The following is a 60,948-nucleotide window of genomic DNA, read 5'->3' as shown; positions in this document are numbered from 1 at the left end:
AAAAGCGTGGATGAGGAACCAATTCAAATACCTGTTCACCCACTTTCGCCACTGTTGTCGGCGATGTGTGGGATGGTGCACTTTCCCCAGCCTTTATCATTTGGCTTGATTGTCGTTCTTACTCTGGTGCGTAATGATGGATCCAGGTTTCGTCAACAGTCACAAGTCTTACGGATTGCGATTAAACATCGCCAGACATTGTGCTGAAATGTCCATATCAGATGCACTGTTGGTCTACTGTAAGCAGTCACGGCATCCACCTCACACACAGCTTCTTCATAGCCACTTCTCTGTGCAGGTTGTTATGCATTCGTTCTGTTGAGATACCCACAGTCTCAGCAATCTCACGAATTTTTATTTAGCAGTATTGCATTACCATATCATTGATATTGTCAATGGTTTCCTTGTGATGTCCTGAACTGGACGGCCAGAGAGCACTTCATCATCAATGCTTGTCTGACCACATATACATTCATTAATCCAAAAGTGAACGGTCTTCAGTGATGGTACAGAGTCCATGTGAACTTCATTCAGTTCTGTTTTGATTTCTACATCATCAGTCAAATGCTTCGAATGAAAATATTTAATAACAGCACAAAACTTGGTTTTCTCCGTTTTCGGTCACAGTTGACACACTTAGCAATTCAGACAGCTATCAAATATGAACTCTACACTGTTAAAATTCTTTATATGGTCCTTGGAATAATCAAGCTTAACAACCATGACTGCACAACAAAAATTTTCCATTCTTTCATGGAAGTTTAGCAGATTTATCAAACCACCCTTGTACATACAAGAAATAATAATTAGAAAAACAATGTGAAGAAACCAGTTTCTGTTTATTAAAAAACAAAAACCAATATGGAAGACTTTAAAGCACCTGATAAGAAAACTAGATAATGGATTAACAAAATTGCAGTGCTCCATGTGCCCTGGCAGCGAACCAAGGTCGTGTTACTGGATCTTTCTGTATGAGTTTCATCCCCATTCAGTCTAGTAATGTATGCATTGAGTTATAATACCTCCATGAATGTATGTCTGTTTACTAATGGAAACCTTTTGTCATGGTCAACAGAGATATTACACGTTACAGTGACATGAAGATTGTGTATCAAAGGTTTTAAGAACTATATATTTTAAGTGTAAAATTTCCTCTTCTCTTAAACTCTGAAAAAAAGTACTACAGTTCAGAGTCACTGGAATGTTAAGGACAACTATCAGTCATGATGTACAAAAAGTGTGGTTATGCTATTCTTTAATTACAGGTGTAAATGTTCAAAATATTTTTTCAAGGTGAACTGGAACATGCTGTGAGCTTACAAAAGGAGATTGGGCCAGATGGCTGTTAAAAATATGAGACAAGCCTTCAGAAAGCTGTTAATGAAGTCAAGGCATGATGTGAAGTTTCTCTCAGGAATGCATGGAAACAAGGCAGAACACTTGCTAGTATATTCTGAAGGAAATGAAATACAAAAAAATCCTTTGAAAATAGGTGGGCAGACCGTCTTTACAATAGAAGTGAAGACTTTAATCAGTGGTTTATTTAAAAACGCATAATCAAGTCAGCCAATTGCAGAAAATTAGGTTAGGAATAATGTGAAGAGCAACTTCAACTAAAATGGAAGAGTAAAACAGGGGTTTCAAGACAATAGGCCTGGATATGAATGGATTAAAATCCTGCTTCCACCTAACAAGGCTCACACAGTATGTTTCGGTGGAAACATAAAAAGAGCTAGAGCTCAAGCGGCTAGGGACGTTCTAGCAAACTATTTTAAAAATCTGGAGAAGACTTTGAGAGGTTTCTGGCCGAATCATATAATTTAATTATCTTCAACATTTCGCGGCCCTGTCAGCAACTGTATATGGTTCAAATGGCTCTGAGCACTATGGGACATAACATCTGAGGTCATCAGTCCCCCAGAACTTAGAACTACTTAAACCTAACTAACCTAAGGACATTACACACATCCATGCCCAAGGCAGGATTCGAACCTGCGACCGTAGGCAACTGTATAAATATTAATTTTAATAATGAACAGCCTCAGTTTCACTGTTTTCTTAGAATTTACCTAGGTTTCAGTCGGGATACCCAACCTTCTTCAGAATAACAGTATCTACCGTTTGTCCATAGTAGACATCGTCGTGCTAAAACTACAAATCCATAAATTATCGTCAAACTGTGAAACTTATCTCGCACTGCCTTGGCCCCACTTCGCGACCACGAAGCGGCAGCCATGAATGCTGCACTGGAACTGTACAGCACTCGTGGCGGCCACATCGCGGCCTTGAAGTGAGTCCGTGGCAGTGCCAGATAAGTTTTACAGTTTGACAGGGTCAGGCATTTTCAATAACTTATTGCCAAAGCAAATCACTACTAGTAAAGTACAGTTTATTGGTAACTTGAAGGATTTGTTGGTCACTAACTCCTAATCCACCGACATTTCTTAGCAGAAACAACTGATGTATATATTAACTGTTGTTATTGTGGTTTTCAGTCCGAAGACTAGTTTGATGTAGCTCTCCATGCTACTCTATCCTGTCCAAACTTCATCTCTGAGTAACTACTATGACCTACAGCCCTCTGAATCTGCTTCCTGTATTCATCTCTTGGTCTCCCACTACGATTTTTACCCTCCACGCTGCCCTCCAATACTAGATTGATGATCCCTTGATGCCTCAGAATATGCCCTACCAACTGATAACTTCTCTAGTCAAGTTGTGCCACAAATTTCTCTTCTCTCTAATTCTATTCAATACCTCCTCCTTAGTTACGTGATCTACCCATCTAATCTTCAGCATTCTTCTGTAGCATCACACTTCAAATGCTTTTATTCTCTTCTCGTCCAAACTATTTATTGTCCATGTTTCACTCCCATACATGGCTACACTCCATACAAATACTTTCAGAAACGACTTCCTTACACTTAACCCTATACTCGATATTAACAAATTTCTCTTCTTCAGAAATGTTTTCCTTGCCATTGCCAGTCTGAATTTTATATCCTCCCTACTTCGACCACCATCAGTAATTTTTCTTCCAAAATAGCAAAACTCATTTACTATTTTAAGTGTCTCATTTCCTAATCTAATTCCCTAGGCATCACCTAATTTAATTCGACTACATTCCATTATCCTTGTTTTGCTTTTGTTGATGTTCATTGTTTATCCTCCTTTAAAGATACAGTCCATTCCATTCAACTGCTCTTCCAAGTCCTTTGCTGTCTCTGCAACGTCATCAGCAAACCTCAAAGTTCCGCTACCTGGACTTTAATTTCTACTCAAAATTTTTCTTTTGTTTCCTTTACTGCTTGCTCAGTATACAGATTGAATAACATTGGGGATAGGCTACAACTCTGTCTCACTCCCTTGTCAACCACTGCTTCCCTTTTGTGCCCCTCAACTCTTATTACTACGATTTGGTTTCTATACAAATTGTAAACAGCCTATTGCTCCCTGTATTTTACTACTGCCACCTTTAGAGTTTAAAGAGAATATTCCAGTTAACATTATCAAAAGTTTTCTCTAAGTCTACAAATACTGTAAATGAAGATTTGCCTTTCCTTAACCCAGCTTCTAAGGAAAGTCATAGGGTCAGTATTGCCTCGCATGTTCCTACATTTCTCCAGAATCCAAACTGATTTTCCCTGAGGTCGGCTTCTACGAGTTTTTTCATTCTTCTGTAAATGATTCGTGTTAGTATTTTGCAGCCATGACTTACTAAAGTTCAGTAATTTTCACATCTGGCAGCACCTGCTTTCTTTGTAACTGATATTATTATATTCTTCTTGAAGACCGAGGCTATTTTGCCTGTCTCATACGTCTTGCTCACCAGATGGAAGAGTTTTGGCATGGCTGTCTCTCCCTAGCCTCTCAGTAGCTCTAACGGTATTTTGTCTAATCCAGGGGCCTTGTTTCGTCTTAGGTCTTTTAGAGCTTTGTCAAGTTCTTCACGCAGTAGCATATCTCCCTTCTCATCTCCCTCTACATCCTCTTCCATTTCCATAATATTGCCCTCAAGTGCACCTCCCTTGTATGTCTATATACTCCTTCCACCTTTCTGCTTCCCTTCTTTGCTTAGGACTGGTTTTCCATCTGAGCTCTTGATATTCATATAGGTGGTTCTGTTTCCTCCAAAGATCTCTCTAATTTTCCTGTAGGTAATATCTACCTTACCCCTTGTATTATATGCTTCTAAATCCTTACGTTTGTCCTCTAGCCATTCATGCTTAGCCATTTTGCACTTCCTGTTGATCTCATTTTTTAGACATTTGTGTTCACTTTCACCTTCTTCATTTAGTGCATTTTTATATTTTCTCCTTTCACCGATTAAATAAGTACATTTGATAAATAAAAGTAAATGTAAGCTCTGTGCAACAAATTTCTAGACCATTTCAATGTCATAAACTATTTCTTTTTGATTACATTTGACTTTCATAGCCTAGGAATCACCTAATGCACATTAGCATGTATACTTTAAGTGTGTGGTAAGTTTTGTATCAATCTGTATATGAAAAACTGTTTAACATTTTTTCCCATTGTTCTATGTCCTTCAGAACCAACTCACTACAGAGCATTTCTCCTAAAACAGTGTCTGTTATAGTAGTTTTTTAGTATTCTCTAATATTATACTACACTTAATTTTTTAGAAAATTTTTCAGAATAAGTCTCATAAGGCATCAGGACCCTAACCTGCACAAGTCTGTGTGATGCACAATATGATGGAATGTCCAGCTGTTTATATACTGTTGCTACTGTTAAGTCCTGTTTCCTTGTGGTTTTCCAGTTGGAAGAACTTATCAGTGATATTCAAATTCCTCAACTCCAATGAAAATGGCTCGTTTAAAGTATTTTCTGTGTCTTGCTTCAGAATATTTGTGAACAATGATTTTCTATTCAAGGTTACAAAAAGAAAAGGGGTGGGTGACAGACTAAAGGCCGAAATACTAAATGTCTTTTTCCAAAGCTGTTTCACAGGGGAAGACTGCACTGTAGCTCCTTCTCTAGATTGTCGCACAGATGACAAAATGGTAGATATTGAAATAGACTACATAGGGATAGTGAAACAATTAAAATCGCTCATAAGAGGAAAGGCCGCTGGACCTGATGGGATACCAGTTCAATTTTACACAGAGTACGCGAAGGAACTTGCCCCCCTTCTTGCAGCGGTGTATCGTAGGTCTCTACAAGAGTGTAGCGTTCCAAAGGATTGGAAAAGGGCACAGGTCATCCCCGTTTTCAAGAAGGGACGTCGAACAGATGTGCAGAACTATAGACCTATATCTCTAACATCGATCAGTTGAATTTTGGAACACGTATTATGTTCGAGTGTAATGACTTTTCTGGAGACTAGAAATCTACTCTGTAGGAATCAGCATGGGTTTCGAAAAAGACGGTCGTGTGAAACCCAGCTCGCGCTATTCGTCCACGAGACTCAGACGGCCAGGTAGATGCCGTGTTTCTTGACTTCCGCAAGGCGTTCGATACAGTTCCCCACAGTCGTTTAATGAACAAAGTATGAGCATATGGACTATCAGACCAATTGTGTGATTGGATTGAAGAGATCCTCGATAACAGAACGCAGCATGTCATTCTCAATGGAGAGAAGTCTTCCGAAGTAAGAGTGATTTCAGGCGTGCCGCAGGGGAGTGTCGTAGGACCGTTGCTATTCACAATATACATAAATGACCTTGTGGGTGACATAGGAAGTTCACTGAGGCTTTTTGCAGATGATGCTGTGGTGTATCGAGAGAATGTAACAATGGAAAATTGTACTGAAATGCAGGAGGATCTGCAGCGAATTGACGCATTGTGCAGGGAATGGCAATTGAATCTTAATGTAGACAAGTGTAATGTGCTGCGAATACATAGAAAGATAGATCCCTTATCATTTAGCTACAAAATAGGTCAGCAACTGGAAGCAGTTAATTCCATAAATTATCTGGGAGTACGCATTAGTAGTGATTTAAAATGGAATGATCGTATAAAGTTGATCGTCGGTAAAGCAGATGCCAGACTGAGATTCATTGGAAGAATCCTAAGGAAATGCAATCCGAAAACAAAGGAAGTAGGTTACAGTACGCTTGTTCGCCCACTGCTTGAATACTGCTCAGCAGTGTGGGATCCGTACCAGATAGGGTTGATAGAAGAGGTAGAGAAGATCCAACGGAGAGCAGCACGCTTCGTTACAGGATCATTTAGTAATTGCGAAAGCGTTATGGAGATGATAGATAAACTCCAGTGGAAGACTCTGCAAGAGAGACGCTCAGTAGCTCGGTACGGGCTTTTGTTACAAGTTTCGGGAACATACCTTCACCGAAGAGTCAAGCAGTATATTGCTCCCTCCTATGTATATCTCGCGGAGAGACCATGAGGATAAAATCAGAGAGATTAGAGCCCACACAGAAGCATACCGACAATCCTTCTTTCCACGAACAATACGAGACTGGAATAAAAGGGAGAACCGATAGAGGTACTCAAGGTACCCTCCGCCACACATCGGCAGGTGGCTTGCGGAGTATGGATGTAGATGTAGAGTAGATATATCATACTCATCACAGTCAATGGAGCAGGAGTACTAAGGTCAACAAGGACCCGAAAGAAAATTCACCATGGTTTATTTGCAGGTTTCTCACTATTTGTATGTAATGATTCAAGAGTACCATGGCAAAACTTACTGTGACTCATCAAAAGGGCAGTGGAACATAGCACATCAGAAACGTGAGCCATTTCTTAGCCACTTTATTACCTTGCTAAACCCGATGTTTGTAATTATCGTCACATCCATGATGAACTGTTGCTTGAATAATATTGACCCAATACATATTCTTATAATAAAATATACTGAATAAGATGGCAATCACTAAATGTCACTTAATCAATCCACTAACGGGGTTTATGAATCCAAGTGTCACCCAACTACACTGCTATGTTTCCTGTTCCTACAGTAATACATAGCTGGGGAGAGGGAGGGGGAATGGCAACACTAAGGAGGAGATGTGCGACATGGTAAGCATGTTTCTAAATCTGAAAGATGTCAAATTTCACACCAGTCGCACAAGTGTGGCGCTAGTAGTGCCAATATGGAGATGCAAATCAGGTTTGCTTTAAGTACACACTGCAGGAGTTGTGAGCATTAGTTACCTTTGAGAATGAACGTGGTGATTTGATGTTAATCAAGAATGCCTTTAACGTGATAAAGACGACATTATCAGAACCCTACTCAGTTTGAACAAGGTCATGTAATAGGGCTACAAGAAGATGGATGTTGCTTCCGCAATTCTGCAGGAAGATTTGGCAGGAACGTAGCCACTGTACGTGATTGCCAGCAGCGGTGGTCACGACAATGTATGGTCGCTAGTAGACGAGGCTTTCGATGGTCACGTGGCACTACTGAGGTGGGAGATCGTCATGTTCAGCATTATAGCAGTGGCACATTGTATTGCATCAGGGTGTAGGTTGATTGGTTGGTTTGGGGGGAAGGGACCAAACGATGAGGTCATTAGTCTCATTGGCTTAGGGAAGGAAGTTGGCCATGTCCTTTCTAAGGAACCATCCCGGAATTTGCCTGAAGTGATTTAGGGAAATCACGGAAAACCTAAAACAGGATGGCCGGACGTGGGTTTAAACTGTTGTCCTCCCGAATGCGAGTCTAGTGTGCTAACCACTGTGCCATCTCGCTCGGTCATCAGGGTGTATACACGGCCAGGAAAAAAAAAAATTCCCGGATTTTTCGCTTACAAACACACTTTCTCCCAGGTGAAAATACACTTTTTCTATGTTTAGTGACAGTATACCATTCCTTCGAACTATAAACCTTTTCAATCCATTGAATGGTTCTGGTTTTATACACCAGCGTAGAAGTTCCCAGCACTTCAGTGAACGAAACTCAGGGAAAAAAAAAACACGTTTGGAGAGGATCTTTGATGTGCAGCAACATGTGCACTGCATAATTTCGTATTACGAAAGTATAAATTCGAATTCCCCCAAACACCGCATATTAGTTTCTGAAGCATTGAAATCGAGATACATCACACAAATGTATCAGTTAAATTTTTAACAACGACATAGATGTTTGATCTTCTGGGCTCGAAATTCTTCTGAAAGGTCGTCCTCAAAGATGTGATTTTTAAATGACAGTTTGTGATTTAAGAAATTTATCGAACATTCTCGCACATAGTTCATCTTCCGTAAAAGGAGATTTACTTTGAAAGTAAAGCTTTTCTGTCATTCGCAATACTTTCCCGCGAGCTGTTAGAAATACGTTCGTTTCAGCAGTTGCCGAAGAGCGCCAGATAACAGGCGTCACCGCGCTTGCTACGATGACGCAGAAAGTCTGTATGTTCGTACGTGTAAAACATTAAAAGATCTTGTATTATGTCATAAAAGATACAAGGCAGTAAAAATACTCCAAAAGAATCGGAATTTCGCGAATCATACTAAAATGCATAACTCAGCTTAAAGTGCACTTCCGTACGTCCATATTCGTATGTATATTTTCCAATACTGTATTATCCCACGTTTGGCTCTTTATTATGGCATAGTGCCACACACGCTAGAAGATGAAAACGTGCACCTGAAATGCAGCGAACCTGAAACTAGCCAATAGTGTGGAATTAATACATTTCGTTTCAAACAAATTTACTGCTTCAGCGGAAAAGATTAATAAAAAGCAAATTTCTTTAGCAAACCGACAAAAATAACTTCATTGTTCTGCAAGGCGATTAATGCTTGACTGTCAGAAAGGTGAAATAAAATAAAATCAGAAACTAATAACATATTTTAGCCTTCCGCAATTATGTGAATGTATTTTAATTCACCTGATAGCTCCCGGCCACATAAATCCGTTTTGTTTCCATTTGTCGTGAGAGCAACAAACGAAGAGGAAACAGCAAACTCACTAAACGTAAACACGGATCACGTCGAGACTACCCACCTCCCCACTACAACTCAGACTGCTCTGTGCATCAGCCCCGGATTTACGGTATTTCCGAACCGGGGAAATACTAGAAACTGAACAACTGGCCCTTATTAGTGTAGCAATCCAGATAAAAATATTCTGTCAAAATTTCATTTTCTTGAATAGACCGTTAGTTGTTTATTTCCAGTCTGATGGTCTGAATCTATGGATTTCGCTAATAATTATAACAACGTGATCATTCGAAACCCGGTCAACCACAAACAGCGACTGGCATTCACCCGTTCGGCGTTATTCCGCTCAGCTCGTATAGCCCCGCCCATTTTGTCTACAGGAAAGTTTTATTTCTTGATGCGATGGGGATTCCCCTGGTAGTGACATCACTATGAATGCATTCAAAAAATCGACTTATGATTCACCCAGAAATCAATTTAGAATAAGTTCAAAAACCAACAGTGATGTGTTTCAGAATCGTATGAATAATCGCTACGACCAACGTGCGCTGGATGTTAGGTGCTTTTTGAACCAAGAGTTTTTTCCTGAAGAATATGAATTTGGTGCTTCCCTCCCCCCTCCCCCTTGAAATTGCCGCCCGGGACACACACTCCGGTTTGACCCCGCCCCCTAGATCCGGGCCTGTTGCGCTTGCGTGAATCTGGCGGTTTGCTGATACTGCTTATACAGCTAACAGCCACGCATCTGCAGCCAGAAGCGCGAGAAGGGACTACTCACACGAGACTTAACTGCGCATGCGCAGGAGCTCGCTCGCAGCTGCTTCAACGAATCTAATGTAAACAGTTGTGACGTCACGCTCATCGGCGGCAGTTTGTTGTTATAAAACATTGCATAGTCTTCCTAAAGCCTTTGACACATTTTGCTGTTGGCTGACGCTTGTATGAGTACTGTGTTTTGGTGTTGTAAAGGCGCATTTCCTTTCCAATTTAATTTTCGTACTTTTTTTTCTCGCTCATGTTTTATTGCAGCAGTAGCGAGATACAGTAAAATCCTTTGTTTGAGTATTGGTTCATATCAGCGAAAATTACAAAATTAACTGAAAACTAAAACAATGAAAAAATCCCGGAATTCCAAAAATTCCCCGGACCGTATACACCTTATGCCTCTGCAGCAGCAATTTGAGCAGAAGTTACTTAAAGGACAGCCCTGACCCAGACGCCCTGTAGTGTGCATTCCACTGATCCCAAACCATCACCATTTGCTGCATCAGTGGTGTCAAGCGAAAGCTCATACGTCAGTGTAGAGATCTGTTGTTTTCATACGAAAGCTGATTCTGCCTTAGTGCTAGTGATGGCCATGCGCTGGTTAGGTGGCGGCCAGTTGAGGGCCTGCAACTAGCTTGTCTGCGTGCTAGACACACTGGACCTACACCTGGAGTTACAGTCTGGGGTGCAATTTTGTATGGTAGCAGCACTCTTGTGGTTATCCCACACAGCCTGACTGGAGCAATATGTACGTAAGTCTTGTAATTCAACCCATTGTGCTGCCATTCCTGAAGAGAACTCCACAGGGTGTTTTTCAACAGGATAATGCTCGCCCACACACAGTTGTTGTAACTCAACATGCTCTACAGAGTGTTGACATGTTACTTTCATCTGCTTGATCACCAGATCTGTCTCCAATCGAGCACATATAGGACATCGAGTGACAAATCCAGTGTCATCCACAAACGGCATTAACCGCACTTGTATTGACTGACCATGTGCAACAGGAATGAAACTTCATCCCAGACAGACAGACATCTGGCACCTGTTCAACACAATGTACCACATTTGCATGCTTGCATTCAACATTGTAGCAGGTACACCTATCAGTAATGCGCCAGCATTTCATATTTGCAATAGCATATAATATCTCACATTAAACTTTGTTCTTGCAATAATAATCACTTTAAAATGTTACCTAGACAAATGTTTTCGCAAAATTTCATTACTCTAATTATTTTTTGATGTTGTGATTCTTTTTCCCGTCAATGCATATTTAGTAAGATGTGTGTTACCGGATGACAGAATTTTCATCACCAATACACTCTCTGAGAACATCACTTAAGAATTCATATGGTTTCCCTAAAATTGTGTTGTGTGTACTTTCCACTGTCTTAGAGAAGCAGTGAGACAGTTACCAGCGACTTATTGTGTCAGGAAGGTATCATCTTTCCTTCTATTTCCTACTGTTGATCTAAAAATTGCACTATCATCCTGTGTATTGAAACATGTTCATTGTGCCTTCTCTCTTCTTATCTGCAAGGTTGTTTAGGCAGAGTGTATATACTGAAGGAATTAGTATACTGCACCAGATCTTTTATTCACTTTGGTTAAGGGCTACAGTATTTAAGTCTATATGGTGTCTTCAATGTCAAGCATTTTTCATAAATAATAAATAGCCATTACTGACATCAAAGCATGTGTTATTCCCACATATACTTCAGCCACTGCTGACAATATTTTAAAACCAAGTGTGCCTGTCATCCAATTTTCTCAATGTTATCACAATTTCTATTTAAATAATACCAGCACACACTGATCAACACTCAGGAGGTGCCATGTGAGTAACACCTAGAAACAGAATCAGTCTGTCTTGTTTGCTTATCAATCATGAAAGCTTTGTTATAAAAATCTGTTGTATATGATACAGCAATATTTGAAAGTTGAACTTTAATGTATCTACCACTTTCAAATGAGAAGTCTTTGATTACAAACTGCAAGACTTTTCACTGATGGCTCAGTGGCAGAGCTGAAACTAAACATTCTTATTGTTGATAGCACCTAGGTTTACCACTTTCAAGGCTTCCGAATTGCAGTGACAGTGAAAGGTCACAGTTGATTCTCAATGCACAATGGAGCAATGGAAGGAGGGGGTCAAGTGTGTTTTGTAGCATATTTGGACTGTTTCTTAACTGTGATATTGCTCTTATGCAATTTTGAAACCAAACCACTCTTAATATGACAGATTTGTGGTCTTGCTGCTATGAGTTTCTCCTACAGCAGAACTTTCTTCAGGATTATTTCATTTGCATGTTTATGTAATGATGGGCACACATGTCACGCAGGATTTGTTGTGGACTGCCAGTCTTGTAACCATGCACCTCGTGTTGTGCACCATGCACACTGTTCTTGCTTTGTTTTTGTGTTGTCTAATATCTGGGTTGAGCTACATACATCATAAATTTTTATGTCTATTAGAATATGAGCATGCTGAAAAATGATGCCTCCATTTTTTTTTCTTTTGGAAACTCTTAAACCTTTTATATAAAAGGTCTGTAAAAAAAATTCCAGAACTGTCCACAAAATTTCTCTACGTTTAGATTTAACTTACTGCGCATGGTCTTCTTTGGAATACTTTCCCCCCACAATTGATACATCACTCCCAATGCCGTTTCCACTTCTGGAAACAATCTTGGTACAGCTCTTGCTGGACCACATGAAGTGCCGTCTATGAATTTTATTTAATCTCATCTGTTGTTGCAAATCTTCGTTCTTTCAATGGGGTTTTCAAATTTGGAAGTAAAAAAAGTCCACAGCGAGCAGGTCTAGTGAGTATGGAGGCTGAGGCAGCAAAGTGATTACTTTTTTTGGGCAATAGTTGTGAACTAAGAGGAATGAATGAGCACGTGTGTTATTGTGATGCAAGAGCCATTATTTGTCTCACCACATTTCAGGCTGTTTCCTTCTCACATTTTCTCACACACATCACAATACGTCCCAATAGTTCCATCGATTAATAATTTGTCCCTGTGGCACAAATTCGTGATGAACTAATCCTTTAAAGTCAAAGAAAACTATCGGCATGGCTTTGACATTTTACCTGACCTGGCAAGTTTTTTTTTTTTTGTCATGGAGAATCTTTCCCAACCTATTGTGAAGACTGAACCTTGATCTCAACATCATAACCACAGACCCACATCTCATCACCAGTTATGATTCTCTCAAGGATCATCTTGTTCTCATTTGCACGGTCCGAAAGCCCTTCATGGACCGCAAGGCAAAGGTCTTCCTGGTCTTGAATCTTGAGCCGTGGGACGAACTTGGCAGCAACATGATGCATTCCAAGATGTTGTGTCAGCATTTCCTGATATGAGCCAACTAAAATATTACATTCTTTAGCAGTCTCTCTGACAGTCAGTCTTCCATTTGCAGACACAATTTTGTTGACATTCCTGACATGGGATCATCTTTTTAAACCATGTGAACCATTTGTAGAGTATGGCTTAAGCACTCATCACCATAGGCTTCCTGCATCATTTGGTGTGTGCCTAATAAGGGTTTCTGGAGTTTCACACAAAATTTAACGAAGACTCCTCTAACTCCGCCATCTTGAAATTCGCAAACTAAATGAGACAATGTTCTACTCAATGCAGCACTGAACAATAACTAACAGACATACAACAATGAAACTGCTGGCAGTTACACATTAAAGAAGCGCATGTGGAGGGACGTCACCCACACTTCGCTCTAACACGCCACTGGCAAGAAATCACGAATGTTGAGGAATTTACTGAACAGACCTTGTACAACAAATCTTATGAACATGCTCCATCATTACACTTCATGCCTACATGTTTGCAACCCTCTGCCACAACACGGTTTCAAATTTTAGTGTGTAACATGTCAGTATGTAACTTAACTATGTAGTTGAGTGAAGAACAGCATGCTGTGATCAAGTTTCGAATTCTAAGAGTTTGTCCACACATGGAGCATCTTCTTCAGCATGACAACACCAGACAACACACGAGCACTGCGACAACTGCAACAATCTGACACCTTGGGTTCGCCACCAATGATCATTCACATACAGTCCCAACTTGGCTCCATTCAATTTTTACCTGTTTCCAAAACTTAAAAAGCACCTTCGAGGACTTCAAATTGATAGCTATAAAGTGGTGAAGGCAGAGGTGAGGTTGTGGCTCTGTCAACAAAGTGAAACATTCTACAGTGATTGTATCAACAAAATAGTGTCTCATTGGGAGAAATGTGTGTCGCCAGGGTGACTACATTGAGAAATAAATATGTAGATATGAAAAATAAAGGTGCAGAATGTTGAAAACATTTAAAAGATTAAAGAGTTATCACTTAAAAATTTGGAGGCGTTACTTTTCAGCATTCCCTCATAACTGGTTTATACAAATGCAGCATCACTTTAATAATAATATGAGAAATCAGATTCAATATGTGTAAGATGTTAACTCTGACTAGATACCATTTACCCACAAGGTATGTAACTCAACTTCTGCATCACCACAGTTACCTTAAACACTGTTATTTTGTAAAAGTCCGTTCATCCATTATAATGTCAGGTATTTACATCACAAATCCATCTGACGATGCTGTTAAAGCTAAGAATTTAGTGACCAAGATAAGAGTACATTGTACCAAACATGGTTGCAGACTCAATGAAAGTCTATGCCCAAAGTAATAAAATTTAATAACATTCTCAGTAAAGCACTTCCAGACAAAGATTCTAAATCTATAAACTTTAATAACCTCACTTCCTTTGTATAACACAAATTAATTACAAAAAAACTTCGCTTCTTTTCATCCAATGATCACAACATGGACCGCATGCTGCACTAACAAGGGAACCTTCCCATCGCATCCCCCTCAGATTTAGTTATAAGTTGGCACAGTGGATAGACCTTGAAAAACTGAACACAGATCAATCGAGTGAACAGGAAGACGTTGTGTGGAACTATGAAAAAAATAAGCAAAATATACAATCTGAGTAGCCGATGCACAAGATAGGCAATGTCAAGGAGAATATGAGTTCAGGAGCGCCGTGGTCCCATGGTTAGCGTGAGCAGCTGCGGAACGAGAAGGCCCTCGTTCAAGTCTTCCCTCGAGTGAAAAGTTTAATTTTTTATTTCCAGACAATTCTCAAAGTTCAGGCACTGACACATAATCAACTTCGCTCTCCAAAATTCCTGGATATGTTCAGATTTGCTTGGACATATGCAGGATTTGACGGTCTACACACGGAAAAATTTGGAAACGTTGAAAACATATGTTTTGACAGAGCACAGGGAAAACTGTGCGACTGTGAAACTGTTGCATTCATTTGTTGTAGTTTATGTGACAAACTCTTATGTTTTGATCACTTTTTTGAGAGTGATTATTACATCCACAAGAAAACCTAAATCAGGCAAGGCAGAAGAATCTTTTTACCCATTCGCCAAGTGTAGAAGTTAGGTGGGTCGACAACATATTCCTGTCATGTGACGCACATGCCGTCACCAGTGTGGTATAGAATATATCAGACGTGTTTTCCTGTGGAGGAATCGATTGCCCTATGACCTTGCGATCAAATGTTTTCTGTTCCCATTGGAGAGGCACGTCCTTTCGTCTACTAATCGCACGGTTTTTGGATGCGGTCGCAAAACACAGACACTAAACTTGTTACACTGAACCGAGACGTCAATGAACGAACGAACAGATCATAACTTTGCGAAAATGAAAAAAGGAAACTTTTCACTCGTGGGGAGACTTTAACCAGGGACCTCTCGTTCCGCAGGTGCTCACGCTAATCACGGGACCACGGCGCTCTGAACTCATACTCTCCTTGATGTTGCCCATCTTGTGCATAGGCTACTCAGATTGTATATCTTGCTTATTTTTTTCATAATTCCACACAACTTCTTCCTTTTTTCTCGATTGATCTGTGTTCAGCTTTTCAATGCCTATCCACTGTGCCAACTTATAACTAAATCTGAGGGGGGTGCGATGGGGAGGTTCCCTTGTAAGAAACATGTCAGTCAAAGCTCCCGTTCACTTGCTCATTGATAGGATCCACTAACTAGGTACACTTCGAGTAAATGAGTGCCCGTCCACTAGCTCCAGCCATGATCATATTGTTCAAGAGCTTGGATGTTATTACAAGATATAATCTGGGGAGTGTACTCCCCAGAAACCTGACTCACCAGGGAACCAGACATGCTGATCAGCTCTACGCAGAGCATTTTTTAATATCTTCAGACATGCACTGAGCATATGAATGTGCAGGAATAGCTCAATCTCATTGAAACACACACACACACCAGAGAGAGAGAGAGAGAGAGAGAGAGAGAGGTGCACACATTGAGCACACAATTCAACACGTTTTCATTGCTGATCAGCTATTTTCAAACTATGGAATACCATAAGAAATAATGTCATATTCATGGTATGTATTCTCTAAGGATACTCCTGCAGGACACTTTAACCGAATATATACTGCTTTGTTGTTTCTAGTATCAATATTCCAGTTTGGTCAACAATATGCTTAACGTGCTAGTGCATAAAACGCTTCCAGACAATATAAATAATAGAAGTTTAACACACTTTCCTTTGCTGCTGTTGAAGGTCTACAAAGACTTGTTAAAAATTGTCTTGCTTTTCTTAACAATGTTGCAAAGTGACTGTCACACTGTAACGGGACATCCACCTCTAGCACTACTTTTCCTCAACAGTAGTAGTTGATACCAGTATTATTTTTCACAGTTTGGACACGTTAATATTATCTCAGTTGCTTTCATATAATTTCATACACAATATGCTATATTTCAAGCTGAAATTTATGAAAAGGAATTCCTTTATTAATCGATAAGAACTAGTTCTCAATGTACAGTTAAAATTATTTTTTTTAGAAACATTTGAAATTACGAATTATTTGCACACTAAAAATTTCTATTATTGATTTCACAAACCTGTACTGTTTACTAAGTTTATTTCTGGATTCATTTCTGAAATACTAATCAAAATTAATAATGTAACGAAAACTTGTAGGAATTCATATTTTTGTAATGTGAAAAATCAAAATACTGTATGATATACTAAAATGTGAGAAAATTCTGTGGAAATTTACATAAATTTTGCAACAACAATCTTCCAATTTATTCAGTTCAAACCAACCATGAGGAACTGATGTTAGATTTTCAGCTTTGAGAATCAGACCCCTAGACAAGAACAACTGGAGCCATCTCAACATGAAAGTTTATTGTAATCTTTGCTCCTCTCAAATCTTCATATAAAAGACTTTGCTTATTAATTACTCAGACCGGGCACTGTTTAATGTGGACGGTACATGGAAGAAGGAAGGAGAGAGAATATTACAACACATATACCAAAGCAGTCTCATGCAGATATGTCAGCATTTCCAATTTGCATAACTGTACTAGGAAACTAATACAACAAAACCATAAAGCAAACAGCAGTTAACTTGAAGCTATGTACTGCAGAAGGGGAAGGTCTGGGACTGTAAGATGATAAGAGCCATTTAACATAAAGTTGTTTCCTTTTTAATTATGACTAATTGTATAACAGAGAATCTGTGTTTGTTGTACATTTGCTGATATCTCCAAAATGAGTTATTCCATAATTGCCCATTTCCATCTGCACCTCCACAGATACTGAAATCACGAACACTAACATTTGTCAATCATCGGAGTTTGCTCAGGAAACAAACACTACTTACCATCATTTTATGACTGCTGATTCTCCAGTCAGTTTAAATCTGCGTGAAGATTGGTGCACTGAGGCAGAATTTGGATAGAGATGTTTATGTAAGAATAAATGTAATTCAAGCTTTCTACATCTATTTCTTACAACATTTAAAACCACTGATATTTAGTAAATATTACAAATCACAATATATTCGTGTTACTGTCACTATTATTTTTCTCCTCATCTTCTTATTCACCTTACTTTACAGACACAAAATGAACTGTTGGAGACTACATGATGAAAACACATACACAATAAAACCAGAAGTGCTACATGTTAGGCCCACAAATACATTTGGCAAGCAGATTAAGGAAATATTTCAATCAAATGAATTTCTAGCCCTTACAATCTGTTAAGAAACCCAGTACAGAATAAAATATTAAATAAGGTTCAATAGAGAATGGTCTGATTCTTATGAAGAGAAATGGATTGGTAACCATTTATGTTTGTGCCGAGTGCTGCTGGCACATTAATAAAACCATTGCTACCTGGAACTAGCTTTCTTCCTGGTGGTGGTGCAACTACAACTTCTATTTCTTGAAAGTCTTTCAATCTCCGTATGTCTTTATCCTTACGGAGAACTGTGTCTGGAAGCTTACGTAACCTCAACACTTGGGTAGCATTCACACCCAATTCATCACAGCACACACGTAAAAGTTTGTTGTATGTTAGCTCACTGTGTGGCAGCTCAATTTCTATGAAATCCAGTTCACCACTATTTGCAACACGGGCTTTGAGCACCAATTCTGGAAAAATAAATATGTAAATGCTTGTAATCATTAATTAAACAAGATTTTCATGTTTGAGGCACCACTTTATGTAAGCATACTGCATCCAATCACCTTCAAAATGCACCTGTAACTGTTATTTTCACAACTTTCATCAATTTTCACACTTTTTAATCTGTATATCTAGCAAAATCAGATCTTCTGTAAAAAAAATAAAAATTTCTAAAATTACCTACAGATTTTACATTTATTGAAAGTTATAGAGAATGTACCTCCGGCACTGTTTTACAGGGGAGTTTAAATAAGATTGTCAATATGTTTACAGCTGCAACTGAATGAAAAAATAGTAAAATGCAAATCATGGTCACAGCTTTCTTACAACTTTTGCATTTTAACTTATGGCCTCAATATTTAGAATACAAAACATCTTTTCTGGAAGTGTTTTTTTCTCTCTCTCTCTCTCTCTCTCTCTCTCTCTCTCTCTCTCTCTCTCTCTTGGTGGCTTACCACTACCTTTCAACACTGAATGGACCCATAGTACAAGGACTGCTTCTAAATTTTGTGTCCTTGTGGGAGCAGGAGTAGGAGCACATCGATTAGCCAATTTCAACATGTGGTCATTTTTTAGGACTTCTTTATGTAACACACTTGCATGTGTATGGGAAATTCAACATATCTTCTTTATTTCTTAATATTTCTACACCAAATTTTGATCACCTTCAAAGTATTCTCCATTGACCACAACACACTCCTTCAAATGATCCTTCTCTTTTTCAAAACAGTTTTTAAATTTACTTATCGGGATGTTCTTTATGCCTTCCAGAGATTTTTGTTTTACCTCCTCCACAGTGGCAAAACACTTTCCTTTCATGTCCCTTTTGAGTCAGGGTAACACAAAGAAATCACATGGGGCTAGATCTGATAAGTAGGAGGTGGGAGGGAGGGCTGTGGTGGGGGTGGACGATCGGTGTCATACTGTTTTTGCTCAAAAACTGCTTCACGCAGAGGGCAGTTTGGGCCAGCGCGCTGTCATGATGGAAGAACCAATCGCCTATGCGCCAAAGATCTGCCCTTTTCTTCTGGATACTATCCCTCAATCTTTTCAAAGCCTCCACGTAGAACTCCTGGTTGACAGTTTGACCTGGGGAAACAAACTCCATGTGCACAACACCTCTGCAAACAAAGAAACAAATGAGCATTGACTTGATGTTGACTTCACTTGGTGAGCTTTTTTGGTACGAGGAGAGCCACTTGTCTTCCACTGGCTTGATTGCTGCTTTGTTTTGGGGTCGTACCCATAGCACCATGATTCATCACCAGTAATCACCTTGGAAAAAAAATTCATGGTCCTCTTTGAGCCGATTTTGAAGCTCAAAACATGCCTGAAGTTGACACTCCCTTTACTCATCTGTGAGAAGGTGAGGGACAAATCTGGCTGCAACCCTTCTCATGTGAACATCTTCAAATAAAATCTTCTGAATTGAACTCCATGATATTTCAGACATCTCACAGAGTTCATCAATGGTTAGGCATCGGTCTTCTCGAATGAGGGCATTGATTTTGGCAACGTTTTCATCACTTCTTGATGTTGAGTGGAGTCCTGAATGGGGTTGGTCTTCAACTGACATTTCTGCCTTTTTAAAATGTGAAAACCACTCAAAGACTCTGGTCTTACTTAGGGCAGCATCTCCATAAGCAGTCTTAAGCATTATTACGACAGTTTCCGCAGCAGATTTCCCCAACAGGAAACCAAGTTTCACAGCCACACGTTGCTCTTGACAATCTGCCATCATGTTTTTGCCGAAATGGAAAAAGTTGTTTTACTAAAAAAACTCTTATGGGTGAACCAACACACTCACAGCCACCCACCTTCGCACACTGACTCGGGTGGTGTAACCATAATGGATACATGGTTGAACAATAGGTTCCCCCACCCCCTCCCCCTCCCCACGCAGCCCAGTTCCCGTTACTTTTGCATCCCCCTTGTACATATTTTCTCCAATCTTCTATGTAACATCCTTACATGTTTACACATTTTCTCTACTTTTTCACAATGACGTACACTCTGTCATATGCCAAGATAGTAAAAACTTTTCCATTCTAGCAACCAACATGCTATCACTGGAGAAATAATATCCTTGCGTGGTTCTCTTCACTTCCAAAAAGAAGAAGAAAGTCCTGGGTGCTAGATTTGGTGAATAAGAAGGCATATGTGGTACAATTTCTTAGCCTAAGTGTGAAAGTACCTTGAGTGGAGTGAATGGATGCTTTGTAAGGCAGACCAAATGCAATCATTACTGATTTCTTCTGCTTCATTTCAGGATCCATGAAACTTCCTGACAGATTAAAACTGTGTGCCGGACCGAGACTCGAACTCGGGACCTTTGCCTTTCACGGGCAAGTGCTCTACCATTCTCATTCGGGTTCAATGATCGGTCAGAATATTTGGCTGACACCAGAGTCCAAGTCAATGAGTTATGAAACTTGCACTGTTTTTCTGCAAGGTCACTACTGTACCACTGCCAAGCAGCTGGTGTGTATGAAGACACTGAAAAACAATTGTGTATTGAAGAAACTGAGGGGAAAAAAAGACAAAAGTTGGGAACGAGAACCAATTCCCAGTTGATATCATGCTATCCTGCTGTTAATGCCAGTCACTTTTTGAGTCCTAGTATTGCTGCAGCTGTCAAAAGGCTGCCCTTTTTTCCCCGTATGTGTTTAGTTTCATAGTGTTTCATGACTATTTATAATAGACTGTGATAACTGTCCCTTTCTTACATATTTAATAAGGATGACACCTTGAATCCCAAATGACAGACAGCATAACCTTCCCATAAAAGATGGGTGGGGGGGTGTTTGTATTTTCATAGTTTGTTCCAACATTTTCCCCACTGTGATAAGATGTCTGGAAAACTCTTCTTCCTTGTTCTTACACATTTTCAACATTTTTTTGCTGATGTCATGTTGCTCCCTTTGAATAGACATGGTAAATTAGGGACCCACTGGAGCAACATGTTTCTCATCTTTAGTTCAACATGCAGGACCCTACACTAATATGAACTACTCCGTCAACTATCTGGATGGTAATATACCTGTCAGAAAACAGCAAAGTTTCCATGTTTTGTGATGGTTCTTCGTTCCTCAATCATAGATGATCTGCTACTTTTCAGTGTGTTTTCCAAACATGTGAAAAGTTTTCCTCTTCATCACAGTCTCATAAGCTGGAACATTATCCACACACATTATCACTATTTCATTATGAATTTACGCCACCAGTTTCCCTTCAACCTTCCAAATGCAAATGATGAGTCTTTTCACATGCCTTGCTTCTTTGTTCCAGCAATGTCGCAAAGAAGTGCAACTCAGATAGAGTTGCGCAAACAAAAGAAAAACACACTGTGCTTCCCATGCATATTCAGATACTCACACCTATTCCCCAACATAGGTATGAATTTTGTTAACACCTCTTGTATATATGGCTTTGAAATCAAAGATTTAAATATAGATTTGACACTAAGTGTGGTTTCCAATATTATGAATTATTCACATTTTACTGTGATCTCAACTAATTCAATCACAGTATTACTAAGCCAATGTTTACAGTGTATGTGAAAATTTGTTATCTGCAGAAATTTGTTCCATCTCGCATATTTAAACATTCAAGGGTGATTTAAAAAGTTCTCTGAATCACCATGAGACGTCAGCACTAGCGCAACGACTTGTTCACGTGATATTTGTTGGACTGTTGCCTGTAAACACGTGCCACATCAGTGCTCTTTGAAGAGAGCTGTGGCGGTGACGTGGCTCTGTTGTTCCTGCTTGGTGATTTGCAAAGACACGAAAAAAAAAAAAATTAGTATTAGGGCAGTGATTAAGTACTTCATAAAGAAAGGTACGAAAGCAAAGGACATTCATGCCGATTTCCAGAATACACTGGGGGACTCTGCTCCTTCATATTCAACTGTTCCCAAGTGGACAAATTAATTTAAATTTCGTTGGGAGAGCTTAGATGATGATCCGCACAGCGGTCAGCTGAGATCTGTCACTACTCCAGAAATCATTGCAAAAGTGCACAAAATGGTCATGGAGTATCACTGATTGAAAATGCATGAAACTGCTCACGCTTATCAGATGTCATCTGAAAGGTATTTCACATTTTAACTGAAGAATTAGAAATGCAAAAATTATTTGCAAGATGGGTGCCGCGGCTGGATCAAAAACGCATGAGAATGGACATATGGGAACAATGTTTGGCTTGCTTTTGGAGAAATGAACACAATTTTTTGTGCTGGTTTGTGACCACAGATGAAACTTGGGTTCACTACTATACCCTATAGACAAAACAACAGTCAAAGCAATGGAAACATGCTGATAGAATCTAAGTTGTTAAAAAAAGGGCATTCGGTCAGGAAACGGCAAACTGTAAAAGGTTGATGATAATGAGAACAAAGTGGTGGGGCAACACCACTTAACAAATGGCCGGCAGTGCCCAATACGCAACCTAGCTAAAATGATTTTCTTGTGGCGAGAAGGCCGAGAGGAGGTCGGCCAAGCTGCTGGGAGAGGTTTAATTCCCTGAAGCTTGTTTCCATGAAAGGCTTGTTTCCAGTGGTAATGCCAAAGTGACACCACCTGCTGACGGATGGCAACATAGGGGTCATTGTAAGGAATGGAAAGACTAGCATCCTTGGAAGTAGCCTTGTTTCCTGTCACACTGACATAACCAGTGACCACATAAACATCCCAGCAGCTCCATCAAGAGTGACTGAGTGAAAGCTTTCCTGGACCTGTTGCACTAGGGATGGATGGTGCACAGTGCACACAGGCTCTGAGAGGCACTGACAGAGTCAGAGCAAATGACATAACTGAAAATCCTGTGCCACCAGAGTTACTGTGTGGCCTGATACAGAGCGAAGAGTTCCGCTGCAAATATTGAGCAGTGTTCCGGAAGCCGATACTGAAATCATCAGGGCCAATAACAAAGGCACACCCGACACCACAGTCTGTCAGAGCCATCAATGTACACAAAAGTATTATCACAAAGTTACGTGTGAAGGTTGAAAACTTGCGGCAATAGAGCAATTGATTGATTGATTAATTGAGAGGGTTTATGGGGCAAATGGCGAGGTTCTCAGTCCTGCAATTCCGAAGTTCCTCACAGAAGAAAGAGGGTCCGCTAATAACGGACGGATCCAGTCAGGGGAGTCAAACTATAAAATAATGAAGTTAAAACACACACATTAAATGTATAAAAGGTGAGGCCAAATCTAAAAACTGGAAAAACAGAGTGGCCTTTACATGGGAGAATGGTCATGGGGCCCCAGACTGAGAAGACATTAAGAGAGGTCCCAACCACAACCACCCTGTACCTGCTCCAGGAGGAAAGCAAAACTTTATATCTGGAAATAAAAACCACTTTCATGGAGGAAACTGAGGACTAGTTCAACCATCCGTGAATTGTCTGCTAATATTAAAATGAAGGAATCTGGAAGACTATTCTTGGCACAACGGGTCAAAAGAAGCGGACATTCCACCAATATGTGGGATACCGTCAGTCTGGCTCCACAACCACATTATGTGGGTGGTGCATTAGGTATGACAATGGGCCTGGTATGACCAATACGTAAACGGCATAAAACAGTGGACTCATTCTGAGAGGAGTGGAGGGAAGAGTGTTAAACTGCAGCAGACTCCTTGATTGTGTGGAATTTATTACTGTGAGCAGCAGCACACCAGATGTCATTCCACTTTTGGGCAAAGAGAAATTTGACAGTTATCCGCATACCCACAACTGGAATCATGAAAGTGAATGGGAGGTAAGTATCTGCTTCTCTAGCCAAACAGTCAGCCAGGATGTCATCATGACTTGGGACCCAGAGAAAGACAACTGAGCATGTGGCATGGCCAAGGGCGGAGAGAAGGTCATGGGTAGAAGAGACCAAAGGATGACGAGAGTAGCATTGGTCAATAGCCTGCAGGGTGCTAATTTGAGTTGGTACAAATTTAAACACTGTGGAGGTAGGCCTGAGAAACAAAACGGAGGGTTCTGTGAATGGCAAGATCTGCTGTGCACACACTACATGATCCCAGCAATAAATTGTGTTCTAAGCCAATAGGAGAGGTAAGAGTGTATCCCACCTTATCTATTGTCTTAGAACCATCAGTGTAGAAGATGGTGGCACCCTGGAACTCTGCAAGGATGGCATGCAAAAGAGACCGGGAAATCATGGGCACGAAAGAGACCTTAGGACCCTGGAATAGGTCGGTCCTAATCCGTGGTCAAGGCACCATAAAAGGGGGGAGTGTGGGAGGAAATACATGGGACGCATTCCAGTGAGTGGAGATTCCGACAGACAGGACTGAAGTGCATTCCAATCGGAAATCCCACCTGTGGGTGGTTGTCACGAGGGAGACATCCCTCGTTTGTGAAGAGGACAGGGTACACGGGATGATCAGGAAATTGGCAAATAGCAATTGTGTAAGAAACAAAAGATGGCTTCATTGTATTTGTAGAGGGGGAATCCCCATTTGTGCGAGGAGACTCAACAGGCCTAGAGCGAAAGGCACCAATAGCCACACACACCCGACAATGGTGAACAGGATCAAGTATTTGCAGAATTGAAGCTCAGCTCTTGAGCCCGTAAACCTACCATAATCTGTCTGGACGAGGCCAGAGCACAGTCAAGATGGAGAAGAGTTGTATGGCCTGCATCCCAATATGTGTGGACCAAAAGGTGGAGAGCGTTAAGATTCCACATGCATGTAGTCTTTAGGTGGTGAATATGGGGCAGGCGCATCAGCTTTTCATCAAAGATAAGGCCCAAGACAAGGGACTGTGCTACAATATTGAGGAGTTGATCGCCTAAATGAAGTTCTGGATCAGGGTGTACTGTGGGTCTACGACAAAACTGCATAAACCGCGTTTTAGAGGGAGAAAACTGGAAGCCATGGGAGTGGCCCACACAGAGGCCCATCGGATGGCACCTTGGAGCTGGTGCTCAGCACATGCTACCGACTGGGAGCTGCAACAGATGCAAAAATCATTGACACACAACGCTGGGGTAACCACAGGCCCAACAGAGGTAAAAAAAGCCATTGATTCTATGACGAAGAGTGTGACACTTAACACAGAACCCTGTGGGATATCTTTTTCCTGAAGAGAAGAGCCAGTAAGATAAAAATTCATGGATAAAAATCTGAAGGGGGCTACAGAAGCCTCAGTTATGGAGCGGAACTGAAATGTGATGGCACCAAGCCATTTCGTATGCCTTGTGTAGGTCAAAGAATATCGTAACAAGGTGCCAGCGGTTAGTAGAAGCCTGTCGGATTGCTGTTTCCACTCTGAGTAAATGGTCAGTTGGAGATCGTCCTTCCCAGAAGGGATGGAAGGTCCAAGGCGTCTGAAGCTAACCATCGTCTTGAGCAGTTTACAAAGTACATCCTTCAGGCTAATCGGGTGGTAGCTGTAGAGGTATGTTGGGTTCTTCCCGAACTTATAGACGGGAATAACTATACTGTCTCGCCATCGCAATGGGAAAGCACCAGTGAACCAAATGCGGTTGAAGACCCTGAGGAGATGTTGCCTCTGGGCAATGTCCAAGGGTCGGAGAATCTGGTTGTGGGTGGAATCCAGGGCCAGGCGCTGTGTCACATGACGAGGTAAGAATCTGCAAGAATTCCCATTCAGGGAAGAATTTATTATAAGGGTCAGTGTAGTGTAGGTTGAAACAAAGGCTGGCTCTGTTCAACTCGGCATTTCTGCCAGAGAAAGGGTAGCAGGATAGAAAGAGGAAGCCGAGGCCATCGCATGCTCTGCAAGGACCAATGGACCCGTGCACAGAGCATCTTGGAGCTTAAGTCCCTAGCCCAGAAGGCTACAGAGCTTGGACCAAATCTGCGATGAAAAGGCATATGTCCCCAGGGAGGAAACTTAGCGCTCCCAGCATTCCTTTTTACTCAGCTTAATACGGTAACGAACCTTAGCATGGAGATGCTTAAAAGCAAGGACATTAATCTGTGAAGTGTGTTGTTTAAATTACTGCAGCAACCGTCGGCAGTCCTGGACAGCAACTGCTACGTCCTTGGTCCACCCACGGTACCGGTCGACGATGACGGGGACCTGAGGATAGCAGGACAGCAGTGCCGGCAGCATGGAGAATAGTGGCAGAGACATCTTGCATGACCGCATCAATGCAATTCGAGAGGGAGGTGTCGAAGTGCACAGCAGATATATATAAAGGCCAATTGGCTCTGTGGAATGCCCAACATGGGGGTCCTGTCTGCCTGAGTCAGCAGGGGAACAATAGAATCACCAGAAAGCAGTCACCGTCACAAAGATAATCATGGGATGACCAATGTAGAAAAGTTACGAGAGCAGGAGAGGAGATCATGAGATCGATAGTAGTAAAGGTGCCATGAGCGGCACGTAAGTGGGTAACGGAACCATCATTGAGAATACACAAATCAAAGTCTGTACAAAATGGTCAATTAGGAGGACCCACCCTGTTGATGTGGCACTCCCCCCACAGTGGGTGGTGGGCACTCAAGTCTCCAAGGAGGAGGAACAGGGGAAGGAGCTGCCGTATTAAGGTAGACAGTTAAACATATGGTAGTGGCCTACCTGGAGGGAGGTAGACATAGCAAACGGTGATTGCCAGGGTCATTTGCACTCTAACCACTATTGCTTCCAGGTTGGTACAAAGGGGGATGCAGTTACTAATGACATCAGGGTGAACCAAAGTGCAGATCCCGGCAGATGCTACCCCAGAGCTGGTGCGGTTCCGATAGAATGCCCGATAACCACGAATATTGCAGAGTGGTCATCATGGAATTGTGTTTCTTGAAGAGGAAGACAGAATGCAGAATAGGAGGAAACAAAATATTGTACTTCCGCCAGGTGATGATAGTAATTGTTGCAGTTCCACAGGATGATCATGTGGTGAGAGTTCAGGTTAGACACAAAGAAGCCGAGAGCAGGTCATGTCACTCGGTCAGTGGTCATCACCAAGGATGGGGTGACATCCATAAATAAGACATCAGACTCAGGTTGTGAGGGGGGAGAAGGCATCTGCAAGAACTGGAACCGAAAGAGAGCATGCAACCTTGTGGCGTACAGATGGTGCATCTTGTGGCTGAGTTGTATTAGAAGGCTTCTGGTCTGACAGATGCTGTGGAGAGCAGTCCCGGTGGGGAGTCCCATCACTGGCAGGGGCTGAAGAAGGGGGGGGGGGGGGGGAGACACTTCTTCAGCTGGGGAGGTCACGGGAACTGCAGGGAAAGGGGAGGGGAGGATGGGACAGGGCTGGTGTCAGGAAGAGGTAGGAGGAGGAAAAGATGTAACAAAGGCAGAAGTTGAAGAAAGTGACACTGAAAGCAGTCTCTCTCATTTTTGGTAAGCCCCAGCATAATACAGACGATTCTGGGACTTGTACTCTTGAATCTTCTTTTCTCTCTTGTAAGCAGGGCAATCCAACAAGTGAGAGGAGTGGTGGTCGTGACAATTGACGCACACAGGTGGCGGAACACTGAGGCTTCCCTCATGGAGTGGGTGTCCAGCCACCACACAGAGGGTCTGTTGTACAGCAGGAAGACCTACGCTCAAAACGCAAGCAACGAAAGAACTCATGGGTCGTGAGGGAGGGAAGAGGAATCCATGTCGTAAACACTAGGGAGGGTGTAGTTCCCCAAATGGCTCACACTAAAACAGAAAATTTAGAAGTGGAGGTTAAACATCAAGCAGGGAGCTAAACACCAAAAAGGATGAAAGAGAACAGGCACAAGGAACAGAATAGCAAGCAAAACAGGGAACCTGGTGGATAGCCAGATTGATATATATCAGAACACCGAGAAAGGGGAAGAGGGGGCAACAGTGAAGGAGCGAGGATAGGGAGAGATGGTCAGGGTGAAGGAAAGGCAGCCAGAGAAGGAAGAATGGACTGCAACAGCTCAGGTCCCCCCTTGTCCGCCACGCACGAACTCATGACAGAACCACAGGTCTCCTGGGGGTGGCGATAGAGTGAGTCTGGAGTAGTGTCCTTCAGAAGGAAATGAAGTCCAAGGGGAACACGGACCGCCACACAAAGCCAAGGTGGAAGGTGGTGAAGGGTTCACACTCATCGGGAAAGTGGCAGGTAATGTGAAGTTACACTGCCGCAACAATAGCCGAGAGCGAACTCCAGGAGGTAATAGAGAGGAGGGATGCACCCCATACTTGCAGTCAAAGGAGTCTTTGAAGAAGGAGGCATTGGATGGGTGGCCAGGCATTGCAGACAAATGGCATGGTACCCACATAGCAGAATATCACGTCGGTTTGACAGCGATAGTTCAGCAGCTTCTGCATAGAGACTCTCAACCAGTAAAAGGCACCAGTGGTCAAATGGATGCCACAATGGTGGGTTGTATTCAAATGGCATAAGATGGATAGATGTGCAGCTGCATAAACGAAACTCCCATGGTCTAGTTTTGAACGGACAAGTGTTCAGTACAAACACTCTCCAGGAAGTACCGCTGAGGATCTGTAGGACATTGAGGGACCGGGTACAATGGGCACCTAGGTAAGACATGAGAGAAGACCAAGAAAGTTTCCTATCAAGCATAAGCCCCAGGAATTTCATAGTTTCAGTGAATGGAAGGGCAACAGGTACAAGATGAAAAAATGGTGGAAGAAACCCATTGTACCATCTAAATTCATACAAACAGTTTTGTCTGTGTAAAAGTGAAAGCTACTGTCGATGCTCCACGAGTAAATACAATCAGGACTTTGCTGAAGATGTCACTCAAGGAGGCAAGTCCACAGAGAATCTGCAATAGACCACAAAATCGTCAACAAAAAGGGAGTCGGTGATGCCTTATGAGAGACAGACCATAATAGGGTTAATGGCGTAGCAAAGAGGACGACACTTAGGACAGAACTCTGAGGCACACCATTTTCCTGGATAAAGGTGTCCAACAAGGCAGAACCCACATGTACCTTGAAAACCCGATCTTTTAAAAATTCCTGAAGGAAATGGGGCAGGTGGTCTCAAAAGCCCCACATGTAGAAACTGCAGAGGATACCAGCCCTCCGGTAGGTATTGTGGGCTTTCTCCAAATCAAAAAAACACAACCAGTCTAGTATTTCTGCAGGAAACCATTAATGACATTGCTGGACAAAGTGATGACATGGTCAACTGCAGTACAGTGCACTCAAAATCCACACAGTTAATTGGGAGACTCAAGCCACCATACCAGCCAGGCACAAATCATACGTTTCATCACCTTGCAAACACAGCTGGTGAGAGAAATGGGGCGGTAGCTAGAAGAAAGATATTTGTTCTTACCGGGCTTAGGTATAGGATTGACCGTGGCTTCATGCCAGCATCTGGGAAATGTGTCCTCTGTCTAGAAGCGACCACACATATGAAGGAGAGAGCTAGAGAAAGGTGCTGCAACATCTGAATGTGAACATTGTCCAGCCCTGGGGCAGAGTATTGAGATGAAGTGAGAGCACGATCTAGCATCCTCATAGTGAAAGCGGCATTTAGCACTCGCGATTCTAAGAGGAGAAGGGTATTGGCCGAGCTTCCTCCACTCGAAATCTACGCAAAATAATGGACCAAGGCGATGGAGATGGCAACAGCATCCACTATGACATTCCCTACTGTAGTCGGGTCAGAAACTATGGAATGGACCTTGGTCCCAGACACCATCAGAGGTTGGCCCACAAAACGGAAGAGGGAGTGGGACTGTTAAAAGAACTAGTAAAGAAAGGCCATCTATTGTTTTCACTACCCCGAAGACTGCAACGACACTGTGCACACAACCGTTTATAATGAATGCAATTCACCATTGTAGGAAGACAGTTAAACGTGTGGAGAGCGTGTGTGTGTGCGCGAGCTGTGTCGCAGGATGCCTCAGTCTGCCAAGTGAAAGGGACACAGTGCAGTAAAGATGAAGTGCGAGGAATGGAACATTCTGTGGCATTATTAACAACATTTGTAAGGTATCACAACTCGGGAAATGTTCGTCAAAGGTCACCAGGAGGAGTAAAGCCTCTAGTTGGCCTTATAAAACTTGTATTTGGGTTTGCATGTAAGTAGTGTACAAGTCAGCAAATGGATAGCACACGGGAAATCGCCAGTTGAGTACATTTCAGAGAGAAGAGACCATGCAAGACAATGGGCAAGCTGGACAATGCAGAATGAGAGGTACGAATGGAAATAGGTGTGTGTGGAGTCTAAAAGGAACATGGTTGCTCCAGTGTTAAAGCAGATAAGGTGATGTTGGCTGAGAAAGTCAGCCAAGAGGGCACCACTCTGATAAGTTCTGGAAGAGCCCCAAAGGGGATGGTGCAAAGTAAAATCACTAAGCAGCACAAAGGGGTGAGGGAGTTGACCAATAAGTTGGAAGACGTCTGCCATGGTAACACTGAGTGATGGAGGGATGTAGATGGTACAAAGAGAAAGGGTGAAGCAAGGAAGGAAAACGTGTGGACTGCAACAGCTTACAGCCGGGGTTCAGTTAGACAGTTTGACTACGAATGCCATCCTTGATGAGCAGCACGATTTGTCCACGAGATGGGATGGCATCCTTGAGGGGAAGGTCAAAGCAGACCGGAAAGAAATGTGAGAGGTCAGAGCAGTCATGAGGACTCAATTTTATTTCCCAGGGGCAGAGAACAAGCGGACACTGTGATTCCAAGAGCAGCTATAATTCCTCCTTGTTGGCTCTAAGGCCACAAACCTTCCCTTGGAGGAGAGTCATAACAGAGAAAGGGGTCAAAGGAAAAATGGAGCATCACCTCAGCAGTTGCCCAGTGCCAGCCTTCGAAGACACTCTGCTACAGGGCACAGAGGCAACACAGAGGTCAGTCAGGTGAGGGTATGATGCAGCGACACAGTTGAAGATGATATCCGTGTCGGCAAAGGAGATCACTTGCCTCTGTTTGATCTCTTGGAGCCTTTGCAGTTGGCAGATGGAGATTCAGATGTTTGTTGGGTGGAGGGGCGTAAAAAGTCTTTGCGGGAGTATTCTTTCCATCCTGCCTGAACTGCTGGTTGTTTAGCAAGTGGTTTCACTGTGTAAGGCGAACATTTGGTGGCTTGTTGCACAACTGGAGGAGGAGGAGATGGGATGCTACTGTGACACTGGGTGATTTTACAACCAAAGTGCTGAATATGAGTTTGCAAACCTGCTTGGCCATGTCGTTCATGGAGCCAGGTTTAGTGAGAATGGTGCTGTAAGTGACAGATGGTGAACCACAGGGCTGCCAACTACTTACAAGTGACAGGGTAAGGCATTTTTTCCTTCACCCAGATCTCCTCGATGGCCCACTCATTGAGGCACATGCAACAATCTCAGGAGGAGGCTGCATAGTTGCCATTGCATTTCATACAGCAGGGAGGAGGTGGGCAATCACCCTCGTGAGCATCCCAACAGCAAGTAACGCATTTGAGTGTGTTTTGGCAGGACATTCAGGTGTGGTTGTAATGATGACACTGGTTGCAAGGCATCAGGTTCGGAATGTACAGTCAGACTGTGATGGCTTCATAGCCTGCCTTGATCTATGATGGAAGCAATACTCTATCAAATGTGAGAAAAAAAAAAAAGGAGTGCTTGTGGGCACTAAATATGCATCAACCTTCTTCATCACATTATGGACTGCAGTGATGTGCTGATCAGAGAGGTAAGTTTGGATTTCTGCCTGTGTCAGACCATTGAGCAGCCTAGTGCAAATAGCACCATGCTAAGAATTTAGCATTTGATGGGCCTTGACACAAACAGGGTACCCGTGGAGGAAAGAAGTGGCAAGCAATTTTTGTGCCTCAGAATCACAATCAGTCTGCAAAAACTAAGTGCCACTGCGTAAATGACAGCAGGACTTCACAGCCACAAATTGCATCAACATCTTTCTGAATAATAAATGGATTAACTGTAGCAAAGGACAGACCGTCTTCGGTATGTGACACCACGAGGAAGAAGGTGCAGCTAAGAGGGTCTTTCAATTGTCAGCCTCATTCCGTTTACGTTTAGTAGACATAGAATGAGAAGATGATTGGCTCACTGCGAGAAAATCCCTACGATTGTCAGTCTCTCTAATGGTTGCTCCCTGCAACTGGGACCCCCCCCCCCCCCCTCTCCTCCTCAGAGGGCCAATCTCAGGTGATTGCTCCTGACGGAGCGACCAATTGGCAATTTTGGAAGGTAACAGCTCAGACATCATCTCTCCCTGGACCTGGCCTGTATCAGGGAGTTCGTAAAATCCCCACCTGTCAACCCGAGGCTGGGAATTACGTGGTATCCATCACTCCATCACCTGTTACACATCAAACATTTGGGCCGGCCTTCAGGAGCACACAGGACACAGGGAGGAAGAAGAAAAAGCGGAACCTCGAACGCCGAAGTGGAGGAAGGATGGGGGGGGGGGGGGGGGGGGGGGGAACAAACAGTGCAGGAACTGTTCTGGTGTCAGAGCACTGAAATTCAGGACATATTCCCAAAAGTATCTCAGACATGTTCCCCAAGGGAGGGGAAAAAGAACAGCAGGACAGACAGACATGGAGGACGGAGTGCTGCAAAGGCTGGGGCCCTGTGGTAGCCAAGCTTGACATACCAAACAGAGGTGAGCTGCCCTGGATGGGAGTTAAGACGCGATGCGGAAAGCACGCTCACCATTTTGAAGAAACATTTTCCAGATTGGTTAGTTGATTTGGAGGAGGGGACCAAACAGCGAGGTCATCAGTCCCATCGGATGGGGGAAGAAATTCGGCCGTGCCCTTTCAAAGGAACAATCCCAGCATTTTCCTGGAGCGATTTAGGGAAATCACGGAAAACCTAAATCAAGATGGCCAGATGCGGGTTTGAACCGTCATTCTCTCAAATGCAAGTCCAGTGTGCTAACCATAGCACAACATCGCTCAATCTTTTTCCAGGAGAGAGGTGCCCCACCAAACCTGCAAGCAGTCAATGAGGCCAAAACGCCCTATCAACAAATTAATTCTGATTACTGTCCATAGTCAGGCCTGCGTCTTTAGCTGAGTGGTCAGCAAGGCAGACTGCCATACAGGTGAGTCAGGTTCGATTCCTGGTACTGCCAGGGGTTTTTGCATGTTGGGAGGACCGGTAAAGGATGTACTCAGTGTCATGACGCCAACTGAGGAGCTACTGGACCAAAAAGTAGTGGTTCCAGGGTCACGAAACCCAACAATGACCAGGAGAGCAGTGTACTGAGTCTGTATCCCTCCTTACCACATCTCATGTCGCTACTGCCAGAGGATGACTTGGCAGTCGTTCACACCCGATTGACCCATCAGAGCCAGAATACAGAACCAATGTTCATAGTGAATGTGTTTGAAATCAGTTTCATTATAAAATTTACAACAGTGGTTGTCTGTTCACTGTAAGGAGGTTCTTTTTTTTTCCGCCACCACAACAGATGAAATTTTGCAACTCTGGGAATTCTTGCACTGACACTGCAGTATATCTAGATGCTTGTGAGCTCTGTGATCAGCAACAGGGATTTGTTTCTTACGCTAAACACAAGGCACAACAAGTTCGTAAAAAATATGTGCAACATATTTAGTCAGATGAAGGTAGTTAGAGACAAGTACAGATTTTCATACTCAAATTGTCCTTGCAAATCCTTTAGTCTCTGCAGGAATACAATAAACCCACTTAATTTTATTACATGGTTATCATTCACTGAAACGAGTGGAATAGCATTAGATGTAAAGACGACATAGGCCAGTTCACTTCTTCCAGCCATTTGTGTGTTTTAAATCACTTCCCCAAATCAATTTAGGCAAATACTGAGAATTTTCGTATCATCAGGTCATAGCCAATCTGATACTCTTTAGGGTCATTCCACATCAAATCACCCAATAAAAAATAAATTTTACACCCACCTCCTTAGATTTTCATGAAATTTGGCTCAAATGGTTCTAATACTATCCTGACAACACCTGCAAAATTTTTTTGCTGTATCTCTTATAGTTTTTTTTATAAATTTTTTAAGTTTTTATGTTTTGCATTTTCCGAACCTTCCGAAATGGTAAATTTAATTTGTATTCAAAACTTTAAAATTGCTTATCTTAGAAACTCTTCTAGATAACATCATGAATTTTTGTAGCAAGTTTATTTATTATAAATATTTGAAGATAAAAATGGTACTATTAAAATATATTAATATTTTCCATGAAAAAAAATATATATGTATTTTTTTCTTTTCTTTTTTTTTAACGGATGTTTTGTTTTATAAGAATTGCAATATCTAGAGTCTCAGACCTGATAGAATGCTCAAATTTGTATTAATTTACTCTTAAACATATAGGCTACTTGATAAAACAAAAATAATGATGGCTTTTTAACATGTTTATTAATCATAGTAGATTACATTAGAATTATGTACAAACATAGTGTACTTACGACACATATGTATAACCCAACTGATTGCTTGAAACATTGAATTTTTTGAGTAATTTTGTCTTTTTAATAAACATTAATGCTGATTCAACTTGTTTTTCCACTTCATCCAAGAGCTTTCAGTTCTTTTGATACAGTCTTTATTGAAGTAATACATTCTTCCAGTGCCGCTTGATTGAGGTGCGTCTACTACACAGACTATGTGCTCCAAAGGCACTATGCAAGAATCTTCTCTTTCAGGCCAATAAAATGATGCAGCTGGTCCTGAAGGATGTAGAAATAGAATTTCTGCATCTTCTTCATCATTGAATATTGTTTTTACCAGTCCAAAGTACCAGTTACTATCATAATTTACAGCCACATAGCTATTTATGGATGGTTCAACACGAATCCAATCAGAAGATGAATGGAAAGAAAAGAGTAAGGAGGGTTTTACACCATCTGCAGTCCTTCTAATTTCAAGGTTTTTTGTTGGAAGTGGTTTGAAGTTATGAAAACTTGTTGTTCCGGGAATGGTTCGGGTTGCTGAAAAACGGTTTTCTAGTTTTAACCGTAGCAAATCAGCTTCTTTTTTGTCAATAAAGTGAAAATGAACACACATCGATTACTGTCATTATTTGTTCTTTGTCTGAAAGCTGTAGACTAGCTTTCCTTAAAATTCTTTTAATAGTTCTTCCTAGGCCATCACAAATTGACTTCCCATGACTTGTTGCAAAAAAAGTGTGTTGGGCCTTCAAATTAAAGTCTCTCAAGTGTTCAGTCAAATTTTTAAAACTGTTTCTATTTTTGTACTGCCCAGCACAACCATCTGTAAAGTAGTGAACTGAGTCAATGTCAGTGTGATGTGATGACAGCCACTTTGTAATTTGTTTTTGTACAAAGTTAACAAAACCAGTATCACGTTCTTGGTCATCACTAATAAAACATTGGTTGGAAACAAAAACATTGTTTTCCTCATTTCTTAGAAAAACTCCAACTATTCCAGTGGTAACTTTGGATCTCATTTTGTATAACAAAGGAATAATTTTCACTGAAACCCATCACAATAATTGCTGTTTTGGGTGGTGGGTCTTCTTTCAATCTTTTAAAGGCTGCTGATTGGGATTTTGCTATAAACGAGTGCGGGGTGAGCTTTTCCAATGACCTAACCAATAAAGAAATGTAATCTTCAACACTGATAGACTGTTTGATCATTTCTGCCCTGTCTGTGTTAACCCACTGACTGATTACAATTTCTTCTTCTAAATCATAATCTTCACTTAGTTTTTCAGGTAAGTACTCAGTGCAGTATTTGCAGTACAGCTGTCGCAATGACGTAGCATGCAGTTTTGGTCTTCCGTGTTGCACACAAGCATCTTAATTAGGTCTTTATAAGATTCTTCAATTTTCACAGCATCCAGTAATAGTTTAACATTCTGGTGGATACTGCATACACATACAGTGTGTGTGTGCGCCTGCAGCACCAGCAAGGATACACGATTTAGGTCTCAAGAAACAAAATTTTGAAAATCCTACTTCTACCTCGGGATTCTCCCATTAGAAAGAATAATAGAGTTCTCTCAAGTTACACAAAATGAGTCTTTTTTGCATGTACACATTTTTTTGAACACTTACTTTGTCTTTTGTTCCAGGTAGCACTCTGGAACTTTCATCCTTTTCATAAAAATCTGTTACAAGTCTTACTGTATTTTCAGAAAGAGTTTTACCTTTTTTTGGACCAGGAGTTTCCAAACTACCCTTTTCAGATTTTAGCTTTCTAGCTTGTCGCACCATGTACTCACTTACATTAAATTCTTTCACCACTTTATTTTGACTCCGAGAATCTGGAGCCAAGGTCAGAATCTGGATTTTTCTAGACCTCCCAACAGATGAAATCTTCTCTTTCATAAGAGAAATCATTACATCAAAATCCTTTGCTTTCTCAACCACACTTGTATCTTCTTCGACATCATCAGAACTTGGTGCATCATATTTTAATGCTTTTGAAACCGCCTTTTTTGCAGTCTTTTCAATACTGCTAACCTTCCTTTTAAAATAAGACCCTTTACTTTGTTCTGACAAGCCATGAAGCTCTATCGGTGTTAAACCTAAATTATCAAGAGCAATGTTTGTTTGTACGAGGGATTCATTTCTGAATTCCTGTGATTCTAATTCAACCATGACTTCATCTGTTTCACTTTCATTGACTTCAACTCTTAATTTTTCCTCACAAAAGTTACGGCATGTTGAGCAAAACTTTTGTCCAGGTTTTATGCTAATATTTTTTGTCAGTAATTGTTTAGAAAGATCCAAGCCTACACTTCGCAATGATTTTTTGATGGGCTTTTTGTGTTTTTTTAGTGGGTCTACACATGTTGTTTGATACTTTTCAAAAACGTTTAAAAAGTAGTAGCTGTGGTATGAACATATATTCTTAAATTCACACAGATTAATTCCAGATCATAAGTGGATCAAATCTTTTTCTTCCTCGCTCAATTCAGATACCGGCTGTAACTTTTTTGAAGGTGTGTAGGTTGTTTGGAAACAGTCAGATTTTTTAAATAACCCTACACTACAGGTTTGAATATCTGACATACTGATTTCACTTTTGGTTTGATTACTGTTCTGGTTACTTTTATAGGATATTGGAAAAGAATCTCTGTAAACTAAGTAACAGTGCTTACTGAAAGTTCAAATAAACTTAATAAAATACTATCCAAGCACTATTTAACACTGTAATAATTTTTTACTTCAAAACACAGGAGTAACAAAACAAAATCCAAGCGTACATTGTTACTTGAAGAAGACAAAAACTTATTTTCGGTGTCTAAGTCACTTGGTACTTTTTATTTTTAAAATATAATTAATATTATTTTAAAAATTAGGTAACTATTAAACAGGTTAAAAAGCCAACATAATTTTTCTTTTATCTAATAGCCTATACAATTAAGAGCATTTTAAAACAAATTTGACTTTCTATCAGGTCTGAGACTCTAGATATTGCAGTTTTTGTAAAACTGAACATCCGTTAGCTAAAAAAAAAAAAACTTGTAAATTTTTATTCATTTGAAAAGTTTTAATATATCTTTATGGTAATTTTTTTAACATTTAGATATAATACACAAACTTATTCCAAAATTTCATACTGATATCTTGAGTATTCTTTAATATACAAATTTTTTTAGTTGTGAGGACACGTTTAAGTTAAGATTTCCGACTGCTGAAACAACGCCAAATCTAAAAACTTTAAAAATTTATTAAAAAAAAAAAATTATCAGAGAAAGAGCAAAAAAATTTTACAAGTGCTTTCAGGATGATAAAAAAAGTAATTGTACCAAGTTTCATCAAAATCTGACATGGTTGGTGTCAAGGCCTGGGTGACTTGACATGGAATGACCCTTTACTGCCTGGGTTCCTAAAATTTTTAAAGTGAAAATCCTAATAATATAAGCTCATAATTATTATTTTATACCTCATGTTTCATTGTTCCATATCTTTTCTTTTAATGAATTGTGGGCATGTTAAAACACTTTTCCTATTTCCATTTAAGGAAATACGGAAGCGTCCGATCCCACCCGTCTGCTTTGACCCATGACGTCACAAATATGGCGGAAACAAAAACACACACTTTCCACAAGAAGCCTAATTACACTAACGGGACAAGCGCGGGAAATGGGGTGTTTTGGGTGGGGGGGGGCAAACTAAATACAAACAAATTTAGACGCCTTGTGTAGCTACAACGTGTAAGTGAAGACAGCCATGCATGAATACCCACCCACCTCCCCAGGGGTCGTAACCCCTGCAACCCATAGAAGATAAAGATGCTTCAGTAGCTGATTAGTGTTTTTTGTCTTTTTTTAAAAAAAAAGATCTCACGGGATAGAACGAACAGATCAGAAAGATAAATATAATAAACTAAAACAGAAATTCGAGGAAACAGATAATTAAAATAAGTAATAAGTATTTAAAAAAAAACAAAAGAGGGCTCACGAGATAGAACGAACAGATCAGAAAAGTAAATAAAGTAAGATAAAACAGAACTGGAGACAGCCACACTCAAACCAAACTCCGCGCCATCATGACGTCACACACGACAACACCCTTACGTCACGGGTCAAAGCCGACGCGTTGGATCGGACGCTTCTGTCAACCCCCATTTAATAATGTTTTACAGCATTATCCTACCCTGAGACAAGCTGCCACTGAGGAATAAATGTATGTTAAATGGGGCAGTGTAACAGGGATGATGTGTCAGAGCCCATTCTAGAACCTCCTGCAGAGAGTTGGGTTTAGAATGTCCTGAACAAGCGCTTCCAAGTATGAGGTCTCCTTAGTACTGAATCAGCTAATGCTGGTATGAGATTGTTGTCAGAATACAACAATAACATTCATGTGTAATACTGGAACGAGAAATAATTTACACTGTCCATCACTCCTCTATAGTGTGGCAAAGAAAGGCGTGAGGCATTCAGCCATAGAAATCTTTGACCATCAACCCATTGTCAAAAAATTTAATATATAATAAAATTAACTTCAAACAATAAGTAGGATCATATCTGCTTGACAAACTGCTATGCCACACAAAGAATTCCTGAAAGTGTGCATGTGGATGTGCGTGTGGAGAGAGAGAGAGAGAGAGAGAGAGAGAGAGAGAGAGAGAGAGAGAGAGAGAGAATCACTGTGTGTTAAAAAAATAATTTACAATATTTACAATCACCTTCAGGAATCATGTAAGTAATCAGCATGATGAATATTTTCCACTGTTGTACTTAAATTGTAGCATTGTCTCATTCCATATCATAATGAGAGATCCGAATTATGATCTATGAAACAGCTAAATAACTCTGCCATGTGGCTTGATGGCTCAGTACACTGTTGTCTAACTACAAATCCAAAGGGTCGGAGATCATTCTTCAATCAATTCTAGAGTATTTTTCCTGTCCACTAACCACTCTTTCATCTCTGGCTCATTAATGTGAAAATCGCAAGTTGCACTGGGTTGGAGATCACGTTAAACTATAGGTCCCCTGTAACTGGCTGGGTACGTCAGTTCACAGGCCAAAGCCAAGAGTATACTACCTCCAAAAGAAGCTGACTTAGTAAAGAACTGTAGCTTCAAACCAACCTTCAGGTTAAGAGTCACATAACAGAAACATAAAAAGGAATACATTTTGTGGACTTACATTTGTTCGCAGTAACAAATATCAGTGCGCAAAAATCTTTCATTTCAGTTTATATGTTTTCAGTTGCATGCACATTATAAATTCTTTTTGTAATTATCACTTGTCCATACAGCAAACTACTTAAGGATTCTAATGGAGTAGCTATAGGAGCAGACAACGTGCTGCTCCGTTGGATGATTGAAACAGGAACATGCCTTACAAAATGTTGCAGAACATTGTGGACTAACACAGCAAGAAACCTCAGATTCTATTGTATCAACATCCAACAACAACCTTTATTTGCATATGCTATTGACAACTGCAACACTGTAAAATGATATGCAGCCATCTGAAGATAAGCATAATGGCCAAATACCTGTCATGGCAACAAAGTAAAGCTTGTTAAATGTATTTATGTCTTGTTTTAGCCCCCCCCCCCCCCCAAGAATCTTTAACACGACAGTTGTTAAAAATCATGGTTAGCAAGCTGCTATAGCATTTCTATTTTTCAACATATACTCCACATAACACTACACAGTGTAGTTCTCTTTGCATCATATATTAAGATTTCTTCCCCCTCCAATTCCTAAACACTTTGCACAACCTTCTTGCTATTACTACCAGGATCAATGCTACCAAATACTGTCTTCAGGTGCATTACCCCAATAGAATAAATGGTTGAGAAAGCAGACTATCTTGTCTTGTCTACATGTGAACACAGTAACATTATGCGGCTACATTCCAATTAGATTATCAATGGGATGACCCAATTTTTAGCAAATTATGCATCTCAGTTCCAAGAAACATTGGTATAACCATTACCATCTATTTGTGGTATTTTGATATCACTGTCTTTTGTTTGGAATTACATTTTGTGAGAGCTGATTTAAGATCAAAAGAGAGTCTGCTGTAAACCAAAGGTAGCCTGTTCTGGAATTCTCTTCATGTAGTCTATTATGTCTCACAATTGCAAATTTATCTTAATGTCAGTGTCATTGACAAACGTAACTATGCAGAGATATATATTTCATGTCTGAAATGTGAACTTCAAACTTAATCATTTAGCTGTCAAAATGGAAACAGATATAAATTGTTTTTGTCATGATACCATTACTGACAAACATGTTGACAACTGCTGCAAAATCTAACATGTGTTTAAACAACAGTAGGGCCTAACTTAATACCAAAAATAGTCAGTCACCCTAATGATTTCTTTCACAACTATGTCGTTCATAAGCATAACTCCTAACAATAATATAATTTGCGTTTACATCTTAATGCATTTCTAGCAACCTTTGGCAAAAACAGAACCCAAATTGAAAGGCGAAAAAATGTGTCCTTAATATTATGGCAGATGTAAATCTTACCATCACAGATTGCACCACTATGCTGGGCAGACTTTGAAACAGCTGCATGCACTGGCACACTCGAATTTGAAAGCCCGGAGTCTGCAGCAGGAGGCTTCCTTGAATTCATGGTGATAAGCGTTGGGTTCTTCAGATAATTGGGTACTATTGGTAGCTGTTGGGTGGAATCTTGGGCATCAGTATTAGACGGCGTTTCCAATAGTTTACGAATTTCTGCGCTACTACATAAAGCTGCAGGTAGTTCGCCCTTGTTTGTCAAAATGTTCTTGTCAGCTCCATTTGCGAGCAACAGAAGTACTATATCTTTGTGACCTCTTTTGGCAGCCCAATGCAATGCTGTCCTAACCAAGAAACAGATAAGGAAATATCAAATACTGTTACGTCAACATTGACAGTTGTAACCTCACTGGGAAATAACATCTTACCAGCCGTTGATTTTATGTCGTGCGTTAACATCTAGGGTGCCATTACTCAGAAGCAGATCTACTGTTTCTATGTCACCTATACAGGATGCTTCCCTCAATGACTCTTCTCGCAAAGAATCATGCTGCACATTTTTCACTAGTTCAGTGTTATGATTTTCCGCTGTATGACTAGCATTCATCACATACACACAGCGACTCAAGTCACACAACACCTACTGTTGCAGCAGCTGCACTAAATTTCTCCCCCGATTTTTCTTTCACAGATCTTGCCAACCTCTACCTACTACAGCATCCTCAGAGAAAAAAGATCGCCGACAGGTTTTGTCGATAGGATTTGCTAAAGGCGAGAATTCATTATAATTCGTACAAATTAATGATCATATTTTAACAGTAACATACGATATCTCACAAATAAACTGTGACATTTATTAGCAGACCACGCATTGTCACATCTGCGTGATTGTGGGCTCATTAGCTTTATTTCGAGCGGCAGAAACCAGACGTTTGTGTCATTACCCTACGGTTTAACAAGGTAAACCATTTGCTATGTAAGATTTTTATTGTATAAAAACATGGAAACGATGATCAAACTTAATTATTAAATCTTAGTAATTGTCAAAAAACTCGCGCGAACAAGGACTGAATATCACATACAGCGGCTTACGTCTGTCATTTACAATCGACTCTCGATAATTTTACACTCGATAATTGGAAACTCTCAATAATTTGAAATTTTGTTACTGCTCCCTTGAAAAAATCTCGAAAAATCGAAAAATATCAATGTATTTTGATCCTCTCGGCAATCTGATGCTATAGTGGTGAAGGCGCCTCACCAAAACTTTCTAATTTGAAGGCAGGACTTTCCCATCCTCTATAGTTTGAAGTCCGCTTCTGCAATTTCCACTGAAGTCCTCCTCCTTCTGTGACTTCCCGTGCAGGCTCGGACCATCTGTCGTTTGTTTCTCCGACCTATATACTATTCACTCACACTGTGTTCTAGTCAATCCGTGTTTCCTGAAACTGTGAAATGCTATGAACGTTAGAAAGAAGAAGGCAATTTAAAAAAAGCTTGTTGTTGAAGCTGTGGAGAGTGGAATTAAAAAAGAAAAAATGTTGCAAAACAGATCGCTATTTTACCATCTACCTTGTCGATTATTTAAAAAATAATAATCATGTAACTATAAGTGTATCAGGGACTGAAAGAAAAATGCCATAGCAGCGTGAATTTCCCTGTGTTGAACAGTACTTACTCAAGTGGATAAATCGGTGTAGGCCTAGAGGACAGAACGTTCCCATGGGTGGTTTCATGTTGAACGAAAAAAGTTAAGTGTCTTGTTCAGTTTCTCAGGAGTGAAAGCTTAGTGTAAGTGAAGGGTAGCTCTCAAATTTTAAGACAAAATCTGTGGAGATTGTGCCAGCGTGGACAGTTCCCTTAGTATTGCATGGACTGGTGAAGTAAAACTACTTCTGAATGGCTACGATCCACCCAACATATTCAACACAGGTGAAATTACTCATTTCGTTTTGTAAATGTCTTCCTGATCGCATCCTGGCATTCAAAGACGAAAAGCGTTACGGAGGAAAATTGAGCAAAGACGGAATAACTGTCCTTATAGCTTGTAACATCTGCGGGTCTCAAGCACTGAAACCACTGATAGTAGTGAAATCTGCGAAGCCACATTGTTTCAAGGGGAGAAAATGGCTTCCCACAACTTATCACTGAAACAAAAGATCATTGATGACGACAGAACATATACAGACAGACATGTGTAATGTATGTCTGTGTGACCTAACTGTTTCATGAACCGTTATGAAAAAGAAGAAACGCAAAATTTTACTCTTTTTGCACAACTGGGGAAACTGATTTTTGTCCCACCCAAAACATCAAGATTGCAATCATTGTACCAGGCATAATACAATATTTTAACACACCCTACCGTAGACAAATCACTTCACTGGTGCTGGATAGCACTGAAAAATGCGAGTAGGTAAACGCGACAGTTTTGACCATTATAACCATGATTGATAAGGGCTGGAAAAATGTCAACCCTGTTACTCTTGCATAGTTCCTTCAGAACGTGCTCATTTGTTTTGAAAAGAGAAAACGCGGGAAAAACAGCCATCAGAGGCGCGAGAATTAAGGAATTTAGTCCCACCAGACTCATGGTGGCAGCTTCCACTCAGCTGCGATTCTTTGAGGATTCTGCTCATGTTGATGATGACATCGGTATTCATGGTGTTCTAACCTATGCTGAACTGTTGGCTTGTCACGATGGAGACGAGGAAGATAACGAAGAACGATGGTCACATTTACCAACGCAAAGTTACCTGTCCATACTCTACGCTCCTAAGCCGTCAGAACGGAAATGAGTGATGATTTCTTCTCAACTCTCATTATCACCGAAATTTTCTGGACAATGCTAGATGAGTCGCTCTCTCAAAAGAAAACCACTAACAATTTTTCAAAATGAGGTGTAACATTTTGATTTGTTTGTTTCTCATATACTGTATGCATGTACCATTTGTATATATGCTTGTGTTATTTTGGACATCATTAACCCTTTCAGACCCTGTGGCTACAATTGTATACATTAACTTTTACTGTGTCTTAACTGCAATGGAAGTATTTTTCTCAATTACAACTGGAGGCAAAGATTTGTGAATTTTCAACCTTTTCATTTTGCATAAGTGCTGCCAACTGTTGTGCATCACTATGAAAATATTAAGTAGTAAATGTAGCAGTGCGCAGCAGCTCGTGACCACCAGAGTACATGGATGTGGCTGGTTCTCTCTATTCCACTGTGTAAATGAATATCGTTAATGCTATTTCGCATGACAATTATTGAATGATAATTTTACTGTTTATTAAAATAGAGAATTTTTCGTAATTAGTTATTTTAGTCCATAAAATGAAGCCAAGTGCACAAAGTATGTTTTGAAAGCTCGTGCATATTTTTGTATAAATCTTACATCTGAAATCATTAACACTTGAACAGGTGGGCTGGGGTATAGAGTACCCCACGTTCAGTTTTCTGCTAGTGGCAACACTGCTTTTTGTCAGTGATTACTGGCACACTAACTATTCCTCTATTGTTATGTCAGCTACCGACCATTGTATGCGGGTTGGCTGATACGTAATGCCTCCATACTCGTAACTCTTCAACAGGTATGCGGCAGGTACTACCTTGTTCCGTAGCCTCTTCTCTGCAGCTGCAGTTGGCGGGCAGCCTTAGCACTGAACAGTTGTGTTGTTACAGCGTAAAGTGTGGAACCCTGCGCAGACGGTCGGTCAATGCGATTTAAGCAATGTGCAGTCATGGAATTCTTGACAGGAGAAGGTGTCACCCCAAAGGAGATTCAGCAGAGAAAGAAAGCAGTTTGTGGGGATTGTGTTGATATGAGTACTGTGCGTCGTTTGGCGAGTAAGTGTAAAGATGTTGAGGTGGGAACATCTGACCTGCGTGACAAAGAGTTGGACGTCCTGTGACAGCAACCACTGAGTTTCACAAGCAAAACGCTGACAGATTGATTCATAACGATCATCGTATCACTCAGAGAGAAACTGCAAACACAATCAGCATTTCACAAGAACGTATAGGTCCAGTTATTGCTTTGCTTGGCTATCAGAAGATCTGTGCACGATGGGTATCTCAGATGCTGACTCCTGAAATGAAAGCGCACAGACTTGAAATTAGCCAGGAACTCCTCTTGCGTTACTAGAATGAAGACTCACAATAGTCACATCAACACAATCACCAGAAACTGCTTTCATTCTCTGATGAATCTCCGTTGGGGTGACACCTTCTACCGTCAAGAATTCAAAGACTGGACATTGCTTAAATCGCACTGACCAACCGTCTGCGCAGGATCCCTACTTTACACTGTAACAACACAACTGTTCAATGCCAAGACTTCCTGCCCACTGGAGCTGTAGAGCAGAGGCTACAGAACAAGCCAGTACCTACCACATATCAATGCTGCCAACTGTTGAAGACTTACGAGTATGGAGGTATTACTTTTCAGGCAACCTTCGTAGTAAGTTTCACTTTGTCGCTCTCTGTGTGCCTGTGGTTCCGTGAATCTGTTGGAAGAATGCTGCTGGTGTACAAAGTACCCCATACACCTGGCCTTGTAGTAAATACATATTTGGTATGTACATGCAATCGTGCACAGATATTTATACCAGATCAGTAGTCTGAAAACACTAAATAGCTTGTTACTTTTTCAGGGAAATGACACCAGAAGAAATACACAAAATTCTGCAGGAGTTGAAAAATATGTCAGATGGATCAGATCATGAACTGTGCAGCAGTAGCGATGAGGAATCGCTCGAGGAGGTAGATGTAATTCAAGAAAGTGAGCTTGGCAGTGATTCTGAACAAGACATACTGTCTTTTACTGAAGGTGACAATAGTGATTTGAGTGAAAATGGAAATGTTGAATTTTTTATTGGAAGAGGTAATGTTACAAAGTGGAGAAAAACTGAATATTTGAACCAGAGTAAACTTAGAAATAAGAATATAGCGAAAGTGCTTCCTGGTCCTAGAAAGCAGTGCAGATGACCTGAATAATGGAATTTTTGTTTTCATAAAATAATAGACAACAGTATGATAGATAATGTCACTCATATATATATATATATATATATATATATAAAGTGAATCATCACAGTACTCTCGTTATAGAGATACAAAGGAGATGACACAAACAAAAATTCTTGCTTTATTCAGATGTTTATATCTGATTGGAATAAAGAATAGACATCTCACTAATGCACTCGAACTACGGAACTCAGATAGGACTGGAACTCAGATGGGACAGGAATGCAAGGTCTAAGAGCATATCTAAGTCACAAGAAATTTTTGTTTTTACTCCAATGTGTGCGATGACAAGAACAAATGAGCTGAAGGAAGAAAAACGGAAAAACTAGCTGCCATTTGGCCTTCCTTGCAGCTCTTTGCTCTCAATTGCAGAAATTTGTAGAACCTCGGGCCCTACGTGACTATGATGAAAAAATTGGCAGCTTTCGGTGGGTGCTGCAGTTTCATACGATATATTCACAATAAACCCAGAAAATTCGGAATCAAGATTTTTGCTATGACTGGCTCAAAAACATTTTCTATAAGTAACTTGGAAGATACTGTGGAAAACAAAAGAATGGTCCATATCAGACCTCAAACAAGCCAAGCGACATAGTGTAGCACTTGATTTCTGCCATCGAAGGTAGCAATAAGAATGTCACATTTGATAACTGATACATCAGTTACCCTTTGGCGACATCTCTCCTAAAGAAGCAGCTCATTTGGATTGACACACTGAAGAAGGACAAAAGAGAAATACCTGTTGAATTTCAGACAAACAAAAATCGAAAAGTTCGGTCTTCAATTTTTGGTTTTCAAAAAGATGTCACTCTCACATCAAATGTACCAAAGAAATACAAATCAGTGATATTGCTATCAAGGGTGCATGAACTACCAAAACTTCACAATAAATCAAACAAGCCTGAAATAATAATATACTACAACATGACAAATGAAGGAGTTGCTCCATGGATCAAGTACGTAATGCATACAATGACTTGAACATAATGAGGTAATGGTCAATGTGTGTCTTTAATCATGACTGTCACATGAATCAGTGCACAGATTTTGAATTCCTCAGATCCAAAAACACGCACATCATGCAAGAAGAATTTTTTTGAATAATGTAGCAGTGCACTGATGAAGCCCCCATCTGACTGAAAGATGCAAAAGAATGTGTCTGTCTGGTTACATTTCGGCATTCTTGATTAAATATCGTGAACACTTGGAGAAGAAAGATGTATGTCCATCTATGCCTCAAGAATCAGTAAACCAGAAACATGGGAGGTGTGTAATTTGTGGATGAGCAAAAGTGTGACAAACATCTATGTGATACGTGCGAAAAGTCTGTTTCTAAGAAACATTTGGCAGTTGATTTCATTTGCAACAGCTGTAATGATTAATTCCTTTTTTTCAGCTCAAGCTTATGTTCATGAGGCTTACATTGTAGGGGACATGTACAAAACTGAAAAATAAAGTACATAAATCTCAAGCAAAGCACTTTGTATAAACTTTTCATGAAATGTTTAAATATTACTATTAAAAAGTTCATATGATCAATCAGGTTCACAAACAACATAGAATTAAAATGATAGTAACAATATTTACAAAGCAATTATCAGTTTCCCAAAGTTTGGGACTGTGTTATGTAAATTATATACTAGGGCACAAAATACCCCACATGCCAGCATGACTAATGAAAATCTGGCATACCTGTTCGAGGGTTCAAAAATCCTCCAGAAGAAAATCAGGTCTGAAAGGGTTACATACATACATACATACATACATATGTATGTATGTATGTATGGACTGCTACATACTTTCAACTTAACTCTCGTTTATATGAATTATTTACTTGGTCCTACTCAATTATTTGAACTCTCGGTAATTTCACCATTTTCCTTAGTTCCTTGAGCTTTAAATTATCGAGAGTTGACTGCATTACTAAGTCTAAGTCGTTCACAAGCCATAGCTGGACAGAATGCACCATGACTGCAATAATGGTACCATAATGAAATGAATACAATATCGCAATTAAAACTATGATACTGTACTGAAATTGATATTATACAACATATTAAGGTTAAGAACTAGATTACAATATACTTTAGAGCAATAATACAGCTACAAAATCAATACTGGGATTTAGTACAGTTGAATATCAGAGTTCCTATTGTTGTCATGGTACTGAGTTGCATCTCAGAACTGTTCTATCATCAAAAAGTATTTTCAATGTTAATTTACACTAAAATCTAAATGGCTCCATTGTTAAAGGCTGAATAGCCTTAGGTATTGTTTTAAATAATTTCAGACACACCACTGGGAAGCTGTATTCTCTATTAATCGTCGTCATGACATGTCTATTCTGTCTTTATTGCAGCTCCTGTGTTGATGAACTTTATTTCTCTTTCTGTAGGTCCTATGATTTAGCTTCATGTGAACAAGGCAGTTGAATATACTATGAAGCGCCAAAGAAACTGGTATAGGCATGCCAATTCAAATACAGAGATATGTAAAGAGGCAGAATACGCCACTGTAGTTGGCAAGCCTATGTAAGATAATAAGTGTAGGGTGCGGTTGCTAGATTGATTACTGTTGCTACAATGCAAGGTTATCAGGATTTAAGTGAGTTTGAATGTGGTGTTATAGTTGGAGCACGATTGATGGGACACAGCATCTCTGAGATAGCAATGAAGTGGGGATTTTCCCATACGCCCATTTCACGAGTGTATTGTGAATATCAGGAGTCACTGCAGTTGGAGAAAGACCCTGCAAGAATGGGATGAACGACGACTGAAGAGAATCGTTCAACATGACAGAAGTTCAACCCTTCCACAGATTGCTTCAGATTTGAATGCTGGATCATCAACAAGTGTCAGCGTGTGAACCATTCAACGAAACATCATTGATATGGCCTATTGGAGCGACATAGCGAGCGAGGTAATCAGTGCAAACTATTAACCATTAGCTCCTATTGCCTCCTGGAATCTCCACAAGAGGCCTATTCAAATTTGTTAGAGTGGTGCTACTACAGGCAGGATTGATACCAGATACTAAACAGGTAATTGTGATATATAATTCTGTCACATGAATTCCTTACAGTGGCTCAAATAGTGTGTAATGTACAGGTAGAGACCTGGCCACTGATACCTTCGTCCGATTTGGTCTAGTCTTAGCGAATCCCAGGTGACCACATGTTGGAACGTCATGGAAATACTTCAGAATTTCTGGCTGCAGATGAGCTGGGAAAACTTGTAACCATTTCCGCCCAACTGGATCATAGTTTATGTAATTCAGAGTTCCTTTCATTAACTGGAATCCTCCTTTGATCAGTTTCTCATTTGTCAAGCCTTCTATGAAGTTCAACAATGCTGGATCTTCATTCCGTTCAGCAGCAATGTCATTTAACACAGCGATACTGTGACGAGTAACACTGACATATCGTCCATGCTGCTGAGTTAGCAAGTTAGCATTGGCCCTTCTGGACGAAATAACGATCTTATAGCATCTAAAGTCATGTTACACATCTGGCATCAGGTTAACTCTTGGACGATTTACATTCAAAAGCACCCACACTCCCTCTCCCCTGAGCAACCACCAGAAATTGATCAAGGTCACCCAGGGGAAATCCCACACCCACATCTTCTCTTGCTCCACCTCTCCTCCCCTCTGTCTGAACCAATGAGATTGAAGTACCCCTCCAGGTCTTCATCTTCTACAACTGGGACACTGGAGTGGGTGGAGTTCAGTCAGGAGATAGGCAGCATAGTGGGAGGATCAGGCTGTGTCCATTTGTTAATAACAAATTATGTTACATCACATCACTTGAGTTCTAAGAGATTGCTATTTCTTAGTTGCAATGTAATATTACATAATTTGTGGCACCAGCAGAGATCATACATATGCAGATGTGCAAGCACTCTTACGCTTCCATAATGTTGTGTATTTATCCATGTTACCCTTATTTTTTATTTGCCTCAGTTTTACATATTTTTCACCTGTTTTCGTGTTTACATACATATTTTTCCAGATTTCCTATATTTTATCGATTTACGCAAGATTAACTGCATTGTCACCGACGTTGTGCCAACATCGTGATTCTCTCAGCCAAGCACAATGCGGCATATGTCAGAATATCTTATCATTGTTACTGAATCACCTCTTTCCCATCTTCATCTTTTATAACTGGGGTACCTGAGTGGGCACCATGGGGAGGGGTTGTAGGCTGTGTCTATTTGTTAATAACAAAACTCATGAAATCATAACACTCGAGGCATATTTGTTAATAACAACTTAATATTATGTCATTTGAGACACCAGTGGAAGTCACACACATTTTTCATAATATTAAGTATTTTACAAAATTTTTTGTGTTTTATCCAGAAACACAAGAAGTGCCATAAACTTTCCAACATCATGACACTGTGAGCCAATCAAAACGCAGCATGTGTCAGAATTATTTATCGTTCCTATTGAATCTACCCCTACACCTTCTTCACCTCTTTTTAACTGTGACACTTGAGTGGGCACCATAGGGGCAGGTTTTAGGCTGAGTCTATTTGTTAGTGATAACAAATTAAGTCGCTTGAAGTGTGCTTGTTAATAATAATTTAATATTTCACCATTCAAAACACCAGTAGACACCACACCCTGGCAGATATGTAAGTTCTTTCATTTTTCGCAGATTTTACACATTGTACTCAATTACACAAGTTCTGACCCGGTGCTTTCGACAGTGCATCGCAGTAATGTCCCAATTCGCTAAGCCACCACTGCGTTAACAGCAGGTGTGTGACGTCATACTGTATGTGTTGGTAACAAACACATTGATAGATATAATGTCCTCACGTCATATAAATAATGTCTTAGCTAATTCTATAAGCACCATAGATTCATAAGCAACGATACGGTATGTATAAGAAATATCATATAGTGATAGATAAACCCCTGATAAAACACCACTACACTACTAGACTGCATGACATCAGAGAAAACTCTGATGCTTCCAACCAAAGATACTGTGTATGTGTAGCACAGCTCTACAAAAATTACAGCGCTAGAGATAGAGCTAACCAGTAACCGCAACCACAGTGAAAAGTGTGTTGCCTACAGGGGAGCCCAATCCTCAAACTCCGAAATGTGAGTTATAGCCACGAATGCTGGTCCCCAACCTACAAATGACCGAAAGTTACGTTATGGTAGGTGTAATCCTTTCCAAATTCATGGCTGACACAAAGTATGCTGCACTGTATCAGTTCAGGGTTAGGAATCTACCACAAACGATAATTATTGCAAACAGATCCCAAAACATTGGTGGAAATATCAAAGACAGTTACAAATATTGACCGAGATTACAAAGAATTCTCCCCCAGCATTCACCAGATGATGCAAGTCCAATGAGCCAGCTGAGGTGCCAGTAGGGTATGAAACTCTTCGAGCAGCCACTGAATCAATGACCCGTGGACAAGGGTGCTCCGTGTCTGCCCAACACTAAGCCAAACCATCTCCCAGACATGGTAGAGAAAGTTGCATAATTATACGTACAATCACCACCATTGTGCTGGCTACTGCAAAAGATACTCAGTCATTCAGGGAGTCGGCATTCCACCACAGAAAATCAGTCAACTCGGTAACACCTTTGCAGATAAATGTTGCAAACTTTTTAAGCGTCAAGCACTCCCCTGCTCCTCACATTTCCTCTCTGGACCACCTGGAAACGAGCTCGCCCTCTTCCCTCACCAACATGCATTTAAAACTTGCTTATGCTTAGGCGACCTCATTTTCAGCCGAACTGCACTACCAGATACAATGCAGACACATTATTATAATTAAAATATACAAACAAAACAAACCCATTAGTATTATTAGTACATGTGACGTTACTATAAGTCTCGTATATCAACTCAAAGAAGATCTGAATATGGTCATCACTACTAACATTATTTTGACAGATTAATGGAATTCCAAAGACACACGTTCCATGGGTAGCACACTACAGTATTTAAAAAAATTAATGCTACAAGAAGAAATCTGTGCTTTAATGTTGAGTGACATCATATATATATATTTGTGTGTATGTGTGTGTATATATTCGTGTGTGTGTATGCTGTAATAGTGGAAATGCAAGTAATTACTACCAACAACTTACCACAACACATTATTTATGCAGCTATTCATTAGGGCTCTGACAACCCCTGCCGAAGACATTCACATTGATGACAAACCATGAATCAGGTAATATCAGAGTCACGTTCAGGGCTTAAAGTTTCTTTCACTGGAAGGTTGTAGAAATGTTATTACTAAATCTTTTATCGTTCTCTTCTAAGGTGGTAAATGCAACTAGTCATTTGGGAAAATGTCCACAATCCTTCCACATGATGTTTACCTTCTCTAGGATTCTACTGTGCAATTTGCTTAGAAATTAAATCTGAAAGATAGGATGCACAATAGCTATATTCTACATGTGATAACTCAACATGATATGGGAGTAGAAATATTGTGTAGGTTCTAGCTCACCTGGCTCTGTCCTGGCTCATGCCAGGTTACCTACAACCAACACAATACTTCTGCTGAACTCCCAATTCTAGGTAAAAATCACGCATTTTCATTCAAAAACGCCTATTTTAGTATAAATTACTTAGAAAAATTAATAAAAATGAATATTTTTTGTATCACATTCAGCTATTATAAAATAATTATTTTTCTCAAAAAAGGTCAATGCAAGAAAATAATTTTGATATTTTTTTTTATAAAAGGTGAGCATAAGAAATCAAAGGAATGTAAAAAAGAAAAGCAATAAATAAATTCATTATTAAAAAATGCAAAATCTTTGGCGCCATCTGAAGGAAACCCCCAGAGGGAATTTTTCAACTTCACTATTTTCTCATCTTCTCATCCTCCGGGTTTTTTGTCCAAGTCCATTTCAGTGACTTCCTAAGAGCTGCTCTTCTTCTACATCTGTCACGCATTGTCTTTAATTGAGGGGGCAGAGCTCCTTCTGCAGCATCTTGCTGTTTGATGATCCTATTGCTTGAGTGGCCAGTCCACTCCAGGCCTGGGGCTGCTGGGAGCACAGGCAGTAGTGTGCAGTTTGCATAAATACTAGGTATTCGACAGACAGAACTGGTTCTAATTTAGTCATTTTCGTATATTTATTTAGGTGTAAATTAATTACTTTAAAAAATTTCATATTTTATTTGGAGAAATAGCTTGTAAATAATGTGTAACGATAATTACAATATCCAAATAAACATTATAAAAAGTTCATATTTAAAATCAAGAATTTTCCCCTATTAATTTAAATGGAACAAACATCAGTGTCATCTGTTGACAGAAGTAGCAATCTAGTGGATTTCTAGTGTAGTCTAGTAGATGTCTCTACCATATGTACAGCTTGATAAATGTAAAATGCATTTAGTGTACAGCTTGATAAATGTAAAATGCATCTAGTGTACCATTTGATATATGGAAAATGCATCTAGTGTATAGTCATGGGGGACTCAAGTTTTTCATCAAATATGTCCGAATCACCATCATGGTAGATGAGAGAACGAATTTCACTGAAATAAGTTAATAAACAAGAAAGTCGATTTTTATGACTCAGTACCTTAGGACTTGTGACTTCCTCAGACAAGTATTAACCGATTTTAAAAATTCAAAATTATCTACAGAAAAAGAGATATTTGAGAAAAATACAATGAATGAAATGGGATGTCATTTTCTAATTGACATAATAAATTTTTCAGTTTTTATTTTCTCTATCTTTCTGAAAATACTTCAGAATGAAAGGTAATCATGAAGTTTTCCCTTCTATAACTTTTTCTAACTTTTTATTCATTTATATAATCAAAAAATTTATGTAACTAAAAATTTTCAGTAAGTATTCCATGATGTGCATCATAAGTTAAATTTATCTGAACATACATAACTATTTAAGCAAGTGTGTCATTTGGAGGTTCATTGTTGGAAGTCGCATGAAGTTGAATAATCGTTTTCTGTGAAACTACAATATTCTTTCTATGCCATATTAATCACACAAATGGGATAATTCGTTATGAAATAATGTGGCCCAATATCTACATCTCATAATTGTAGTGTAACTCATTTAAAATGGAGAAATCCATCGTATACTTTGAGAAAATTATTTGCTAGATTAATATTACACATCTTGTGTGCGGAAATTTCGTTCCTTCCATTTTTCAGATATATATTCTGGAGTTTAACGTGATCAAATAATAAAGAGTCAGGTAACCTATTATTTTTACGATTTCTCTGAAATGTGACAGATACAAAATATGGCATATCAAATTTCACTGAATTATAGTTATTTGAGTCATCTAGTTCGAAATTATTCGTAAAACTTAATTTGGCAACTTCTACAATTTGAAATTCATAAAAATATATGGAACTTATGGATTTTTAAGAATATTTTCTCGTTGTTCTAACTTGTAATTTGGTACATATTTAACAATAGGAACACGAATTTCCATCTTTCTATGACAATTGTACCTTCCTTTGGAAGTGCACTTTTTATATCAACCACAGCGCCTTTGTAGTTGGGCCAACTCAGAATTGAAGCTCTAGAATTGAACTATATGTAAAAATTACAGTTAAATCTCCTTCCCACGTTATTTTTTTTAATCTTTAGGAAATTCACCAAGTATTGATAATGGATAAAATACTTCATTTTTCTTATCTTTTATTTTTCCATTCTTAAGAATAAGTTCTTTTAATGTTATTTTATCAGAAAGAGATGAAATCAACTATAACACAGCTGTTGAGGAAATAAAAGGATGTTCGATTCTAGATAAAATATTATTTCCCTTCTTTATGTTCACAAAATGAAGCAGTTTTATTACAGGATTATTGACTAATTTTTTTATTAGATTTTCTGCCATAAGTTCGATAATCTGATTCTGATCCATCACAATTAGTTATAACAATTCTAAAGTTCATGTATAATTTAGCCTGATTTGGATTAAGCCAACCATCACCAACATTTACTTCTATTTCTGTATCCTTGTTAGGTGCATTGAAAGTATTATTATTTTCTCATTCATAGAGAATGAATAAACATAACTGTCGATTTTGCTCATGATTTATTAAGGATAAAATTTATTAAGACTTTCTTGAAACAACTATTACACTAGCACCAGTAAAGTCAATCAAATTGTCATTTTCATTGGTTCTAGTAATTTCTAAATCTTGAGTAGGATCAAAAATAGAAATATCTACCGGATAATGAGCATCATGAATTATTGGTCTTCCAAATTCAGTATTTGGTTTAAATGAAGAAATAATACGTTTCTCTATGAAAATGATCAGTTACTTTACCAAACATTCCAGCTGCACAGGTTGACCGTGTGGTCCAAAGCGCCTAGCAATGGTTAACATTGCTCACCTTGTCAGAGGTTTGAGTTCTCCCTCTGTTATAGGTGTGTGTGTTGTCCTTAGTGTAAGAGAGAAAAAGGATAAAAGAGTTTATTAAAATAATGGAGATGGACCCTAAAGATATTCATAAACAAGTAAAAGATATTGATGTTAAAAAACCAGATATAACTGAAAGAATGTTAAACTATATCAACAATGTGAAGATGCAAGTTTTGGATTAAGTCCTGAGGAGCAAGATGTATATGTTGGTAATTTACCATTACATTCAGTGATGGCAAAATAACTGTTGGTCATAAACAACAAGAAGCTACAAATGGATTAATGAATCTTGTAACTAAAACCCATATTACTATCGATGCTACGGGTAAAAAATTTGATTTATCTAATTAAACAGATATACTATACTATTCAGGAGGATTATATTGTAATACCAACCAAATAAAATAAAGTCGGGTGGAGGTAAAAAATATAAAGGTTTGATAAAAAAATTGTTGATGACTATTTCCCAGACTTAAGACGAGAACATATAGTTGATTCAGATTCTTCACAAATTCAGATTATTCAGATGCAAAAACATGTGAAACTTTAGTAAATAAATATACTGAAAAACTAATTGAATATATTTGATTGAATGATGTTTGAGTTTTAACCGATAGCTACCAGTAATTTATGGAGAAGAATTAGCTGGAAATAAAAATTACCATAATAAGAAAGTTGGGATAACAAAAACGTTAATGAATAAGTTTATTGGCTTTGCATCAAGAATCGTAAATGAATTCTATATTTAATTCGAATTTAAAATTATCATCCTCAAAAATTTTAGAAAAGTGAAAAACATGGAAAAATGAACAGTAAACAAATTAATTAATAAATTACCATTTGAAATGCATCTTCCTGGTTATAATTGTTGTGATCCTGGAACTAAATTAGTTGAAAGATTATCTAGAGGTGATTCAGGAATTAATCCACTGGATGATGCTTGTAAAAATCACGATATTGCCTGCAGAGATAATAAACATTTAGAAAAACCTACGAATCTGATAAGGAACTTCAATTAGCTGCGAAAGAATGCATGTCTTTTCCTGACGCTTCAACTGATGAAGCAATGGAAAATGAAAATTAGGAATAGATTTAGAAAACACCACTCTTTAAAACTGTTTCTTCTCTTTTAAATTTTTACTCTACATAAATGAATAACTTTAGTATTTATTATACAAGGCTACTAAGTGGCAAAACTAAACCAAAATCTGCCTGCCCAGCCAGGCATGTGGTCTAATGCACTGCTTTCCAAACAGGAAGGCAAGCAAGTCCCCAGCATGAATCCGCCTGGCGGATTAGTGTCGAAGTCCAGTGAGCTGGCCAGCCTGTGGATAATTTTTAAGGCAGTTTACCATCTGCCTCAGGGAATGTGGACTGATTCCCCTTATTCTGCCTCAATTACACTATGTTGGCGATTGCTGTGCAAACACTGTCTCCACATATGCGTACACCATAATTACTGCACCACGAAAACATTTTGGGTTAACTCGTCTGATATGAGACGTTCTGGGGAGGTCCACTGGTGGCAAAACCACACAATGACCCTGAGTTCAGTGTGGGGCGGCGGCCAGGTAGGTGGATTGCTGTGGCCTGTTGTGGGGTATTGAACCACTGAGGGCTCCAATGGGACAAAGCCTCTCTGTCGTCTCTATTTCCCCAGTTCAATACATAGAATACAATACACAAACTGAAACCAATTAAAATTAAAATAAATAATGAACAGTTACACAGTACTGATCCGTTTTTTACTGGTACACAAAAAACAAAGAGAGATTAAAGAGCTGGTGGAATTTACTTATTGGATTAGGTATTCCAGTTGTGAAAAAATTATAGAATATTTAACAATAAATTAAGAAGTTTCTGGATTAAGAAAACATAAAGGTTGATTTTTACCGTTACTATTAGCTTCATTAACATATCTAGCAATTATTTGTAGACTTTCTGATGGTTCTGCAGCAATGAGGAATTAAAAAAACAAAAAAGACGTAATTTAGCAATGGAAAAGAGAGAAAGTGGGTCTAGAAAAAAATTCGAACAAATAATCCACAATACAATAATCATTCATCTAATAGAAAAACACTGATAAGGAATTAAACATTGCAGAGGTGCTTTTACAATTGAAGAAGTACCTAACAAACCCAAAGAATTAGAATGTGAAATAGTAAATTTTTAATACAAATGATCATCCTGGTACTCACTGGATTTGATATTATAAGAATAAAAGTATAATTTTTGTTTTTCAGTCATTTGGAGGAAATATACCTGAACAACCAGTTAAATATTTGCGAGAAATACAAAACTTATATGAAGTGATGTGTTGTCATTTCTGTCTGTTTCTTTGAAAAATGTTATCAGGTAATTATACATTTTATGATTTTTGAATCTAATAAATGCACTTTATTGGAATTAAGATTAATTTAGAGAACGTGAAAAATGAATTAGAGGCAAAAATTGATGTAAAAAAAGAAAGTTTAACTAAACAGTATCATACAGGAATAGGTGCCATTTTTAGAGCAACTAAAGGATATATTGATTTTAATGGTAGAAGAATAGTAGATATAGAACATCCAGTATATGGTTACGATGCAGCTACAAAACAGTACTTAGAAAATGAATTAATCAATCTTGTTACAAATCCTGGGTACACAAGTATACTAACACAATTCAGTAATTATGTCACAACTAATGTACTTATTGTAAAAAATTAATCAACTTAATAAAAGTGAATTAACTTAATACTTAACAAAAAAGGAACCCATTAAAGCTTTTTCAGATTATTTCCTAAAAGCAGATTTAACTCCTTATTTAAACAAGTTAAGTAATCTTAAAGATGTAGTACATGATAAACAAATAATTGAATTTACTATTTTGACTGGAGGTGAAGAAAGAAGTATAATTTTTATTACAGGATTATTTTTTAAAAATTGTTATTATTGGTTGACATATAACTACAGAAATCATTATTTTGAAATTATATTAAGCATTCATGATAATCCTTATGAAATAACTCCTACTAATCAGTCAATAACACTACTTCAAGTTGTCTAACTATAAGATTAAAAGAGTCTGTTAATAATGTTCCAGTTGATGTGAAGTTAATTATATTTAGTGAAATAATATAAATGTCATTAAATCTTTCATATCTATAACTGGAGAATCACATTTATTGTTTGACATGTATAAATTTACTTAAATAGCGAATCCTCATAGATCAAAAACTAAAATTGGAAGACAATGTATCAAAGGTCTTTTTACATTATGTAAACCTAAGAAGGATAAAATTGTTAAATACATTTTATAAATGTACCAGATGAAAATCTGAACAACATTCTCAAGACGCCCTTAAATGGGTGCAGCAGGTGCTAGAGTGAAAAATTCATTCACCCTTCAAGAAATTATTAATGAATTACATAAACCAATTAAAATAATTTTAAAAGATATAATGTTATTTCTCTCGGTATGGATGATTTATACCAATAATATCTAGTAGAAGCGGATTCAGGTAATATGAAATGATTTTCAAAAATCAATAAGGGCTACTATAATTTATTAACTGTTACAATGTTTTTCAAAATTCCTTGGGCTATTCCAGTTAAAGATGAAACAGGTAAGAATATAGTTGATACTTTCAAAAAATATTTAGGGATAGAAATGTTAAAAATTTGCAAACAGATAATTGTAAAAAATGTTATAATAAACGTTTTCAAGAACTTATGAAAAAATATAATGTAAATCATTATTCAACTTTTACTGAATTTTCTGCAGCTTGTGGTCCAGTGGCCAGCATTGCTGTTTCTGGATCACAGTATCTCATGTTCGATTCCCAGCCAGGTTGGGAATTTTCTCTGCCCAGGAATGTGTGTTTGTGTTGTTAGCCTCTATTTCATTGTCATCATCATCATCAACATGAAGGGCATACACAAACCCTTAAATTAACCATGCCACAGCCGATCATAACCATGCTGACAGTGCGATAATATTGGACAAAGTCACAAGAAAAAGACCAAGATTCAACTTTTACTAAATTAAAAGTATCTGTTGTTGAAAGATTTAACAGAACACTTACAGAAAACATGTGTAAAAGATTTGACTTACAATGTGGATGGAACTAGTTTCGAAATTGGCTGATGAATATAATAACACAAAACATGCAGCTATAAAAATGAAACCATTAGAGGTTAATGATAAAGAACTATAAAACAACTTCTACTGTATCTAATGAAAAAGTGAAATTTAAAAAAGGAGGTAAAGTTGGACTCCATAAATGTAAAGGAAATTTTGAAATACATATTCAGCCAATTGATAAACAGAAATATTTGAAATTGAAGGTATTATTCATTCTAATCCATTGTCATATAACGTAAGAGATTTTATTGGAGGAGAAGTAATAGGAAATTTTTATTTGTATGAATTACAGAAAACTCAATATCCTGAGGTATATCTTGTAGAAAATGTTTTGAGGAACAAACGAAATGAAATATATGTTAAATGGATAAAATTTGAAGATTCACATAACACTTGGCTAAATAATAGCAATGTTATTTTATAACTTAGACCCAGCTGGGAGGCTGGGTTAAAATTGTATTAATTTTGTTTGATGAAGAGAAATATAGTTGATATTTTAATACATCCGAATTGGACGAGTTTAAATTCTTTTAAATCCAGATATATTGGAAAAGCAATACGAGACTGTAAAATCGACGAGGGGAGCATAACGCCCCCCCCCCATTAAATTTTCGTATATTACACAATGATTTCCATTACCTTTTAACACCAAAAAGGAAATGAGGTTTAAATCTTCTAATATTACAAGATCAACTTCATGAAGTACCTAATTTTAAAAAATCTCTTAAATTTTTTATATGTATAAAATGAGAGCTTTACTGATAATTTAAATCTGTTTGCTATTGATTATAAAATTCATTGTGCTAATGGTTTTATTAAAGAAGACAGAGTATATTTTCATATTCAAATAATGGTTAACAAAACGATTTAATGTCAGAGTCTTTGAGGATTTTAAATTTGACTTCATGGAATGAGCAGGTTTGGAATCATTTTGTGTATTAAACATACATAAAAAAATTTACGATAATTATATTAAATTTAATTATGTTGAAAGTAATAGGAAATTTTCTTTTCTTAGAAATAATTAATTTGTATGTTTGAAGGGTACAACTGTTGGTTACAACTTTGTTCTTTGTATTTTTTTCGTTTCCCCCTAATATTTCGAAATTGACACTATGAAAATTTATTAACATATTTTTATCATCTTCATCAATTACCTAAATTTAAAAATATATTCATTTGAAAACAAAAATATTATAAGTGGGGATAGAATTATTGTAATTCAGTCTAATGAAGATTTATTACACCATTAATCAATTGTTCTTGTGTATAGTCATACATTATATTAAAATAATTCATATGGCAGACAATCTTCAACTTTTCTCTCATTCTTTGGTACAAATCCATTGAGTTAG

The 60,948-nt window shown here is 39.0% G+C and overlaps 1 protein-coding gene across 2 annotated transcripts; it reads right to left on the bottom strand.

Annotated features, from left to right (window-relative positions):
• Positions 1 to 17,172: 17,172 nt before the first annotated feature.
• On the bottom strand, positions 17,173 to 41,745 carry LOC126457967 (ankyrin repeat domain-containing protein 40-like). Of its 2 annotated transcripts, none has more exons than XM_050094725.1 (3): positions 41,460 to 41,745; positions 41,035 to 41,375; positions 17,173 to 18,146 (listed from the first exon to the last, which is right to left on the bottom strand). In XM_050094725.1, exons 1-3 carry the CDS (start codon positions 41,636 to 41,638, stop codon positions 17,791 to 17,793), a joined length of 876 nt encoding a protein of 291 aa, XP_049950682.1. In that variant the 5' UTR covers positions 41,639 to 41,745; the 3' UTR covers positions 17,173 to 17,790. The 2 variants fall into 2 exon arrangements, with proteins under 2 accessions (XP_049950682.1, XP_049950683.1); XM_050094726.1 differs by having other exon boundaries at positions 41,035 to 41,370; positions 41,460 to 41,636.
• Positions 41,746 to 60,948: the final 19,203 nt, after the last annotated feature.

This window comes from Schistocerca serialis, chromosome 2, assembly GCF_023864345.2.
Source record: "Schistocerca serialis cubense isolate TAMUIC-IGC-003099 chromosome 2, iqSchSeri2.2, whole genome shotgun sequence".
NCBI classification, from domain to species: domain Eukaryota; kingdom Metazoa; phylum Arthropoda; class Insecta; order Orthoptera; family Acrididae; genus Schistocerca; species Schistocerca serialis.
This window is presented reverse-complemented; position numbering and strand designations above follow the sequence as displayed.

Excerpts from the sequence above, each read along its gene's own strand:
- LOC126457967 (XM_050094725.1), bottom strand. The coding sequence starts at position 41,638 with ATGAATGCTAGTCATACAGCGGAAAATCATAACACTGAACTAGTGAAA. Across the intron at positions 41,376-41,459 it reads CGACATAAAATCAACGGCTG|GACAGCATTGCATTGGGCTG; the intron begins GTAAGATGTTAT and ends TTTCTTGGTTAG. Across the intron at positions 18,147-41,034 it reads TAGTGGTGCAATCTGTGATG|AATTGGTGCTCAAAGCCCGT; the intron begins GTAAGATTTACA and ends TTATTTTTCCAG.